Source organism: Meriones unguiculatus, chromosome 4 (assembly GCF_030254825.1).
Source record: "Meriones unguiculatus strain TT.TT164.6M chromosome 4, Bangor_MerUng_6.1, whole genome shotgun sequence".
In the NCBI taxonomy this organism is placed as follows: domain Eukaryota; kingdom Metazoa; phylum Chordata; class Mammalia; order Rodentia; family Muridae; genus Meriones; species Meriones unguiculatus.
In genome coordinates this window covers 114,877,742-114,947,186 of record NC_083352.1, presented here as the reverse complement: position 1 = coordinate 114,947,186, position 69,445 = coordinate 114,877,742, and the positions used below count along the sequence as shown (strand labels likewise).

The following is a 69,445-nucleotide window of genomic DNA, read 5'->3' as shown; positions in this document are numbered from 1 at the left end:
CACATACACACATCACACACACATTACACATATCACACAAACACACACACTAAATAAATAAGTAAAGTGCTTTAGAAGTGAGTGATCATATGCCCTCATGCTGTTAATGGCCACAGAAAAGCACTTCTGCTAACCTGACTGAGAAAGATAATAAGGGGGTACGGGTGGGTCAAGCAGTAAAAACAGGAACACTCAGGGTGATCTGAATCCTCCCTGGTAACCAAAGTTTCTTCCCACACAGAGGACTATACTTTGTAGTCAACCACTCCCTGTCCGGGATTCCCCTGATTGGGCCATTCCTGATTTACACTTTTGACTTGTCCCACTGGCTAGGCTTCCTGGAATATGGTTTTTATAGTCTGGGAAAGGTGTTCTTCTTTTCCAGAGCAGAATGCCCACAGGGGTGCTTGGGCTTCGGGGAGATGGGAACCAGAATCCTAGACAGAGGCAGACAAGGTTCGCTTCTGCGGAAGGTGGGGGAACCCATACAAGGGAAGCTCCAATGCCTTCCCACTAATGCCACTCCAGACACAGTCCAGAATGAAACATTTCTGAGCCTTTCCAGAAATCCCTCAAGGACTTGGGAAAATATAACATTTATTGAGGGGACTAAAGCCTTTCGTAGAGGGAGCTCAAGTCTTTCATGGGGAGCTGATCTTTGGAAGCCTGACAAGAAATAGAACAGTAACAAAATTACAGTTATGAAACAGCAAAGAAAGAATTTTATGGTTGGGGTCAGCACAGAATAAGGAACTGTGTTAAAGGGTTGAAGTGTTAGGGAGCTTGAGAACCACTGTCCTAACAGAAGCCTCACTGGAAATCAAACATCTTCCAGTTAGAGCTAAATGTTACCTTCAGGAAAGACTCAGGGCAGGGCATGGAGTCTCTGAAACATTAAACAGAGAATAAATCATGTTTGATGCTTCTTTAAGAATGGTTGACTTCAACAGAGTGCACAGATTAAGATGTACTATTTGATGAGCTTTGACAAGTGAATGCACACACAAATTCCTTTTCCCGATGAAATAGGGAATTGCCTTCATGTCATTTCCTTCTGTGTTTCTTTAGAATTGGTTTTATGATCCCAATCCTAAGATTGGCTTGCTTTCTTCCACTATACATCTTCTTTTTTTAACTTTTTATTGATTCTTTGTGAGTTTCACATCATGTACCATCTCAGTCCAACTCGTCTTCTCATCCCTTCAGACTTACCATTTTCCCTTGCAACCTCCCCCCCCCCAAATAACACAAACACACATTCACACACACACACACACAGCATAAAAAAACATCTCATTGTGGAAGATGTAGTGTGTCACAGTGTGTTCCATAGTATATCCCTCTGACCACACATCTTCACTTGCAAATGTTCCTTGCAATGTGTCATTGGTCTGGTTTGAGATCTCTGGTTTCTGTGATACCATCCATACTGCAATTCTCATCAGATCTCCTCCCAGTTATTCTGTTGTTGCCCTGTGTCATGGAAATTCTGAAGTTTTGGATCAGTAGGAGTGGCCCTTTCACCTGTCCCAACTTCACAGATGATACAGATTTTGGGGTGGGCCAACTCAGAGCCCTGGATCTTGGCCTGGGTGGTAGCTGAGCTGGTCAGCCTGCCAGCTCTCCCTTATCTACCCAATGCTGCTCTTGGCAGGAAGCAGGTTCAGCTCTTCTGTTCCCGTGCCCTCAGGGCCGGCTCACCTGCACCCATGCCTCCAGAGCCAGCTCCGCTGTCTTGCACAGTCAAGGCGGGGGCCCACTCCCAAGTGCCGCAGCCTGTGAGGGGCTGGGACGTCGCTCCAGCTCTCACACCCTCAGGGCTGGCTCATCTGTGCCTTCACCATCAGGGCCAGCTCCACTGTGAGGCCCAGGTGAGGTGAAGTCCACTCTCCCAAGTGCTACAGCCAGTGAGGGGGCAGGGCTAGCTCTCCCACTCTCATGACCTGGGGGCCAGCTCTCCTGACTGCCACAGGTAGTGAGAGGCAAGGGGGTGAAGACATCACCCACACCACACCCCAGAAGATGAGCGGTTGGCCAACTCTCCAGTCCTCCGGGCTGTCTCACCTGTGTGTGCTCCTGACACCAGGGCCAGCTCCACTGTGCTGCCTGGGCAAGGCCCAGGGCTTGCCCTCCCGAGTGCTGCCTGCAGTGGGCTGCCTGCAGCTCTCCAGAACACCACTCCATTGAGGGGGAGGGCCAGGGAAGCCGATAAGACCAAGTATGGGGACCAGAAAAGTTGAAGACTCAACCCTGTACCTAGGGCTGTTGGCAACAAAGGCTCAACATTGTCTGCTCTAACAGCAAACATTCCAGAAAGCCAAGCCTACCTCTTCTATGCTTTCTTTCCTTGGTTTGAAGAGCTCGGCCCTCCTCCCCGTCACCTGGGATGGATGCCCCTTACATAGAGTCAGTGTTTCAGCAGTGTGACTTTAGAAAGAGCATTGTACAAGGCCTCTAACTTCTCCTAACATCTGTCCCTTAGCCCCAGTACCACCTAGCTCCAAGTTTTCAAGCTACTTCTTGTAATGACACTTTCAGCCTCCCATCCCCCTCGGTCTGCCTTGAAAAATTCTATAACCCACTGCCAACCACGAAAAACACCATATGGACCCCAATTAACAAGTTGCCTAGAAAACACCTGACTTACATGGAGAGATAGCTCAGCGGATGAACACACTTGCCATCAAGACCTGATGACCTATCCAGGCATGGTGACACACACCTTTAACCCCAGCACTCAGGAAGCAGAGGCAAACGGATCCCTGTGAGTTTGAGGCCAGCCTGGTCTATGAAGTGGGTTCCAGAACAGTCAGAGTTACATAGAGAAACTCTGTCTCAAATCAACAAACAAACAAAACAAAAAAACTTGACCTCTACCTACCTGTGCACTCTGGAATACATATGTTCCCACATACAGACACTACAAGTAAATAAATGTAATTTTTAAATGCTCAAGGCTATCAGAAATTGGAAGGTCATGAAAACAGTCTGGAAGAGTCAAGGGTGTTACTTATTTACAGCAAGATGGATACATGAGAGGGCTTAGCAGAAAAAAAAGGATAGAGAAAAGGTCGTAATTATAGTATGATCTCAACAAATAAATAATTGTTTTTAAAAAATACCTCCACCCATGCTCACCAAACATGGTGATTAATCCCAGCATTCGGAAGGCAGAGACAGAGGGATCTCTGTGAGCCAAAGTCTACAAGGAGTTCCAGGCCAAGCAGAGCTACATACTGAGACTCTGTTTCTATTTTTTTTAATTTCCCTCTATATATATCATATACATATTATATATAATCTCTCTTCACATTATATATAATATATATAATCTCTGTATATCACTATATATCATACATATTCTCCCTAAATAAAATGCCATCTATATCATATATAATATATAATCTATCTATGCTATATATGATTGTATATCGTGTTTTACATACTTACACACATACGTATATATAAAATCTCAAATTCCCCCCCTCCCTTCCTCTCTCTGTCCTATGCCTACTCCAATCAGCTCACAGAACCACCAACTCTGTCCCGGTCAAAGTTACTACTGACTTCTATATTGCCACATGCGATGCTCAGTTGCCATCATCCATCACTCACTCCTCCTTGATCTGTTTCCCCCACAGTTGTTTCTAGGACACCATAATGTCACAGTTTTGACCCTTTCCTCTCCAGTCTCCAGTTGCTCCTTAGATTTTCTAGCTAATTCCTCTTCTCTTCCCCATCCTCTGAGCTCAGGGGAGCAGGGAGAGCAAGCATAGGTTTGGGTCTTCTGGATCCACACGCATTTCCTTCCCCTCTGATCATTACAGCAGCTACACAATGATGGCTTGCTTGCTTCTCCAGTCTCTCTCTCTCTTAATGTCCAGCTCACAAACCCAGCTGACTTCTGACTTCTTAACTCGAATGCTTCCTATGCGTCTCCAGTTTAATAGTTCTAATACTGAATCCCTGATCTTATCTACCCAAACTGCTTTACCTATTCCTGTCTCCAATGATGACATCATCCTTGCATCACTCAGACCAAAACTCCTGACATCATCTGACTCATTTGCTTTCAGGTGCCATGTGTAACCCACTGGGGTTTACCCGACTTATGCTACCCTTAAATGTGATTTTGAACTTGAGTTTGAAGCACCTGTAATTTCCTAAATTAAATGACTTGCATCCATTTTTTTAATATTAAGATCTAAGCCAGGTGTGGTGGTGCGCACCTATAATCCCAGCACTCAGGGAGGCAGAGGCAGAAGGATCTCTGTTGCAGAATATTTGATCCCATTTTGAAACCCAAAATTGTGGACGGTAAAACACTGTTTCTTGTTTAGTGTGGTTGAGCCCTATCACACACCTTTAATCCAAGAGCTTTCTGTACTCAGGATTTAATAAAGTTAACTCTAGGTCAAGAAGCAGAACAAGAAACCAGTTGACAGGGATTAAAGAGCAAGAGAAACTTTGAGTTGAAGGGGATTTAAGGCAGCATAGAGAAGAAAAAGGAGCTTTTTGGCTTTTAGCTCTCTAGCTTAGGCTTTAGCTCTCTGGTTTTTTGGGCCCTTGGGTATTTGAGCAAGGAAGCCTTTAGCCTTGGGTTTTTGGGTCTTTTCCTCCTGGGTTGTCAGCTGAGCTAGTGAGCCTTTTGGGCTTTTTCCATCTGGACCTGAGCTGAGAAGTAAGTTCAGCTGGTTACTTTCTCTGCCTCTCTTAGCTAGCAGGTTTTCACCCCTGCATCTGGCTCCTGAGTCTTTATTGGTAAAATGAAATGGTTGGGATTTTTTTTTTTTTTTTTTTTTTTTAGAAACAACGGATCTCTGTGAGTTTGAGGCCAGCCTGGTCTACAAAGCTAGTCCAGAAGGCTACACAGAGAAACCCTATCTTGAAAAAAAAAATCTAACACAGCCTGGCCCACAGTCCTTCCCAGGTGCATGGCTGCTAAGCATTATTCTCTAACCCACTGAACTTCTAACTCCCTGCCACCCAACTCCTATTTCCTATTCTCTCTGTCTCTCTCTCTCTCTGTCTGTGTGTGTGTTTGTGTGTGTGTCTCTGTTTTTCAAGACAGGGTTTCTCTGTGTAGCCTTGGCTGTCCTGTACCAGCTTTACAGCACATTCATTCTCTTAAGACCTCTTTCCCTGTCATGGTGACACACACCTTTCATCTCAGCACTCAAGAGACAGAGGCAGGCAGATCTCTGAGTCTGAGACCAGCCTGGTCTATAGAGTGAGTTCCAGGATAGCCAGGACTACACAGAGAAACCCTGTCTTGGGGTGGGAGGGGGAGGCCCACCTTCCTTGCTGTGCTTTCCTCCCTACTCATTTAGTGTGCCTCCTATGCCCACAAATGCACCTCTTCTAGTTTAATCTCAGAATCAGGAGGTGTGCCCAGATTCCTCCTTTGTCCCAGATTACAAGACCTCTTTCAGAGGTCCCAGGAAATCTCTCTTTAGGGTTCCATGTAAAGCTGGGGAGAGTGGTGCATGCCCGTCTGTAATCCCAGCACTCGGGATACAGAGGCAAAAGGAGGACAAGTTCCAATTGAGCCTGAGTGGAACCTTGACAGGAAGAGAGAGAATGAGAGAGAGCCCTCAAGCTCCTGGCCTCTTTTCTACTCTGCTGCCATTCACTGACACAGAACAAAGTGATGAGTTAGGGCTAATTTTATCCCTTCCTGGATGTGCAATGAGGAGAATTACAACATCTACTCTGAGAGCCAATTCTGAGATTAACGAAGATGATGGATGGCTAGGGCCTGGCACACAGCAAGCACGCAAATGATTGTTTCTGTCATCCCTGTTATTCCCGCCTTCGTGTGAACAGTGCTCCGCAAGCTGCTCTGGTTGAATCCCTGCATTCAGGCTTGATGTGCAAATGGCACGCGCTGTCATTATCTTACAGAGAGGCTAAAGTTCAAAGGGTTGTGAGTGATGGTTCCCCCACACACACACCCCAGCTAAAAAAGTGGCAGAGAAGTAATCCAAAGTCTGGTGTGTCTGGCCTTTAAAGTTTGTTCTTGCTATGAGAGACATGTCCTCCTTGAAACTACCTAAAATTCAAGTTGGGGGAAATATTCAGCATTCGCTGCCCCTCTAGAAAGTAACATGAAAGTGTATCAAAATCTTATGTCTTCAAAAGATGACTGGAATTATGAAGTCTAAAATAGTATTGTGGATCTTTGGACCATAGAGATGCAGGTAGCGTTTCTTGTCACTTATAAGCTTTATCTTTATTTCTAGCCTGGAGGCCACCCTTTTCTAGACTGCAGAGTGTCAGAAAGTACAATGGATACATGGACCATCAGAAGCCAGAGAGATCCAAGAGCCCTTGATTCAGCTGTTCTCCTTCAAGATAAAACCAGGTCCTTTGGGACAGATGTGACACTTCCTAGAAAAGGAGGGGTGTTAACAGCTTCTGCCTGAGTGTGTAAGCACGGTCTTGATAAAGTTTTTATTGACCAGCATTGGCATCCAATTCACCTCCCATATTTTAAAGGTGGCTTCTGTCATTTCCTTGCTACTTTCTCATCCACCTTGTGTTTTCCACATCTGAAATAATATATAAACATGCTGGAAGGACGGTATAGAGGAGGGGTTCTACTTTCTCATCCACCGTGTGTTTTCCCACATATTTGAGAAATATGTAAGCATGATGGGAGGACTGTATACAGTAGGGGTTCTAGTTCCCTTGGCACTGTTGTCTGGGGCCCAGATACAGGCTCTTCAAGAGCAACACAAACATGATCTAGATAGTGGTGTTTTATTGTTACTTTTTTTTTTTTAATATGAGAATCTCTGGTTAAAGATGACAAAATCATGGTGAGAGCCACCCGGCCATGTCCCTCCCTGAAAGCCACAGCACAATAATAAAACTTAGAAAGAAATTCCAGCCTAAATCACAATTCATTATGAACATGGGATAGGAAGTTAACAGAGAAAATAAAATCCACCACAAAGTGTGCAGCTGTGGCACAAACGGAGACTACAGAGGTAACAGAGCCTGGAAGAGACCTGGCACACAGTAGGCACTCAGTGGCCATCACTAGAAGAGGAGACCTGGCACACAGTAGGTGCTCAGTGGCCATCACTCACAAAGAAGACTCATTTTTTTTTTTTTTGAGCAGAAGGACTGCAGAGTTTGAGTCACGTTAGAAAGAAAGGCAAAAGTGGAGGTCTTTGCTGAGAGAGGGACAAAAGGATAGAAGGGTATACAAAGGGAAGGGACATCGCGCCAAAGCCATGGACTCAGACACTGAGGCAGAATCAGCTAGCACAAGGTGAGAAGGGAACCTGAATGATATGCTAGGTCATTTGAGGATCACCCCAACTAGATCCTTCTACCCCTCATGCCCCAAGCCTCCTGTCTAAACCATCTCCTTAGGCCTCCATCCAAGGCTGCAGAAGGCGTGTGGCTGATGTTCAGCTCTGACAAAGGTCCCATTCTCTCTGGCTAGCCACAGCTGGAGCCCATGTGTGGCAGCCTGTGTGTGGCTGGGAGCCAGGAGGTCCCCATCCAGCCCAGCACTGGCAGTGATTTGACATATAAACTTGAGCAAGGCATCCTCCCCTCTGCAGCCTGGTGTATTGTATTCCCTTCGGAAAAACAGCAGCACCCACACTGCCCTGTCACACACAGCCCCACGTTGGGTGGCATGCGGCTCTGCTGAGTTGCAAGTGATGGGAAACCTCCTTGTGAATCACCGCAAGTACTAATCGCTGTGGCTATTAGTACCATTATCATCAGCAGCCATTCCTTGGTTCACATGCCAAATGCCCTCCACTCCCTGTCTCCTCCTGCCCTTCTGGAATGTGACTTTAAAGAATAGAAGGCTCCCAGCAAGCATGCCCTTCCCTTCCCAATTCCTCTCTCTTCTCCAAGATAGTCAACCTTTTGGCACCTGGTATTGAATCAAGACCCCTCACTTTCACACCAATTCTGACTGCTCCCTATTTCCGATCACTCTGATGAAGTAGGAAAAGCCTTGGACTTGGTGAACGATTTGGGGCACCTGTTTTCCCCTCTCTCAACTCAGCTGCCTCCTCCGACAGTGCAAGTGAGAATGCTACAAACCACCCTTACAGTGCTGCCTTGAGAACCACCCGAGATCTCATAGGGATCCAGTCTCTGAAAACAGCCAGCCCCTGACACTCATGCGGCCTTGGCTGTCTGAAACCCTTCCATGTGTTCTCTTTGGATCGACCATTGCTCTCTCTTTCCTCTTGGCTCCTCTTAAACTTTAAATGCTCCTGAGAAAGGGGGACACATACCATCATCCCCACAAGTTAACAGAGGCGGAATAGATGGTGCCTCCCGGTCCAAAGTGAAATGATGAAGACTTACACCGAGAAAGTGTATTTGATGAGAAGGACCAAGCGTGAAAGATGTCTTCCGGCTTACTTACCTGCGACTTCCTCCCTGGCCTACTGACCTCTTTGCCGTTCTAATACCTTTGGTGTTAAAGGGAAGGGCCGTCATTAGTCCAGGCTCTAGATGCCAGGGACCTCCAGCTAGGGCTCTGATACAGAGCTCTAAACCAGAGCATCAGGCGCCATCCTGTGGCCACTAGGGAAAATGCGGAAGTAAATAAATGGTGAGAAAAGGAAGCAGAGAGGTGCTTGCCTGCTGCTGCCTGGAGAGAGGAATGGGTTTGGCTTCCGCCGTTCCTTACCGGTCCCCTTCAGGAAGTGCCCCATTCCAGTCTCTCACACACGCAACTCTTCTGTCTGGCCCCGCTATTTCCTCACTGTGTGCCCTCAAGCTACAACCTGTGTGCTCTAGGATTCGCTTTCTTTAGTTTTAAACTTGAGGGATTGGAAAAGGGGAGATCTCGTGCCAGGTGCTGCCCGCGGCATGCTTGGCTAGCCAATCATGATATCTAAGTAAGGTCCAGATCACCTCAGCTCCTGTGCCCAGCCGCTCCTGACCCATGGCTGGTCACAGAAAGTACAGCCATATCATTTAAGGTTTGGCTCAAAGCTCCCCTCCATCCCTCCTTTCCTGCTCTCCGCACTATCCTTTCTTCTGACACGCCCTTTTTCTGTACAGTTATACACAGGGGGACTTTACTCCCTTCCAGCTGTGAGCTCCCTCAGCTCAAGTCCTTCACTCCGCCCAGCCTTAGCAGGGCCGAAGAGAGGCCGCTCTGCAATCAGTCAGCCTCGCTGCAGCCCTGTGCGGTTGAAGAATCAGGTTCCCCTCAATAGCTGAACCCCACATCTGAATCCTGGGAACCTGTGGATAAACCTGCGATTCTACACGACAAAGGAGGCTCCTACAGCAATACAACCACACGTAGAGACAGCAGAGAGACTATGAACCAAGGGATTTGGGAGGCTTCTAGAAAGCAGCCTTCTCCAGGAAGAACACAGCCCTGCCAACCCATCTTAGAGTTCTGTCTTCCAACTCTGTCTTGCCTTCAAGGCCATCGATTTGCTACATCAGCCATAGCAGACTGATAACACGCCAGTTCAGCCTCTCAGGAGATAGGCAACTTTGGGAAATTGCATGCCTCCACTTCCTCTTGTGTAAAATGGGAGTTATGACAGCAGTGATTATTTTTAGCATTTATTTTTATGCTTATTAATTTATTTATACCGGAGAGGTGGAGGTAAGAGGAGAACCTGCGGGACCTGGTTCTCTCCTTTTACCATGTGGGGTCTTGAGGACGCGTTGCCGGCTGAGGAGGCATTTTGTCATCTAAGATAATAATTATCTCACAGGGTTGTCTGGATTTTAAAAAAAAAAATGCAACGGCAGTACTCAGAAATCACTTAAAACCATATCCAAGACTGAGCATGTTACCTATTACTATAAGAATAACTGGCTGGCTACCATTAACGGCATATCTAAAATGTCACAGCGTCAGGTACCTTAGTGTAAATTCCTAACCACAGCAACTCTTCGTGGGTAATGATTTCCACCCCAGCTTTCGCAATGACAAAACAAACCCAAAGAAATTTACCTGAAGCTCACTCTGGAACTGCAGGCATTTTAAGTTTTGGTGTCCCGCATGTACCCGGGACACTAAAGTTTGCGTTCCTTGCTGGTAGAGGGGTTTGTGCTGCTCAGCTTTGTTTCTTGCGGGAGTGGCAGAGGGAGAGCCAGAGGCTCAGAAGTGCCACCAAGTGCCAGAGGCAGATGCAATCCAGGCGGAGCGCATCTCTCACCCCCCACTGCTTAGGGGCTCAGTCAAGGCTCCCACCTCCCCAGCCAGGTCCTAAGCGGCCTTTGAGCCACATTTTTGGCGCCAGAAGACAGGAACAGCAAGAGAACGAAGTGCTAGAGGATGGGGGACTTGCTCTCTCCCCGCGTCCCGCATAACGGGCCATCTGTTCTGGGCTGAATAAACAAGGAACGGGAAGCAGCGGCAGGCCCCCTACCCCCAGCCCCTGAACTGCACAATGCGCCTTTCTCCAAGAGGACGCCGCCCGGGCGCCTGCAAGCACAGGCCGTCTGAACTCCCCTCCCCCTGGCAGCACAGCAACAGCCACAAAGCGACCCGTGGAAACCGGTGTAGGCTTTTTTTTTTTTTTTTTTTTTAGAAAAAACAAAAAAGAAATCCAACAAAGAGCTGGGCTCAGCACATGGCCAGGGCGGGCGCGCGAGTGTAGCACTCCTTCCCCACCAGCACCTCCCCATCCCCTCACCCCCTAAATCTGGCTTTTGGTCCAGGCGAGGCCAGCTCGAAGGCAGCGCTTGGGGCCCGCCAGCGCCCCCTCCCGGACGGTCCAGGCTCCGGGGCTCGGGCTCCGTCTCGCCCGGGTGCTCGGAGAGCCGGCCACCTTCACTTCCGGTCAGCCAGCTGGTTCTCCAGCTCCTCCAGGCGCTCTGTCAGCTGGACCAGTGGGCAGTTAAGGAAGACTGGCGCTCGGAGACCCCTTCACCTGCCCCTCAGCCTGAGCCTCCAGCCCCAAAGGATATGGTTCTGCGTCAGGCTATCCAGCGCCCCCAGCGTGCGGCCCTGGAACTCCACGAGGCTTTCGCATTCACAGGGACTCCGAAGCTCCGTCCCCGCACTGATGCCCTCCTCTGCAAACAGAGCACCAAGATTGGAGGGAATGAGAAGCCAAAGGAAGCCCATCGGATGTGCCCTTGACCTTCTGATACACCTCCACCGAATAGATAATTAGTATGTACAGGCTTTGGATTTTAGACCTGGCCTGAGACCCAGCAAAGGAGCACAGTCCTGGGAAAAACTCAATCCCTCTAAGTCTTAATTCCCGCATCCCGTAGAATGGGTGTAATGAAAGAAGCTGCCCATTGGTGGTTGTGAGGATTAGGAGAAATTCTCAAACCCCGATGCTCGCTGGGATGACTCCAGAGCGTGCTAGCAGGCGGATTCTGGTTCAAAATGAGGACGCATTTTTAATAAGCTCCTAAACTATGTTGATACCGAAGTCCAAGGGTTTCACAGCCGTTAGAAAGAGTCCAGAGTCATGAGCATTCTCCAAATGAAGACATAACAAACCGCAGAAGCGTTCTGTATCTGTCCTGCACGATTCACTAGCCACAAGCCATCTGGAGCTAGTCAGCACTTGAAATGTGTCTGGCACAGCTGAACTCAGTTTTTATTTTGTTTTTGTTTTCGTTTCGCAATCAGTTGTAATTCATTATACACGTGTATCAACTGAATGCCATACTGCCACACTGCCTAGAAGCTGCCAAGCTCAACCCGTGTGGTAGGTAGTTCAAGTAGACCAGCATTCCTCAAGCTGTGCTCCATGGACAAGCACTGCTAGAACAACCTAGGAATATGTCATAAAGGCAAAGTATCAGCCCCCATCCCAGACCTACTGAGTCCAGACGAAGCCCAGCAATACGCGATTCCATTGATTCCTATGAAAGTAATGTTTAAATTACGGACCCAAGCCAGGCGTGGTGGTGTGCGTCTTTAATTCCAGCACTGAGGAAGCAGAGGCAGGAGGATCTCTGTGAGTCTAAGGCCAATCTGGTCTACATAGTGAGTTCTAGGACAGCCAAGGCTGTGGTTTCTCTGGGTAGAAATATATATATATATATATATATATATATATATATATATATATCTCCAAGTTTATCTCCATACACATTTCAACATCTGAGAGTGGAATACAGATAAACGCTGTTGCCTTTGTTTTCTTAACAGGACATAAAATAATGGTGACTCTTACCAGAGATAGCCATCACTCTAAGTCCATGCCACTCTATTTTTTTAAGTATATGTGTGTATGACACTTGCGTGAGTGCATACCACAGCACTCATGTGGAAATCAGGTAGCAGCCTTTGGGAGTCAGCTCTCTCCTTCCATCTTTTTGAGGCAGGGTCTCTCTGTATTTCTGTCTATGTACGCCCAGGCTAGCTTGACCTGCAAGCTTCCAGCTGCTTCTCGTGTAGGGATGCTGGGTACAGACAGATGTGAGCCATCACATCAGGCTTTTTGTGAATGTACACCAGGACCAAACTCAGGTCGCCAGGCTTGCTTGGCAACTGCTTTTACGTGCTGTGCCATCTCACCAGCTCCCGTTTTTAATATCATGGATAATAAAATAGCACAATTCTTAGCACCGGGCCTTCACATAAAGTTGCTATTATGAGTCAAACTCTCCTCCTCGGCAAACTGCTTGTGACATATTTCTGATGGTCTCATTAACACTCCCAAAATGATCACCTCTGACTTTCGAATGGTAGAAACCGAGGGTCATAGAAGGAAGAGGGTCTGCCTGAGCTTGTATAATTGGCCAGTGGAGAGCCTTAACCACAGAGCCCCAACTTGCCTCAGAAATCTAAAGCTGGCGGTAACTTCAGCATCCTTCCTCTTACAGAAGTGGGTACGGTAGGAGGTGGGGGGTGTTAAGAGAGTTAGCCAGAGTCCATTGTAGATGAAAGAGTCAGGACAGGAAGGGTTAATTGTTAGAGTTGGGGGTGGGGCAGGAAGCATATTCAACTACAGATCCTCTGCTCTGCACAGCCCTGCTGGCCTACCTCCATGGGCAGTGCCTGGCACACTGTAGGCCTGTGCTAGAATCTAAAGACCCAGTGGACAAAATCAAGCCCCACCCCCAAGGAACTCTGTCCCCTATAAGGTCCAGCTGTACACACATACACACAGGCATATCTTGATCCTCCCCCCCAAGACCAGATGTGTTACAGCAATGGCCTTTTTGGCCTATGTCCCCCAGAAAGCACAAGCCACCGTGTTAGAACCCTGTCTCATTACTCTCCAAGTCCATTAAGTTGAATCCCAACAAGTTGGGAGGGCTATATTTGGTTCCACTGATGAATGCTAAATTTGGCTTTCTTTTTTTTTTTTTTTTTTTTTTTAAGTTTCCTCTCAGGTTGGAGCGATGGCTCAGTTTAAGAGCACTGGCCACTCTTCCGGAGGACCCGGGTTCAATGCCCAGTACCCACATGGTGGTTCGCAACCATTTGTAGCTCCAGTCCCAAAGGATCTGGCCTCCACAGGCACCAGGCACATACTGTGCTACGCAGACACACGTGCAGGCAAACGATGTACATAAAATACAATAAAAAAATTTTTTTTAAATAATAAAGCTGTCTCCAATTATTCCAGACACTGCTAATTTGAGGGACAGATCCAGAGAGTCATTGTCTCTGTCGTACACACTTGAGGGTCTGATCCACTGTCTGGGGCTGCGCTTTTGACTAGCTACGGTAAAGTGGCACACCCGCTCTGGTCCGGGCGTTAAATAAATACCAAGCTCGGTGAAGACAGCCATAGCTGCTGATGTGCTGAGGACCAGGGTTATCTATTGGAGGCTAGGTGACAAAGACCACAGAAGCCCCAGGGAGAGAGGAGCTCACCCGGGCAAATGCTGCCCTTGAGATTCTCCAGCAGGTGCGTCATGGTGCTGAAGTCCGGAGAGTAGGACACGTGCAGCTCCGACGGTTCTGATGCGATCTCACGCAGCTCTTCCTCCACGGCCTTGCCCACGCCCACAGCATACATGACGATGCCTATAGGGCCCAGGCACTCAAGAGAGAGCCCCGAGGCTCTCCGGAAAACTGCTTCCCCGCCTCCACTCCAACCCCACACGGGCCCATCCCCTGTCAAACCGACCTTCTTCCTTGGCGCGAGCTGCCCACACTGAAATGTCATCCTGAGAGCGACCATCAGTGAACACCAGGCCCACGCGAGGCACGTTGAGGTCGCGAGGCCGCGCGCCCTGCGCCTCTGAGAAGCTGTGCTCCACCATGTGCCGAAGGGCCAGCCCTGTCATGGTGCCGCGCTCCATGTACTCCACGGCCAGGACCGCCTGCTTCACCTCAGCTGCGGTGCCATAGCGGCCCAGAGGGAACTCGGTGCGCACCCGGCTGGAGAACTGCACCAGGCCGACACGTGTGCCCTCTGGGGACACATCAAGGAAGTCCACGATCTGGTTCACGAAGCGCTTCACCAGCTCGAAGTTCTGCGGACGCACACTCTTGGAGCCATCCACCAGGAGAACAAGATCCACGTGGCCCTCCCGGCACCCTGCCAAGGAGAAGGCTTGGATGTAGGGGTCAGGTCTTTGCCCAGGAGCACCACATACCCATCCGGGTGTTCATGGCCAATATTGATTATAGGACTCATACCAGTTATGTGTCCTGGTTGTCTGTGCCCAGTCACCATTATCAGAATCACCATCCTCTTTTTTATGATAGCTTTGATGATTACGTGCTTAGCACCAACCAGATGCTCTGTTAAAAACCTTTTTTTCCCCCCAAGACAAGGTTTCTCTGTGTATCCTTGGCTGTCCTGGAACTCAGGGATCAAAGGCATGCGCCACCACCACCCGGTTCATTTTTTAAACAACCAACAGCAACAATACCACAATAGCTAGCTAGCATTCACTGATGGCATAGTGTGTACCTGTCACAGTTCTAAGCATCATATCAGTATTAACAACAATGGCAAAAACACCATTCATTGATGTTTATGCCATGCCCGACACTGAAACAAGCGCTTCATACATTTTCTCCTTGAGGGTTGTCCCTGTTTTCTATAAAATAGGTTCTGAAGGATAAAGTGATTTGCTTCCAGTTAATAGTGGCAGAGCCTGAAGCAGATGCTGAGGCTCATAGCCAAGCTTCTGGCAGAGTGCAGGGGATGTTATGAAAGAAGGGGGAGACAGAAAGACCTGGAGGGGACAGGAGTTCCACAAGGAGAACCAAAAATTCTGGGCCCAGGGGTCTTTTCTGAGACTGATACTCCAACCGAGGACCATTCATGGAGATAACCTAGAATCCCTGCACAGATGTAGCCCGTAGCAGCTCAGTCTCCAAGTGGATTCCCTATTAATGGGAACAGAGACTGTCTCTGACATGAACTCAGTGGCTGGCTCTTTGATCACCTCTCCCTGAGGGGTAGGGGGTAAAGCCTTACCAGGCAACAGAGGAAGACAATGCAACCATTCCTGATGAGACCTGATAGACTAAGGTCAGATGGAAGGGGAGGAGGACCTCCCCTATCAGTGGACTGGGGCAAGGGCATGGGAAGAGAAGAGGGAGGGAGGGAAGGAGGGAGGGGACAAGGGAGGGGGCTACAGCTGGGATACAAAGTGAATAAATTGTAATAAATTAAAAAAATTTAAGTAAAAAAAAAAAAGAAATCACACACACACACACACACACACACAATAGTAGCAGAGCCAAGATTGGAAGCCAGGATTATCTAAACCACAAACTGCTGGACCTGATCATTACAACACTGCCTCCTTTGTTCTGACCCGGGGACTTCAGGAGGACCAGAAGGGGGTTCAACAACAAAGAAAATGATCCAAGAGCTCAGGACAGAATGAAGCAAGGCAGGCATGCCATCTGTCACAGTTAAGGAAAGTGCAATGTGAGAGGGCGGTGAGGAAGCCCTAGACAGGGATAAATTTCCCCCCAGCCCTTTGCAGTTGAAGAAAGCTGAATGAAGTTAGTGAGGTTCAATTTAGTCTTTGATTTGGATTAAATAACTGTGTGATTCAAAATGCATATACCAGAACCCTTTACCCTTATGAAATCATCTTTGGGAGGAAATTGGGATTAGATGCAGACATGAGGGTCAAGCCTTCATGAATGCAATTAATGTCCTCACAAGAGTTTCTAGAGAGCCTGCTTCGTCCATCCATGCATCAAGGGAGAACACAGAGAAAACTATCCCATATAAGCCAGGAAGCAGGGCCTCACTGGATACCGTATCTGCCAGCATCTTGGTCTTAGCCTTTCCAGAACTGAGAAATGAACATGTAAGACACTGTTGTGGTTTAGATATGGTGTGATAGCCCAAGAGTCCCTGTGCTAGAAGCTTGGTCCCCAGTGTGACAGGACTGAGAGATGACAGACCTGGGGGTCTCATGGTCTTTCCATCACCTGGCATAAGTAGCTTAATGGTGGAAGGATCTGTCTTAGCTCAGGACTTTGGAGATTTTGGTCCATGGCTGTCTGGCTCTGTTGCTTTTGGCCTGGGGTGGGCTGGACATGAGGACAGCAGCGGAATGGCGGAGGAAAGCAACATCCTTCATTACAGAAGGAAACAGAAACATACAGGAAGGGGCCAAAGCAAGGCAGTCTTCAAACAGGATGTGGTGGTGCATGCCTGATATCTCAGCACTTGGGAGACTGAGACAGGAGGACTTCTGTGAGCCAACCTTTGGTACTTATTGAGCTCAAGGCCAGGCTGGAATCTAAACCTCACTCCTCAGGAGCTGGAAATGTAGCTCAGTTGGTAGGGTGGTTGCCTAGCATGTACCAAGTCCTGAGTTAGAGCCCCAAACCACAGAAAATGAAGCATGGTAACACTTGGAGGCAGTAGGATTAGGAAGCTCAAGGTCATTATCAGTTTTATAGCTAGCAGATGGCCAGCCTGGGCTATGTAAAACCCTGTCTCAAAAGAAGAAAAAAAAAGACACCCCCAAGTGGCTCATTTCTTCAATCTGGGGCCCATCCTCTACAGCTCCACCTCCCCAAAGCCTAAAAATTTCCTCCCATGTTTAAATATCCTTGGGTTAATTAATTAATAATTAATGATCCAATCATTTCCCAGAAGCTCAGGCTATGAATTTTTGCATGAAAGACCAAGCCCTTGATGCATGAGCCTTGAGAAGGAGCACTTTATATCCAAACCATAACAGGCCTTCTGGGAGATAATTAGGTCATGGAACACCAGCCTAGGAAGAAATTAATGCCTGTATCAAAAGACTGAGTGGGTCTCGAGAGACTAGATTAATGACCTTGCCAATGAATGGTTACAAAGGATGGCCACCTCCTGTATCTGATCCCTTACACACACACACTCTTCACTCTTAGGGGGCCCTCTCTTGTCCAGTGCCCACCACCAGTCCTGAGATGTTGAGATTGACTGTGTTCGGATCTCCAGATTGTGAGCCCACACACGCTCTGTTCTTTACAAACCACCCAGCTCTGAGCATTTTCCTTAGAGCAACACACAACAGTACTATGACATAGCAACCCGAATGGACTAATACAGTCTTGAAGGACGACTGTGAATTTGCCAAGGCAAGAAGGGGCACATTAGAAAGTTGACAGCAGCGTGTTCAAAGGAATGGGAGCTGGGAAGGTCATGACCCATTCACAAAGGGTCAGGCCATTGTGACTAAAATGTTCAAATGTGGCAAGAGGTGGGCATAAGAGTCAGCTGAAGCCAGACTGAAATGAGCTTAAGTGATGGTTTCAAAAGTGACCGCAGCCCGTGACAAAAAATGAAAAGAAGAAGAAGAATATATCATGGTGGGTTTCACATGCTTGCATGTAACTAAACTTCCGATTCGTGAAGCAATACTTACTTTCCTAAGTTCGGGAAACTATTTTCTCTTCTTTTCCTTAAATGCTGGTTGTAACCCACTAATTTGGTTTCATTACCCATTAATGTGGTTGTGACCAGCACTGGAAAACCTCAAGAGGGAGGCACTTGATCTTTATTTTGTAGACACTGGTGAGCCACAAAAGGATTTTGAGTGAAGGAGGAATGCGATCAGATACGGATTTTGAAATCAGTCTTGCAACAGGGTAGAACAAAAGCTGCTTGGAACAGAAGCTGGACGTAAGCATGTTCCCAACATACGCACATCCACACCAAGTCTTTGAGACTGTAACAGGGGCATGATGGGGTTCCGACTGCCGGCAATGGGGCAGGGGCAGACCCTCCACCTATAACTCACGGTCACAGCTTCTGCCATCAGCCCGAAGTCGCCTCCCCTCAGGGCACAGGCATCGGAAGGAAAGGCCCTCACTCACACACTGGAACTCACAGCCATGGTCCACACCATTGCAGAGGTCCCTGACTTAAAGGAGACACCAAGTAGGACCCAGGTTAGACCCCAGCAGCCAGAATCCCTTACTATTTCCCACAAACGTGAGAGACACCGCCTCACCCCGGCAGCTTCTCCCGTCAGGCAGCAGGTCGTGGCCCTCTCTGCAGCGGCACTGTGGCCCCACTGGGGTGCTCACACACTCGTGCTGGCAGCTGTGGTTTCCAAAGCTGCAGTAGTCAAGGGCTGAAGGAAGGAAGACATGGCGAGGTGTCAGTTCTGAGCGTAGCCATCAGGGCCCTCAGTCTAGAACGCTCACAGGAGGAGTGGGGGTGAAGTGGGGAACGGGGGCTTCCTTACCCCTGCAGCTCCTCCGGTCCTGCTGGAGTGCAAAGCCAGCTCGACAGCGACAGAAATAAGAGTCCACGGAGTTGACGCAGAGGTGTTGGCAACCATGGGTTCCTTCAGCACAGAGGTCGATGGCTGGGAGGAGGATGAAGACAGCCTTTGCCCGGGGCTGGGTTTCACAGCCTAGCCATACAGGCCCCTGAGGAGCTCTTTAAGAAAACCCAGGCTGAGGATGCTCAGTCTCTGAAGCGTCTGCCCCACAAGCATGAGGACCTGAGTTTGAATCCCCCGCATCCCTCCCTATAAAAGCCAAGGGCAGTAGCCCTAGCCCTAGCTCTGAGATAGGCAGAGATGGGCAGATCTCCAAAGATGGCAGGCTAGCCACACCAGCCAGCTGGTGAGCTCCGGATCCAGTGAGAGTATTCCAGGGGATGGCGCCATAGGTAGCATAGATTGCCTGAGTTCAATCCCCAAAACCCATTTAAAGGCGGAGGAAGGGAATCAATTCCACAGAGTTGTCCCCTGACCTGCACATGAGACATGTGACGGGCACACACCTGCACTCACGGGTCACACATGCACACCAATAATAAATAAAACTGTTAGATAACAGTAAGGTGGGGAGTCGTAGAGAAAGATGCTTGACCCTGACCTCTGGCCTCCACAGGTATTCGAATTCACATGCATGCACCGTTTTATTTTATTTTATTATTTTATTTTATTGATTAAAAAATGGTAACACCATCCTTTGCCCCTTCAGTCACAGTTAATTACTCTGGTGCGCTACCCAGACATCTGTAAGTTTAAGTCTTCTTTCTACGGGGTCAAGTGACTTTTCCAGTTCAAGCCTTGGACACATGCCAGAGCCAAAAGTCCCCCTGCTGAGCTGGGCATGTGGAGGAGAGCCCACACACACACACGCACAAGCTCACAGGCCGACAGGCAAGTGGGAGGAACGGCAGCTTCACCGGAGTGAGCTTTTCCCTGTCTGCGAAGTGGGAGCAGGGCAGGGAAAAGCAGTTGCTGTTCACTGCTTCCTCCTGAGGAGGCAGGAGGGAGGCCTGCTGCTGCTGGATGGAGCATCTTGAAGGTTTGGATATGTGAGGATGGCCTAGACCTGAACTGAGGGCAGTTGTGAGAAACTGGGGATCCTGGAAAGGAGGCTGCCGCGGTGGAGAGGGGAAAAGAAACATAACAGATAGGGTGAAGTTGCGCAGCCCTGTGGCTAGAGATGGCAATGGGAAAGCCCCTGTAACGGGACAATTGAGGGTTTCCAGGAACAAGGGCATATCTAATAGCAACTACAAGCAATTTTTTCCTTTGTATGTCTGACTTTTATGTTAATCAGATCCCTGCCCTTTTCTACCTTTAACAAAATGGACACATGTATGCATACATATGAAAGCACCGCCTCTGTGCACACGTGTACACCCAAACACTGTAACAAGGTGGCCATGTGGGACTGAAAAAAAGAAGGAAAGATCATGAGAAAAGAATGCAGCAAGGTGAGGCGTGATGGGTGTATCAGTTATCTCAGTACTCTGAAGGTTAAGGCAGGAGGATCACGAATTTGAGGCCAGCATGAGACACACAGAAAGTGAAGAGGGGGGAAGAGGGGAGGGGAGGGGGAAAGAGGGGGGGAAAAGAAAGGGGAGGAAAGAGCAAGGGAGAAGAGAGGAGGGGAGGAGAGAAAAGGGGAGGGGAAGGGAGAGAAGAGAAAAGAAAAACAGAAAAGACAAATAAGGGAAAGAGGGAAGGAAAGAGAAGGGAGGGAAAGTGAACAGAAGACCAGAACAAGCCACAGCTACCATAAAGGATTTTCCAGATATATCTTAGGAAAAGATTTAATATCTACAGTAATCAAATGGGGGTGCACACCAAGCCATTTTAAGTTTGACTTTTAAATGTTTATTTATTTATATGTATATGTGTCTATGTGAGTGTGCTGGTATACACAACTGTTTATGCACTCAGACCAGAGAAAGATGCTGGATGTCTTCGTCAACGCTCTCCACCTCTTCCTTTGAGGCAGGATCTCTCCCTCGACCTGGAGCTCCTATATCCTTGCTGCTGAAAACCAGCAAGCCCCAGGGATTTTCCTGTCTCTGCCTACCTCAGAACCGGAGTTGCAGGCGTTTGCCAGATGTCTGCCTGGCTCATGAGTGCGGGGATCCAGATTCCAGTCTTCATGCTAGTATAGCAAGGGCTCTTAATCACTGAGGCATTTCTCCCGCCCTCCCCCTCAGCCTCTGCAATTTTCCAAACATGAGAAGACCCAGGTGGCACCTGAGTTGTTGGGATCACGTGACCAAGCTAAAATGGTGGAGCCGGTTTCTGTGAATGTGTAGACGGCTCCTAGCACACGGTCTTGAATAACTAGCACTCCGTGAGTGGTAGGAAACACAGTCACAGGAACGGAGCCATAGCTGCCTCAACAAGAAAAACCCAGTTACTCATCTAAGCTAGACATGACGCATCACAGCCTTTCAGAAGATTGAAAAAAAAAGAAAAAGGTTTGCACAGAGAAGGCACCACAGGGCAGGCTGAAGTGCAGAGGTAAGAATGAAGACGGTCAAGACTCCTAGTTCTTGTTCACCAAAGATCTGTGAGGCCTGTTGTTAGTATGCCCTGCTTCTGTGGCTTAGAAGGTAAACGGGGTGCACTTTTACCTCCCAAGAACTTGCCAAACCGTTGTGCTGCTGGGACTCCAAAGAAGGTTCGGGAATAGTGGGGGAGCGGGGCGGGGGGGGGGGGCAGCTCACCCAGACAGTTCTTGTTATCCGGTGCTAATTTGTAGCCAGAGTTGCAAGCGCAGTAGAATGTTCCCGGGGCGTTGACACACAGGTGTTGGCAGCCATGATCCAACTCGGCACACGGGTCCTTCCCTGAGGACACAGCCGGAGAGAATCAGCAGCCAGCAGATGGCGGGCGGAAGCATCCCAGGAGGAGGCTGAATAGTATGATGGTGGTGGAGTCTGAGGCAAACACCACCCCAAGTACGGACTTAGGCAGAACACGGATTGGCTTCTTCGAGAGAGCCAGGCCAGGAGAGGGGGTTAGGGAAAGAGCAGTAGTCCCCTTGACCAGTCTCAGCAAAGGGCTGTGGACTGCAGGGAGGGGGCGGGGGTAGAAGGGAACCACGCAAAGGTCTGGGTCAAACAGGAAAAAGAAGAGGACTCACAGGAGATGAAGTAATTCAACGTGTGAATACAAAGCCAGCGCAGCAGCGCGCGCCCTGTAAATCTCGGGGCTTGGGAGGTGATAACTCAGGAGGAGGAGTTCAAGGTCAGCCTCACCTAAATCGACTCCAGATCTAGGTTACAAGAAATCTAGCCACACACACACACACACACACACACACACACACACCATACTCGGGTGGGTGGGCCATGACTCCTGACAGACAATACTCTCGATTTTGAGGGTCGGTAATTGTTGTTGAAAAGACGTTTGGTGTTGGAGTTTGACATTTAACTCGTGACACAGGAGACGCAGCCCCTGACCACAGCAGGACGGGCTGCTGAGTGTTGGGGGTCGAACCTGGAAAGTGATATCCCTCCCTGCAAGCAGGGACAGGGCTGCAGGACCCGGAGGACTGCGCAGGGGCCACCCGGATAGGGAGGGGGCGCCTGCGACGGTGCAAACCGGATGAACAATCCGCAAAGCCGAAGCCGCGCTAACTCACCGCACAGCCGGCCCTGGAACTGCAGGCCAAACTCCTGGATGAGATCGAAGGACTCCACCAAGAAGACGTGCTGGTCCAGCGGCGGAGAAGCCATGGCCCGCAGGGAGCCCACGTCGGCCCGCTGCACGCCGACCGCGTAGATCTCGATGCCGCGGGCGCGCGCCTGCGCGGCCACTTCGGCCACTCGGTCTTGAGGCCGCCCGTCGGTCACGATGACCAAGACCCGTGGCACTCGTTCCTCGGGCGGGCGGGCGCCCTCGGCCACGCTGAAGGCCACGTTCATGGCATACTGGATCGCCAGCCCGGTCATGGTGCCCTGCGCCAGAGGCACCACGGCGTGGATGGCGCGCTCCATGTCCTCGCGCCGCGAGAAGGCGCCCAGGGGGAACACGCTCTGCACTTGGCTAGAGTACTGGATTACGCCAACACGCGTGGCGTTCGGCCCAACGTCCAGGCTGTGGAGGAGGCCCACTAGGAACTGCCTCATGGTCTCGAACTCGTAGGGGCGCACGCTGCGGGAGCTATCAATGACCAACACCAAATCCAGCGGCCCAGCATAGCACCTAGGACCTGCGGGGAGATGGGGAAGGTCTCTCCAGGGTCAGCTAACGCTGTTAGCTCAGAAAAGGCCAGAAGAAATGCTGTTATCCGAAGGGAACATCACCCTGCATATCACTAAGCTGACAAACACGCCTTGGATACAGTTGCTCATCCATCATATGGGGGACCTGAGCCAGAAAATCACACAAGTTCCCTGAAATACAGTCTGGGAGCTGTTCTTAATCTGTGCTATACATTGAGGAGTGAGCAGAGAGATGCGCAATCTCAAATGCCTACACGGACCAGCCAGGCGACTGTGCCTATGATATATCCATACGTTTCCCTGTATCCCTGCTAACATGGGTTGTCCCAGGAAGCAGGTCCTTGAGTATTTTTCTTTTTTTCAAGAAAATTCTCAAGTAGGGGTTTTCAGGTGAACTCTTCTGGTTTTCTCGTGGTTTCGATATGCTTCGGTAAAATTCAACACCGTATGAGCAGTTCTGCATGAGCACAAAACTATGTCACATGACTGCGTGTGAGCAAACAACCAGGGGGGGTGAAGTGAGGAGCCAAATCCAGCCCAGAGGGTTCCACAGCCCTCGCTCGTCCTTCCCTCGGCCCTGCTGGCTCATGGTTGCAGGAGAAACTGCTTCTCTCCCCTCCTCCCACAGGGATGGCTGGGCCCCAGCTCACCTGCAGCCTCGAGCTGGGTTTCCCAGGGCTGGAGAAAGAGCAGCAGCAGAGGCAGCGGCCAGCAAAGAAGGCCTCTCATGGTGCTTGCAGGATGAAGAAGCAAAGCGTCGCAGCCTGCAGGTGGGAAGGGCGTTACTAAAGCAACAGTTTTGACTGCACTTTTATTTCAGGGGATGCACACTTGGTTTTTGTGTGTGTGTTCAAAACATCTTGCCAGGCATAGTTTACACACTCAGGAGGCAGAGGCAAGCAGATCTCTGCGCGTTTGAGGCCATTCTGGTGTGCAGTTAGTCAGTCCCAGGCCAACCAGGGCTACACAGTGATACCCTGTTCCAAAACAAAACAAAAAGTCTCTTGATGACTTTTTAATGTTGCCACATTGAGATTGCTGAAATTCATGGGGGGAGGGCGTCTTTGTTTGTTTGTTTTTTTGTTTTTTTTAAAGCATTTTGCAGAACTACAGGGCACCAAGTAAATAAAGAGTAGATAAAAACGCATAACGCCTTTCTAAAAAGATGTAATATGTATGCATATATTTTTACTGTGTGTGTATGTACACACAGAGGGCAGTTCGCTGAAGGCAGTTCTCTCCTCCCACTGTGTAGGTCCCAGGATTAGACAGGACTGAACTCCAGTGGTCAGTCCTGGCAGCAAGCGCCTTTACCCACTGAGCCATCCTGCCGGTCCCGAAAAAAAAAAAAAAAAAAAAAAAAAACCTTTTCTAAATACCAGGTACAGTGTTAAATGCGCTCATTCGTTGTGGCCTTAACCCTCTACGCAGTTCTGTCACTTAAAGCTGTTGTTGGCGCTGTTATACCTATCCAGAAACAGAGGCTGAAAGAAATTAAATGCTTCTGGCCACGAAAGTGGCTGCGCCTGAGCTAGAATCCTGCCTAACTGGTGTGTGAGTCGGCTAAGGTGCCCCATTACTCTCTTCTTCTGCAGACAGAAGCCATTCCCCACCTTCTCCCCCCAGCCTTTCCCCCGTCCCTCCTGAGAAGAGCAGCTCTGTAGGGGTCTTGGGTCTCAGTGGTAGGCCACTGAGTGGGGCCTTGCACAAGGGACGCCTCCGCGGCTGTTACTCGGCTGCTCTTAGGAGAGGCCGCCAGGGGGCGCCCGCTGGGCCTGGCGTCTCCTGCCGTGGGAAGCCCACATCTGCCCAGCAGGTGTTCCTGCCCAGAGCAAACAGGCAGCTGGGAGTCCCGGGACCTTGGAGATAAGGTTTGCACGAGATATAGCCAGGGCGAGGATCAGGGGTCAGAGGTGTGAAGGGTATCGAAGACGGTGGCACTAGACGTGTCCAGAGAGCAGCATCGAGAGGGCAGCCGGGGCCTCGACGAGCGGCCATGGATCCGGTGGGGACAACAGGTGAGCCTTCCCCCTCTGGTGTAGCCTAACGGGGTCCCCTGAGAACCACGAAGGACGGACACACACACGCACGCGTGCCCGCGCACACACGCACACAGAGACACCGGTGGAAAATTTGGGGCTCCAGGCGCAGATCTAAACCTAGGCCCCCACTCTTCGCCCAGAGCCTCCTGGTTTCGTTGCACCTAGGAATTGGAGCTTTTCTTCCGTTCCCTACCCCACCCCCGCACGGCAGGCTGAGCCTGCTCCATCCATTTTTTCTGTCGCTGCTTCTTGGCAGGACGGGCCAGCGCCCCCTAACCCACCTCCGCCCCGCCCCCAGTTCCTTGAATGAGCCCATTCTGAGCGAGGCCAGTGCGCGCCTCCGGCTCCAGACCGCCTTCCCATCCAGGATTCTTCTCCCTTCTGGCTTTCCAGGCAGGGTGGAAGAGCAAAAATCCCTCTGGCAGGGTCTGTCGCGGTAAGGTGGCTGAGCTAGCTGACGGTGCCAGCTGCTTGCTGGTGGAGGTAGGAGGTCGGAGATGCCTTCTCTAGAGAGAGCCACAGCTGAGGCAGCGGCCGGGGGAGCATCTGCGGCCTTTGAGAGTCAGTGTCGGCGCTTGACTAAGGTCCCCCTTAATTCTGTTCTTGGCCTAAGCCAACATGCACTTCGGCATCCCCTCACTTTCACCAGGGGAATTTTGGAAAATCCAAGTAGCAGCCACCGTCTCAACTTCAGCCTTCCCAAACCCGCCATTCCACGGAGGAAAGTCGGTCCGGGGAGGGCAAAGGGAGTCATCCCCCAAGCGCTTGCTTTGAAGTGCTGGCCCACGAGACTGACGCTGGAATCCTAGATCTAAAGAGTCAGTCCTGGCCTTGAAGAGAAAGTTTCTCGGATGCCCTCAGGGTAGGGAAAGTGCCTTCCCGGGGAACTCCTCTGTGAGTTCAAGAGCTGATCCGGAATGGACCCTTTGGGAAGGTGCCAGAACATAGAGGGAGGAGATTAAGGCGGGGGGGGGGGCTATATTTAGTCGGCCTTGCGGGGGGGGGGTGATCGGAAAAGGTACTGCAGGTTAGACATGGACCCGTAGGCTGGTAAGTATTGTCCCCCTTATGGGTTTCGCGCTGGCTTCCCTGCAGACCCCTCGATGCCCCCGGGCCCTCTGACTCACCTGAGCCTGCCGGGCAGCTCAGAGGAGCGGCAACAGAGCGACGGGCCGAGCCTCCTGGGCTTTTGGACCAGGTAACTGCAGCTTGGGCAGCTCGCCCTGGGTGGGGAATGCCAGACAGCTAGAGCGAGCCCAGGCGGCAGCTGCATTTAACCTGGAGCGGGAGGACGGGGAGGGGGAGCGCGGGCTGCGACCCCTCCCACTGGCAGGGCGAGATCTCCCCCTTCCTCTGGGCAGCCGGGCCCCGCGAGCGCGGCGCCCCCTTCTCCCGCCACTCTCAGAGCTGCAGGCTCGAGCTGCGGCCCGGAATTCGGGCGGCGACACTCCCGGCAGCCGGAATGCTCTGGAATCCTACACGAGACACTTCCCAGAGGAGAGCCCCAAGAGGCGGAGCGGCTGGCCGCCGCCTGCCCGCCTGCCTGGCCTAGCTGGGCTTCCGAGGACGCGCCCGACTCTTGCCCTCCGCCGTACCTTCCAGGAGTGATGAAAGGCCGAGATTCGGTCCTGCTGTGAGGAGGGTAAAAGGCCTCAGAAGGACAGCCTTCAGGGCCCAAATTTGCCAAAAATCTCCCCCCACGGACCCGTTTTCCTGCTCCGTTTGACGGTACAAGCTTTGAGAGAGCCCATCCTCACCTCTTAAACTCTCTCAGACTCACAAACAACAGACCCCAGAGAGCTGACTTGGCTCACCCTGAAAGCCCAATGTCTCCATCCCCTACATTCAAAGAAATGAACTCTCCACCCTGCGGAACATTGGGCGTCAGAAAGACTCAGATCCACACCCATCCTGGTAACATGGTTTGGGGCCCCATTCACACCTCTAGGCTTGAGGCTGTGCTCGGGACCTAGAGCCTGCAAAGGCTCTTTCCCTCATGTATTCCTATGGAATGAGGGCTTAATGACCATTTCCACAAAGCCCACCTCCATCTGAAAACCCAGTGTAGGGCTTTTAAACACAGCACATCTGCCACTATGACCCCAGACTACAACAGCCAGGGGGTCACACCCACAGCCACGTGGTGAGCCTGGCAGGCTCTGGGCAGGCTTCTTGGAACTCAGTGTTTTAGCCCATGACTACCGTCCTCCTTTTCACCCCGCACTTCTTCCCCAGAAAAAGTCAACCTCATCTCCCACTTCCCTCACCTTGAGCAGCGGACTTTGTGACAACTCAACCCTGACTCTCCTTCCTGTGGCCGGTTGGCCTAACCCCATCCCTAGGTCATCTCCAGAGCATGCCACCATCTTAAGGGAAGGTGTGCGCACGTGCCTGCAGCAGAGATGCGAGCAGACTGTGTGGATCCTGCATGCCAAGGTGGCTCAGAAATCCTACGGAAATGAGAAGCGGTAGGTGACCCTAGGGTCCCTCCACAGCCTACAGGCCCATGCCCCCCTCCAAACCTCCCACCATGGAGCTTCCTTTACATCTTGGAGGCCTCAAGGCCGACACCTTAGCTACCGTCCAACAGGGCCCTGTCCCCCAGCCAACAATTGCTGCCGCCTCCTGGGATCCACAGAAGAACCACACAGTGACTCTCAGATCCCCACATTATCCGTTCATTCGGTTACTTACTGAGGGTCACGCACCAGGCCCTGTGTTCACTGCTGGGCACTGAGCATCCCCCTGGACGAGACCAATGCAGTCTCTGCTCTCTTCCAGGGCGTCTTCACTGCAGGGTGGAAGGAGCAGCTGCCTCCCCACCAATCAGCAGACAAGATGCTTCAGACTTCGATGGGAGGCTAGAAGGGAAACAGGGCAGGGTCACTCACACAGCAGAGACCAAAGTGGGATGCCTCAGCTTGAAAGGTCAGGGAGGTCAAAGGGTGCTTTAGCGAGTAACACTGGAACTGTGGTACCAATACTGAAATGGAGCCTGACGTGAAAAGATTCTCCAGGAAGCATTCCAACTAGAAGGAACAGAAAACCGCAAGGACCTGAAGGCCGTGCTAGTGCCACAGGAGGATGAAAGGGAGAGACTGGACAGAGGAGGGGCGCTAGAGGAAATAAGCAGAAGCAAGCAGTAGCCAGGCCATGTGAGAAATTGGGATTTTTATTTTTTTAATTTTCTTAAAGATTTATTGAATTATACAGTCTTCTGCCTGCATGTATGCCAGCAGCCAGAAGAAGGCACCAGATCCCATCATAGATGGTTATGAGCCACCATGTGGTTCCTGGGAATTAAACTCAGGGCCTTTGGAAGAACCTCTGAGCCATCTCTCCAGCCCGAAATTAGGATTTTTAAATCACTAAAGGATTTTAATAGGGGAGTATCGTATTTGAATCATGTTTTCATTAGATTAATAACATATCATCTTATTTTATTTCTTTTATATTTTGGGGAATTGAGACAGACTGACTCTGTAGCTCAGGCTGGAATTGAACCTACAGTAATCCTCCTGCCTCAGGCCCAATCCCCTCTAGTACTGGGATTACAGACATGATCTGCCAAGCCCAATTTAATTTTAACAGTTTTTTAACAATTTATTTATGAATGTATATAGGTGGTTTGACCACATGCATATCTGCACACCAGAAGGGGGCATCAGATCCCCTCACAGATGGCTGTGCACCACCACGTGAGTGATGGGAATTGAACTCAGGACCTCTGGAAAAGCAGCCAGACTCCCTGGAGGTCAGAGGATAACTTTGTATAGTTGGTTCTCTTCTTCCACCTTTTGATGGGTTCTGGGGATTGAACTCAGGTTATCAACGCTTGCCCCGGGCAAGCATTTTACCTGCTGAGCCAACTGTTATTTAGGAAGTAATCTGCCGGGCGTGATGGTGCATGCCTGTAGTCCCAGCACTCCGGGAGGCAGAAGCAGGTGGCTCTCTGTGAGTTTGAGGCCAGCCTGGTTTACAAAGCCAGTCCGCAACAGCCAAGGCTACACAGTGAAACCTTGTCTCAAAAAATTAAAAGTGAAGAAGAAGAATGAGGAGGAGGAGGAGGAAAAACCTGGTTGCTATGTGAAAGACAAATTCAGAGAGAGGGCAGTAACAAGGGAGAGACAGTTGGAAGGCTGAGAGCAGAGAAGGCAGGAGGTAGTGGTTAGGACCAAGGTGGAGATGGTAGGAAGCCAACGGATTCCAGTTGTGTTTTGAAGATGGAGTGCGCAGGACTTACTGATGGAGTCTAATAAGCGAAAGAATGTACTGTGTTAATGGGGTTCACTCAAGGAGAGAGGAGAGGGAATCGAACCATAACTCTGGGTGTATGCCACCTTGGGACACTTGTAAGACAGTGAAAATGATCTACGTGTCCCCAGGTTCTTCTGCCCTCCGCCCTGTGTCTACCTCGCTGGCCCCGGCTGGAGGGTGAAGCCAACACAAGACCAAGGTGAGCGCGCGCTCCCGGGCTGTGCTCTGTTCTCTTCGGGAAGGACCCACTAACTCAGCGAGGCTGCGGATCCAGCCGCTTGCAGGCGCAGCCTGGTTGCGCCCTCTGGCGGCAAGAACTACGTTTGACTAGCATCTGAGTCCCTAGTCCTTCCAGAGTTAACCGCCGCCGTCCTTTTCCAGCCCGCCAGTCTGCGGAGACGGGACCCACCGTCTGCGGCTACATGGGACTGGACGGCGCGTCCGGCAGTGCTCCTGAGACGCAAAAGTTGAATTTCGAAGAGCAGCCGGACTCCAGGGTGAGTCTGCGTGAGAGAGCATCCCATTCCTGCTCCCAGCCCTGCCCCTTCTTTGCAGAAGAGGATTCCCCAAGTTCCCTCCAGAAGCCGAGAGGCAGGCAGGGAGGCCAAAGGGTGGGTTCTGATCCCGAGCCGAGCTAGAGCGGCCTCTTGACATCTCCGATGGTACGGATGTCATAACCGCGGAAGGTTGGCTTATCCGCTGGCAGAGAGCTGAGATGAGACGCGCCCCATTCCCATGAGCCTCGCAGGAATTTGGTTGTGCCAAGACCCTGTACATCTCCGACGCCGACAAGAGGAAGCACTTCCGGCTGGTGCTGCGACTCGTGCTGCGAGGAGGCCGGGAGCTGGGCACCTTCCACAGCCGCCTCATCAAGGTGATCTCCAAGCCCTCGCAGAAGAAGCAGTCGCTGAAAAACACAGACCGTGAGAGGGCCTGGAGCGGAAGGGTGCAACTCAAATCCAGAGCTGTAAAATGGGGCGGAGCGTGTAGGGGCGGAGTCGGGCGAGAGGCGGAGTCTGAGTAGAAAGAAGGGAGGAGTCTGGGTGAGTGGCTGACCTAGGCCAAGAGAAAAGCCCCGACTTGACACAGGCAAAAGGATACCAGATTTGAGGATGACAGTGGGGGAGGGGAGGCTCAGAAGAGACAAAAGCCGGGTGCCAAGCCTGGGTCAAGTTTAAAATTAAGAAGGTTGCGTAAGCCAAAGACAGGGGCTTTCGTGTGTAATTCGGTTAGTCAGATATCAGTCTGAGACCCAGATCTCTATCTAGGCCAGCCTAGGAGTGAGGGTAAGACAAAGGAAAGGAAAGAAGAACAGAAAGGGAAGAAAGGAGAGGGGGGTGATTTGATTGGTTGATTCGATTATAGCATGTCATGTTGCTTGCTTGAGAGTGCCTGCCTAGAAAGTGGCCCCTTAGGCTGGGTGTGGTGGCTCCCAGCACTTGCGGAGGCAGAGGCAGGCGGATCTGTGTGAGTTCAAGGCCAGCCTGGTCTACAAAGGGAGTCCAGGACAGTGCGACTCCAGAACCCAGCACCTTCGTGTCCTTTTAAAAAATATCTTGTGGAATGTCCCAGATCCAAGCAGTGTTCTAGATGGCCCCTTGGTATTTGTGAAAAGGGGGTGTCACGGTGACATAGTGTAACGGTTAAGAGTGCCGGATCTGGCAGTCTGGCTTTGAGTCCTGTCCTGAAGCTTGCTAGCTGCCTGGTCTTAGGTAGCTTGATCTCTTCTATGGGAATAGGAGAATCAACTGAGCCGATATGTGTGTTTAGAAAAGTAAAGGATGGGGGGATGGCTTGTGGGCAAAGTGCTTGCAACACAAACATGAGAGAGCCTGAGTTTGGGCACCCATAAAAGCTGAATGTGGCTGCAGGCACCAGGGAACCCCAGCACGGAGCAAAGAGACAGGAGGATCCTCCTCAGACTCTCTGGCCAGGAAGTTCTAGTCAAAATGGTGAGCTCTCAATCCAGTGAGAGCCTTTGCCTCAAAAAATAAGGTGGAAAGTAATCAAGGGAGATGCCTGGAGTCAAGCTCTGTTCTCCACGTGCTTGCACACACATCTGTGCACACACGTGGGGAAAGAGGGAAGGAGGAAGGGAGGAAGGAAGGAAGGAAGGAAGGAAGGACCTATTGTATAATAAGTTCAGTGGGAGGGGCTTGGCTAGGTGTACAGGCAGGCATCTGTGTATCTGAGCAGCACTCCTCCCAGTGCCTTTCCCCCAACTGGTCCACAAAGTCCAGTGAGAAAACAAAGCTTCGACTCTGAGCGCATGCCATAGGCTGGAAGACGTATCAGTCTCTAGAATAAAGTCCCATGTGGTCTTCGCTTAGCAGCCACCTATGCAACTCCAGCCTGCCTCACACTTCACACATCAGTTCCCAGCACAATGCCTGCCACAAAGCAGCTCCCAAGTTACTTGATGAACTGAGGTCACTGAATCAAAGGATGGACATCCAGTTGCACCAGGAAGCTAGCCAGCTCAAAAGCAGGACTAGAGCAGACCCTAGAGAAACAGCTGTGAAATGCAAACACCCATCATGTCCAGGCCAGTGGGCATGTTAGCCAGGCTGCCACACGGGACAGAAGATTACGTGGGGAGTCTAGGGGAGCACACGAGGCCAGGGCACTGACTCCCCTCCCCTCACAGTGTGCATCTCCTCGGGCTCAAAGATCTCCCTTTTCAACCGCCTGCGCTCCCAGACAGTGTCCACACGCTACCTCTCGGTGGAAGACGGGGCCTTTGTGGCCAGTGCAAGACAGTGGGCAGCCTTCACACTCCACCTGGGTAATCACGTGAGCAGGTGCTGGCTGGGTGCTCCTTGTGTGTTAGCATACTTAATCACCACTACAAACCAGTGTGGCTGAGCCTTGGGGAGGAGGACCCTAGTGAGTCAGTGACTAACCCAATCTACTCTGATCCCAGCGGCTCTGCCATTTCACTCTTAAGCCAGTAAGTGGCTGCCCCAGGGAGCACACCTTTGTGGGGATGACCACAGATTACCCCTCCAGGATTAGAATCTTGGTGTAAGGGAAAGCCAGAGGGGAGGAAGCAGGGTTTGGGGAAAAGTAATAAAGCCTTCATTTTTGCTTTTTTCTTTCTTTCGTCCTCAGCTGATGAGCACTGTTCCCAAGGGGACTTCCCACCCCAGGAAGGCTACATCCGCTATGGCTCCCTGGTGCAGCTTGTCTGCACAGTGACAGGCGTCACCCTGCCTCCCATGGTATGAGGAAGGATGGTTGTAACCACTGATCAGTACAGAATGGTGGCCACTGTGCGCAGGGCTGGAGGGTGAGGCCACAAAGGCATAAAGACACCTACTCTCTCTCTCTCTCTCTCTCTCTCTCTCTCTCTCGGTGCTTAATGGGAGCGTGCCCCGTGACCTCATGGCTATCAGAATAGAGGTTCCTGGCTGGGAGAGCAGCCTCTGGGGACCCCTCACCCGGCTCCCGCCCTTCCCTCCACCCTTCTGCTCCAGATCATCCGCAAAGTAGCCAAACAGTGCGCCCTCCTAGACGTGGACGAGCCCATCTCCCAGCTGCACAAGTGTGCGTTCCAGTTTCCAGGCGACAGGCCCGGAGGGGGTGGCACCTACTTATGCCTCGCCACGGAGAAGGTGGTGCGGTTCCAGGTGAGAGGCGGAGACTACCAAGCATCCTCAGAAGAACCCAGAGAGCCGCAGGGTGTAAGCTCTTGACCACGGAGGCTGCTGCTTGAGGAGCGGTGCTGCCTAGGGAAGAGTAAAGTCAAAGAGTGTAGAAAAGGGGGCAACTGCTGTTGCTAAGCGGTATTCCTTCTCAAGGGCTCCTAGACGTTGGAATATGAAACTGCAGACTATAGGGACTGGAGAGGCAGCTCCGTAGTTAAGAGCACTTGTTGCGCTTCCAGAGGATCCAAGTTCGAGTCCCTCATGGTGGCCCACAACTTCTCAACCACCTCTCGCTCCAGCGTTAGGGGATCAGACACTCCCTCCGGTCCTCTGAAGGTCACACACAGGTATATTCACATACACAGAGATAAAAAGAAAAGAAAATTGCAGAATATAAGCAAAGTCGTAGTAGGAAGTGGTACTGAGTATCGTTGAACAAAATCCTAGGATGTCGAGGTACAAAATCATACAATGTGGAAAACAATAATTACTAAGTAATATTCCTCCCACAGATGTTATTCTGAAATGTTAGTAGATAGAATCTTGATATAGGAAACAATTATTATAGCCAGGTGGTGGTGGCACATACCTGCAATCGCTGTGAGTTCAAGGCCAGCCTGGTCTATAGAGTGAGTTCCAGGACAGCCAAGGCTCCACAGAGAAACCTTGTCTTAAAACATATTAATAATAATGATAATAATTTTTTTATTTTGTGTGTTTGTTTGAGACAGGCTTTATTCACGTTGCCTAAGCTGGCTTTTGACTCTCTAAGTAGCAAAAGCTGACCTTGAGTTCATAATCCTTCTGCCTCCCCCTGTCAAGTGCTGGCCACTACTCCCAGCTAAAACTGTAGAATGTTAAAGCAGAGAATTTTTGTTTTTGTCTTGTTTTGTTTTGCTTTAAGGCAGGGTTTCTTTGTGTAGCCCTGGCTGTCCTGGAAGTCCCAATGAAGACCAAGCTGGCCTAGAACTCACAGAGATCCGCCTGCCTCTGCCTCCGAAGTGCTGGGATTAAAAGTGTGCACCACCACTGCCAGGCTAAGGCACAGAGTTTTGCAGTGCTGGAAGAGTGCATACGGCTGCTTAGTCGTTAAGAGCACTCGGAGCTCTTTCAAGGGACTAACGTTTGGTCCCCAGCGCCCGTGTCGGCTGGCTCACAACTGCCTGTAATTTCAGTTCCAGGGAAGCTGACGCTCTTTTGTGGCCTCTGATGGCACCTGCACACAGGACACATGCACCTACGTAGACACACGCACACACTTGCAGATAAATAAATCTTTTTATTTAATATAAAAATAATATTTTTATTTAAAATAAAAATAATCTTTTTCAAAGATAGGGGAGCCTGGTGACATAGGTTGTAATCTATATGTGCAGCTGAGGTAGAAGAGCAGAGCTGTTCAAGACCTATGTGCTACAGTGAGTTCAAGGCCAGCCTGGGCGATTTAGTGAGACCTTGTCTTAAAGAGTGAAAGGAAGACTGGAGATACAGCTCACCGGAAAAGTGCTTGGCGAGCATATGTGGCATTCTAAGTGTGGTTCCCAATACCAACAAGGAAGACTTAGGAAAACTAGTTTATTAGAAACCTAGCTGGCTCAAAGATTTGGTTTAATCTGCATGAGAGAATGTTAAAATCTTGGGGCTGAGGAAATGGCTAGTTGGTAATGTACCTGCTGTGCCAACTCTGGCACCTGAATTCAGTACCCTAGAACTCACATCTGGTTTTGAAAAATTGAGCACGGTGGCCCACACCTGTAACCCCAGCACCTGGGAGGCAGAGACAGGCGGATCTCTGTGAGTTCGAGGCCAGCCTGGTCTACAAAGTGAGTCCAGGACAGCCAAGGCTTCATGGAGAAATCCTGCCTTGAAAAAAAAATTAAAAAAAAAAAAAAAAAAGAAGAAGAAAAGAAAGGTGGAGAACAATTGAGGAAGATATCTGGCCTACACACACACACACACACACACACACACGCACACACACACACACACAGACACACACACACACACACACACACACACACACACACGGCCCATACAGTGTGAGGCTGTCACCCAAGCTCCCTGAGGCAGATAAACTGCAAAGCTTAGAAGGGAAACTTGGCCACTAGCGAAGCTTCAGTTCCGTCCCCTGGACTTCCTGCCAGGCTTCCCTCTGCCCCAAGGAGGCCAACAGAGCACTGCTCAACGACAGCTCTTGCTGGACCATCATCGGCACCGAATCGGTGGAGTTCTCCTTCAGCACCAGCCTGGCCTGTACCCCGGAACCTGTCACGCCGGTTCCGCTCATCAGCAGTCTGGAGGTAAGTCCGCCGGGCGCCGGCTTGCTCTGAGAAAGGGGGGAGGGGCGCCGTGCAGGAAGGGCAGGAGGCTCCTTCTACCCACCCCCAGTCACCTACATTTGGTCCCACCCACCTCCAGCTGAGCGGCGGAGGGGACGTGGCCACGCTGGAGCTGCATGGAGAAAATTTCCACGCTGGGCTCAAGGTGTGGTTCGGAGACGTGGAGGCAGAAACCATGTACAGGTGCGGATCGGGGTGGGGAGGGCCAGCTTGGGCCTGGAGATCAGAGACTGGAATGTTTGCCGACCTCCGTGCCCGACCCCGCAGGAGCCCGCGGTCGTTGGTGTGCGTGGTGCCAGACGTGGCGGCCTTCGGCAGCGACTGGCGCTGGCTGCGCACGCCCATCACCGTGCCGGTTAGCCTGCTGCGCGCCGACGCGCTCTTCTACCCCAGCGCCTTCTCCTTCACCTACACCCCGGAATACAGCGCGCGGCCCCCCGACGCTCACGAGCCTGCCCCCGACGCGGACGCGCTTCTCCAGAGCATCCACCACGAGTTCACACGCACCAACTTCCACCTCTTCTGCCCCAGCTAGGTACCACCACCTGCCCCGTGGCTGACGCCCTGCGCCGCTGCGCCGCTGTCCATCCAACATCTTGCCCCTATGCTAAGAAAGGGGAAGAGGCGGGGAGATTTCTCACCTGTCCTCAGGCCATCCACCATCCTCGGACATACAGTAACTGTCAATCAGGTCTAACGTCTTTACGGTGTGGGGTACTTCCTGTTTTTGTAACCTTGTAGATCCATCCTTCCGTCTTTGTCTCTGTCTGGCTCTTCCTGAGTCTTTGACCTACTCTAAGGATCCAAGTCCAGACATCTGGGTCCCCACTTGAAAACAAGTCACATGAAGTAAGGCTAGCATGTCTTGTGCACTGGTCCCATGAGGTCCCTCTTAGAGCTAGCATCTACCGGTGGCTTCACTCCCTATGGCACCTTCGCCTGGGTTTGAGCTCTGGCCCACAACATTAGTGATCAGGCAGAGGCTTAGGTCGGCAAGTCAGGTTTTGCCCTTTTCACTGTACCCAAGGCCGCTTCTCCTTCAGGCCCAATGGGAAGAACCTGAGGATAAAGATTGTTCAGTATCCAGGTACAGGTGAACCAGAATCCACGAGTGTGTGTGAGTGTGTGTGTGTGTGTATGTGTGTGTGTGTGTGTGTGTGTGGCGGGAGGTGGGAGAGGTGCTGAGTGCTCACTGGGTTCTGCTCGAGTCCGAGTGCTCACTGGGTTCTGCTCGAGTCCGAGTCTGATGGAGCAGGTACCTTTAGGCCTCTCTGTAGAGAGGAAATAGAGTTCCGAGGCAGCAGACACCCTTGAGCCCCTACACCTGGCAGCCCTGACAGCCAGCAACTAGCTATACCCCCCTCCCCCATGCCAAGCAAGAAGACACTGCAGTCAGAGGCAAACCCAGGGCCTCCTCAGACCATGCCTACTCCAGGACAAGGCAGACAGAAGCCATGAGGCAACCGGGCAATAATGGAAGTGAGAGAAGGGCCTCTCCATACAGGACCTATTCTGGAATAACAGCCCATCCTTGGTCAAGCTTACTCTGCCTACCCTGTGCTCACATGGAGAAGGGAACTGGGTAGATCACAGCTTGGGCAATGAAAACCAAAGACATATGGTATAATGGGTGTCAGTCTGTGGTCTTGCCTGATAGGGAGAACTAATCTGAAGCATGGGTTCAGTCTACACCCATAACATCCTGAACATGCCAGATCTCGTCTGAAATGTGGGTTCAAAGCTCTACTGATCTGGAACTCTCCTTAAGCCTTGGAGGAAGAGCTCATTTCCTGTGAGCCCCCTCACCCCCACCCCACCCTGGAGCTGGCCCCCAAAGGCGGAAGGTCCCATATGAAAGCAGCAGTAAGATTTGTTCACAGACTACAGAGGCATGCCTTTAATCCCAGCCCTTGAGAGGCAGAGGCAGGTGGATCTCTGAGTTCAAAGCCAGCCTGGTCTACAGAGTTTCAGGACAGCCAGGGCTACACAGTGAAACCCTGTCTCCAAACAAGCAAAAAGACTTCGTAGAGTAGTCACCGATTTCTTTCTCTGGTTTTCTCTTGGTTTGTTTGTTTGTTTTGCTTTGTTGTCTTTACTGATTTCTGTTATCTTCTATCAACAAGCTGAAATTCACCACAAAAGGCACTGAAGAAGCTTGCTCATGTGGCCCCAGACAGTGAATCTTGGCTAAGAAATTCAGGGCACATTTTTGATCAGCTCTGTCCCCAACATGAAGTATCCTGCCTTGAAAACTTGTGTCACGGGCTAGAGAGATGGCTCAGAGGTTAAGAGTGCTGGCTGTTCTTCCAAAGGTCCTTAGTTCAATTCCCAGCAACACCATGGTGGCTCACAACCATCTACCATGAAATCTGGTGCCCTTTTATGGAATGCAGGCACACATGCAGGATGAACATTGCATAGATAAATAAATGCATCTTTAAAAAAAGAAAGAAGGAAGGAAGGAAAGTTGTGTAGCTGTCCAATGCTGTTGACACAAGAAGGAAGCAAGGGGGAGTTCCAGAGAGTGCTGAGAGGCTGCAGGCAAGTGTGAGCCCAAGCCCAGGAGTCCAGCCCTGTGGTCTTCTTTGTTTCTCTCACCTTATAATCAATGATCCTACCTGAAAGTCTGACTCCAGGGCTCCAGCTCTGCCCAGTTTTGAGTTCCTGCTGTAGGACAGATCGGTGGAAGTACTCCCTTATCATAGTCTGAATCACCTGGTATCAGCTCCTTCCCAGTCCATCCTCTTCCTAGCACTGGATCTTCTCTCTGCTTCTCCAGCACACAATTCTACCATCAAAGCTTGGGGACCCCGTCTCTTCTTCCACAGCAAAATAGTCCCCTCCCCGCTCCCCCTCCCTCCTCCAATTCTCTGCCTTCTGCATCCAGGGGAATACCATAGAAATCCCCAGTGAGTGAAAATTCATGAGCCCCTTGTTCAAATCTTATTAGTAATTTCAAGACAGAGACAGGAGATGATGAACTCAGGGCTCTCTACACACTCATGAAGTCAGCCATACCAAGTTGCCTCCTGTGTTGGGTTGTCTGTCCCCTCCAGGTTGTGAGGGTCATATGGAAATAAGATTATCGTTTGTTTGTTTATTGTTTTGCAACACAAAGCCTCCCCAAATAAGCCAGTTTCTTGTTTCTTTGACATATAATGGTTTGCAAATACAAAGAAAAACCACCAGATGGCACTGTTCCCCTCACAAATAAAAGGGGGCTGTTAAAAAGCGACTAGAATCCTTCCATATGATCTTTTTCATGTTCTTGGGGCTCTTTTAAGGTTTACAAGCTTAGTTCTGCATAGCTCCAAGAAATTAACAAAGTTCGTAGAGCCCACCTGTGGCTTGGCTTACTTCACAAGATTCGGCAAGTTAGTTGTAAACATGAGCTGTCCTTAGTAGGCATGGTGGCAAACACATTTAGTCCTGGCACTCCAAAGGCAGAGGCAGTCAAAGCTCTGTGAGTTTAAGACCAACCTAGCCTGGTCTACATAAGTCCCAGCACAGTCAGAACTACCTAGAGAAACCCTGTCTACAAATCATAATCATAAAGTGTTCCACAGATCAACCGGATCGAGATCTCTGTGTAGAAAGGGCCATCCGTCCTTTTTGTCAAGCGCTTCTGTGTGAATCCAACAAGAAGTCAAGTTGGGAATCACTACCCTAGTACACATTGTCTCCCCCTTTTGCAGATGGGCAAACTGAGGCTCTGAGAGAGGAGAGGTTGATGCCACAGCCTGTCCTTGATCTGAGTCCTGCGCCTCGAACATGAAGTCTGGATCTCTGAGGTCCTCTTACCTGGCCCACCAAACTAGGCTACAGGAAGAACGCGTGTGTTGCAGATAGGGCGAGGGGTTTGGGGGGGAGGGGAACACAGAACAAAAGTGAAGATGTGAATATCAGTGCCTCCCCCCACACAAAGCCCGAAGTCCTGGCACTGGGAAAAGTCGCAGGCTAAACGCTGACCTTGGGCTGCTCCTCTGACTTCTGTTTCTGTTAAATGAGGCTTTCTACAAAGAAGAATTAGTTAAAACAATAGCATGGTACAATTTTCAGACATTTCCCTCCCTGGGGAGGATGTGGATGGCTGAGAGCATAGACCATGAAGATGTCAAGGGAAAAAAAGAATGGGAAGTGAAACCGACCTATAAACACCCTTCTCCCCCCTCCCCCCAGTCAGATCTGGCTCTGTTCCAGACCCCAAGGGACCAAGGTAAGGGAAGCCGAGGTACAATAATACGTTTAGTGTGCAAACCGGCAAACACCTGTTGCAGCTAGCTGCCTACTGTGGTGGTTTGAGAACGAGGGTGTGTGTGTGTGTGTGTGTGTGTGTGTGTGCAAGCCAAGTCCTGGAAAAGGTTGAGCCTTGTGACCAAGTTCTTCACAGATTAACCCTAGCTAAAAAGTGTTTCAGCAGGAGCCTGGGGATGTAGCTCAGTTGGTAGAGTAATTGCCTAGCCCGTACAAAGCCCCTGCTGGGTTCAATCCCCAGCTGCATAAAACAGGCATGATGACATATGCCTGAAATCCTAGCATTCAAGAGGTGGAATCAGAGGTATTAGAAATCCATGGTCCCAGCACTCAGGCGGCAGACACAGGTGGATCTCTGTAAGTTCGAAGTCAAGCCTGGTCTACAGTGCTACAGTTCAGGACAGTCAGGACTACACAAAGAAATCCTGTCTCAAAACAAAACAAAAAAAAAACCCACAAGCAAACAAAATTAAAGGTCATCTTCTAGATGCAGAGTTCAAGGCCAGGCTGAGCTAAGTGATACCCTGTCAAAAGAAGAGAGGGTACTAGGCTGAAGCCCATCCCCACTGAATTCATCCCTCAGCCACAGCTCTTTGATCTTGGCTGGTCGTCTGAAGGGATATTCTGCAGTTTTGCCTGGCTCACACACATTGTATATGTTTAATATACACTTGTATTTATAGTCTCTTCACACTCCCACTTTGTGGAGGTGTCTTAAGGTGAAGAAAAGCAGTTCTAATTGCAGCTGGATCCAATAAAAAGGAGGCAGTCGTGGAGCCAAAGCATCTGTGTCCTCTTGGCAAGCTCAAGTTACTTAATATCTCTGTGCCTTGGTGCTGGAGAGATGGCTCAGTGGTTAGGAGCACTGGCTGCTCTTCCAGAGGACCCTGGCTCAGTTTCCAGAACCCACATGGAAGCTCACAACTCTCTGCAACTCCATTTCCAGGGGATCTGACACCCTCATACAGATGGAGGCAAAGCACTACTCCACATAAAATAAAAAGAGTCTGTGCCTCAGTGTCCACTTCTGTAAATATGGATGGGGGCATTTACTTCATAAAGGCTCGTGAAGAATAAAATAATCAGTGTAGGTGAAGGCCTTTCTACAGGACCTGACCCACAGCCATCACTTCCTATGAGCTAGCTGTGGCTACTATTCTTATTCTTATGTTTATTGTTTTTGAGAGGGGTGGTGAGACAAAGTCTCACTCTGTAGCCCTGGCTGTCCTGGAACCATCAGAGAACCCCCTACTTTTGGCTCCCCAGCGCTAGGATTAAAGGTATGTGTATGACCATGCTTTGCCAACACAACCACCTTTCAAAGTAGAGAATATTCTATTATTTGCAAGCTGGGGAAACCAATAGCCTCCAGGGGGTAAATGACCTTTCTGTACTGGTTTTCTGTTACATAACAAATCACCACAAAAGTATTAGGTTACAGCAGCACATACACCTTGTCTTTCGTTTCCATGGAGTCCAAGACCAGCTCAACTGCTCTGCTCACCATCTCCCAAGGCGGTAATCAAGGTCTCTTTGGGGCAGAAGTCTGTTCTATGCTTTGGCTGTTGGCAAAATTAATTTCTTGAAGCCATCGAACTCGTGGTACCTTGCTTCGTTGAGGTCAACTGAGTGAGTGAGGACCACCCAGGGTAACCTGTCTTTGCTAACCCATGGATCTACTAATTGTGGCCATTACTACCTCTGCAGAATCTTCCCTGTGCTATCTCATGTAACCTTTCTGAACCCAGGGGCATCCTGCATACCTCTTAGGTCCCACCTACATCAGAAGAGAATTAAGAGCCTGGAGAGATACTCTGTGGTTAGGAACACTAGCTGCTCTTGCAGAGGACCCAGGTTCCATTCCCAGTACCCACTTCAGGGAGCTCACGATTGCCTCTAACTCCAGCTCTGAGGAATATGATGTCTCAGGCCTTTGAGGGCACTAGCACTCATGAATACATACATACTCATCCATAGTCCCACACACATATACATAACTGAAAAGAAAAAAATGGGAGACTCAAGAGAGGGCTTAGTGGTTAAGAGCACTGACTGCTCTTCCAGAGACCAGGGTTCAATTCCCAGCACCCAAATGGCAGCTCACAATTGTCTGTAACTCCAGTTTTAGGGATCCAAGACCCTCACAGAGACATACATGCAGGCAGAATACCAATGAACATGAGATAATTTTTAAATTAATTTATTTGTATTTTATGTACTTTGGTGTTTGTATGTATGTCTATGTTAGGGTGTTGGATCCCCCCTGGATCCTCTTAACCAGAGCCATCTCTCCAGCCCCTGAAATAATTTTTTTAAAATGAAGTAAATATTTGAGAGAGAGATTAGTGCGCAAATCGGCAAACACCTGTTGCAGCTAGCTGCCTACTGAGAGGGGAGAGAGAGAGAGAGAGAGAAGAAGAAGTTATAAAAGGTGTGCGTGTCATGGAGGAGGGAAGAGCTCTTGGGGACATCTTGGAGTTCTGCCATCTTGGAGTCCTGCCTTCTCCCCGAAGCGTCATAGCAAATATTGGCAGGGATCTCTGTTTGACTTGTAAGCTTTTCCGTGCCTCGCGAAGGAACTGTCCGGTGGAGGGGTCAGTGCTCAGTTTCGGGAAACTGGCAGACCCTGAGTTAAGAGTGGTCCAAAACTATAATCCGTGTCCGGTTCTCAGAAGTGATGTCTGCTGGGGGATGGTCTTGTGCAGTGTGTATTCAGGCGCTGGTCTCTATGCCCCGGGATCTATTTGCAGTCCAGACGTGGACATAAATCTCCTGTATCAATGTTGTGTAAACGATGCTCCCCAATTATCTCTGATTGGTTAATAAAAAGCTCATCAGGAGCTGGGCACGGAACTCACGCCTTTAATCCCAGGTGGAGGCCAGGCTGTCTGGTCTACAAAGAGAACCCAAGACAACCAGGACTGTTACACAGAGAAACCCTGCCTTGAAAAACCAAAAAAAAAAAAACAAACAACAATAACAAAAACAAAACAAAACAAAAAAAAACTGATCAGTTGGTCGAGAGGACAGAGGCAGAACTTCCATTCCCAGTGTGTGTGTGTGTGTGTGTGTGTGTGTGTGTGTGTGTGTGTGTGTGTATGGTGGGGAGGAGGTTCATCTCCGGTAAGGACCAGAAAAAGAACATAGAGAGAGCCACGAGGAGGTCGCCATTAGGAGGACAGAGAGATACAACAGATGGCCAAGGTGAGACCGAGATGTCAAGTAACAAAGGTCCCTTGGCTGGGAGGCAACCAGACCAGCATTAATTGGGTTAGAATAGATGAGTATCTGCCCAGTTCTGTATTTTGGTTTGGACATGAAATGCCCACCTCCTGAAGGCTTAAGTTTATTAAAAGGCTTGGTTGCCAAGTTCTGGGGAAGTGACTGAATCCCTGAGGCCTCTGATCTGATCGGAGGCTTAACCGTTCCCTTAATGGATTTATAAGATAGCATTATGGGGAGGTGGTAAACAGCAGAGGTGGGGCCTAGTCTGAGGAAGCAGCTCACTACAGGTGTGCCCTGAACATGTGTACTTGTTCCCGATTCCTGGTCTCTCCCTGCTTACTGCAGACCGTGAGGCGAGCGGCTCTGCTCCAGTAAGAGCGCACACCATTATTTTGTCTCATCAGGGGCCCAGAAACACAGAGCCAGGTCAGGACAGACTGCCTCAAGTCAAAAGTGAGTCTTCCCTCCCCATGCCTTTCTCTCAGGTATTTTTGAGGTATGAGAGTGTGACTAACGGAGCTGCCAGTGAGTCCTGCTCCCCTGGCACCCCTGCCTTTGTGCCGTTTGCTGCGACAGTCAATAGGAGTGGCCTGTATGCATGACTAATGAGATGTTATGAAAGGCAGAGTGTTTGACTTCCAAAGCCCGGACATAAAAGGCCTTGTGGCCTCTACCTGGCTCTCTTGGATCACTCACTCTGGAAAGCCAGCTGCTGCGTCACGAGGACACACATTTCTATGTTAATCCGTGAGGTGAGCAGCTGAGGCCTGTGGCCAACATCGAGAGCCAAGTTTCCAGGCATGTGAAGACACCCTGTTGGAAACAGATCCTGCTGCCCAGTGAGCCTTTCAGATGACTAACGTAGCCCATACCTGGATCATAGCTTTATGACACCTGCCCCTCCTCAGCCGAGCCATCCACCGCAGCTGCTCTTGGGTTTCTGACTCACAGAAACAATGAGATGTGTTTATCACTGTAAGCCAGTAAGTTGAAGGACGTTACATAGCAATAGTTGACTAATACTTCTGGAGTATCTTACCCAAAGGAGAGTGAGATATATCACATCTGTGGCACACTCCCGTAGTTCGGCAACTCTAGGAGGCAGAGGCAGTCGGATCTCCGCTCTACAAAGCAAGTCCAGGACAGCAAGGGCTACATAGAGAAACCCTGTCTCGAGAAACAAAAGAGATATCACATCTGATGAGAGTGCCGCTCAGTACACAGTCAACCTCTGGCCTTCCCCTCCACAGGTTGTGGAAAAGGCAGGCAACAGCTACTGATTCTGGAGTCCAAACTGCAGAGGCGTCAGCCTCCACTTCAACTCAGAAATTCTTTCAAGAGCGGACACACTGTATCCACACCATCCTGTTCCAGGAGCTGTGGCTACATGTAGCCACTGAACATTCCGGAAGAGGTTTTACAACACAATCTTTAAGTTTTAAATTAAGTTGAGAAAGCCACAGTGGTTGGTGGCTGTTGAAGAGTGGTTGTAGCAGATTAAGAGTGAACGCTACAGGAAAACAGATGAGTTAGAGAAACTAACCCAAGGGACCCAGGAAAACAATATAGTAAGTCAAGTCCCTAGACATACGAGACCCCATGCCGGGTGTGGTGGCGCACACCTGTAATCCCAGTACTCAGAGGCAGAAACAGGCGATTTCTGTGAGTTCGAAGGCAGCTTGGTCTACAAGGCAAATCCAGGACAGCGAAGGCTACACAGAGAAACCCTGCCTTGAAAATCCAAAACCCAAAGAGGGGTGGGGGGAGACAAAGAGATGAGGCCGCATTTATTGCTTCGGGGGGGGGGGGGGTGAGGGACTGAGCGTCCTCTAGCGAAGGGACTATGGGCAAGGTAAACCTTGATAGGCACTATGGTCAGGAGTAAACTCCGGAAGCTCACTGTATGGGTTCAAATCCCAGTTCAGCCACTGGCAAACCGGATAGATCTGGACAAGTTATTTAACCTTGCAGATGAGGTTTTCCCATTTGTAACAACAGCCATTTCAGGCTGTTGCGATAATTAATGGGTTCAGATGTGAAACAGAGTCTCTGGCATGTGTTGTAGGTGATGTGAGGGTCCAGCACGACGACTACCGACTCTCCTTGGTGCTTCTTCACATTAGGAAACGCGGAGGTGCCAAACCCAAAACACCAATGTCAACCACAAACTGAGGTTCCACTTGGCGGAGACAAGCTCCCGGCTGGCTGTGCCCTCGGTGAAAGGCTCCTTACTGCTTTGAAGGCTCACGGTGTTTGAGTGCGACAACTGTAGCAGGGGCTACAGGGACCAGGTAGGTGACTGAGGAATGTGTGGAAACTGGGATGCTTCCTTTCAGCCACTCCTATTCATCAGTACACACTTGACCGTTGACGAAGTCTAATTTTTTTCAATTTTTTTCAATCCCTAACGACTTTCGTGAAAAGTCTCGTGATTTCTACATGGTGACTCATTTGAGGGTTATTTTTCACTCTTTGGATTTGCCAGTATGTGCATACATGCGTATGACCTCCATGGTACACTTGTGGAGGTCAGGGGTCAGCTTCAGGAGCTGGTCCTCTCCTGCAGTGGTGGAATGCAGGAATTACACGCCAGTCCTCCGGCTGACCTGACAAGTGTTCTTATCCTCTGAGCCATCTCGAAGGCCTCAGGGATTCTTTTGTTTTTAAACCTGTAGCTGCTTAATGAAAACATGGAGAGAGACAGAATGTGCTGTTCAGAGCAGCAGGTGTGTGTGCTGGCATCTTTCCTTACTTCCACCAAGGCCCTGCCGCAACCCATGTCCGTCCCTACGTCTGGCACCCCGAACGGTTTCTCAGACTTCACTGAGTTCAAGGGGTATACGTCCCAAAAGGGATGACTGCCTTTTTAAGAACCTTTAAACTGCCATTAGGCATGGTGGCACACGTCCTTAATCCTAGCAATATGGAGGCAGAGGCAGGTGAATCTCTGAGTTCAAGGCCAGCCTGGTCTACAGAGTGAATTTCCAGGGCAGCCAGGGCTACACAGAAAAACTGTCTTAAAAAACCAAAAGTAATAAAATAAAATAAAATGACAAGCCGACAATCTAGAAAGTACCAGGTTTTATTATCTTCTTATAAAAAAAAATCAGTAACAGATGACAGCGTGAGGCAGGGGGCACAGAAAAGGTACAGGCACCAAGGCTGGAAGAGGACCCAGCCAGCTGGGACCCTGCACTGAGGTGGTGATGGGAGCTCACAGGTGCAGGGTATGGCTGAGGGGGTGGTATGATCTGCCCATCCCCCCACACCCCAGACCCTGTAAGTCACAACATCTCTCCTCTATAAGAGGGAGAGTCCCAGATGACAGGACTCATTGGGGCCTTCTTCTCCTCCTCCTCCTGGTCCCCTTTCCTTGCCCCAGGATACAAGCAGAGCTGAATGTTAACCTGCTAAGCCAGCTTAAATCTCTCAGCAATGTACCCAGCGGATGGTGAGCGAGCACTCAAATTGTGGCCGGTACAACTGAGGAATGGATTTCTAACCTCGCAATCTGAAGTGAGCGAATTAATAAAGCCACGCACGCGCACGGCCAATGTATTGGATCGTGCACCTAGAGAGCCTGGAGAGAGCAAACCCAGCAGGCACTCCTCTGCCGGGACCCCAGCAGACGGCAGAATGAGGCTTAAGAGTCCGGTACCCTCAACTATTCCAGAGCTCAATTGAAAGAAGGCACCAGAAAACAGGGCAAGAGAAGGGGGCGACACCCTAGCCACATGAAAATTCAGTCACGCAGCCACCCAGCCAACATGAAACCTGTAATATCATTCTATATCCTAAAAAAATATATTTATCTATTCTTCTAGAACCAAGTAAGGATAATATATTACACGAATACATACACGAATATCCCACTATCCCCTACATTATATTCTGCAATCAGCTAGAACACTGTAGCTACTTCTTGGACAAAGCAACTTCAGAAAGGGCCAAGGTCATAAACAAGAGTGCAGAACATTTCTTAAAAAATGGTGTTGCGGGGGGGGGGCGAGGGAGATACAGTAAAGAAAGGAAGATGGAGAAAAAGCAGCCCTGTCTGAAGCTATAAATAGTAAAAAAAAAAAAAATAAAAGAATTAATAAAAATCTTATCTTCAATTCTTCTCTCATTTGAAAAAACAAACAAAACATAAAAACCACGGAACACAAACTCAGCTGGTGCAATGGAAACGTTCTCGAGAGAACACCTGCACATCCCCACACTCTGAGCCCAAGCACGGACACTTGCATAAAGGAATGAACCATTAAAAAAAAAATTAGTTTTACAAATCTTCTGCAAACACTTTTCAGCATGAGCTTTCAGCACTTCACCCCACCCTCCCCAGATTAAAAAAAAAAAAAAAAAAGGTTTAGTTCCAAAGTTACTAAGCCTAGGATGGCCCAAGGCATATCACAGAGACTCCTTGTAGCATGAGCATGAGTGGACACATCTCAAGACACACAGGGTTCTAGCTCCTTGTGCCCCGACACATGGACAGGAAAAGCATGTGGAAGGCACAGTAACCCCTTTGCCTCGAAAATCAAGGCAGTCATAGGTGAGGCATGTTCAGTACAGGCTGTAAACTGGTCCTATATTCCTACTCTGGAAATTGGGGGGGAGGGGGGTGCAGAGAGGAAAAAAAAAAAAAGACCCAATCCCACACTTGCCTTCAGAAAGGGAAAAATCAGTCCCATTTTTCTGCCAAGGCAACAGAGACCACCCCCTCCCCGGCAATTCAACGTGAGTCAGCACAGTAGATCCTAATCTCTTCTGAGACCAGAAGGTGACGAGACATGCAGATGCCAAGTTGGCATTAACGTGCCCTCCCTCTGCCAACGCCCACCATCCACCATCCTCTGACTCCTCTCCCCGGTCAGTCCAAGCAGCACTCATGGGACGCTTCACGCGTAGAACTCGTTGGTGGGGGCTTTTTTGTAGATGGGTTTCTTGCCCAGGTCGTAACTGCCTTCGTCTTTCTTCTTCATTCTGTACACCAGCAGCAGGATCAGGAAAACGGCGAAGAGGATGCCTACCACGCCGCCCACGATCAGAGCTGGAGAGGAGGAGAGCGAGAGGTGAGGCTGAGTGGCGCGCACCGGGGCCTCAGGGCCCGCGTGCGCTCCCTCCCAGCATCTGTCAGACAATCTCCCTGTGACCACATCCTGTACGCAACCTCATTAGCTTTGACCTTCATGACTTCCCTATGACGGAATGACTGCTAGCTAGTAAGACCGCTCTTTCATCCTTCATCTTCCCTAGTCCAAAGCTCAGGCTCATTCCAAATGTCACGCAGACTCTCCAGCACCAAGTCCGCATTAGGCCGGGAACAAGAGGAATGGCAGGATGCAGCAACCCACGGAGACACTTTCATCCTTACCACCTTTCCCTGTGTGCATAGGTCCACCTACACCCACGCATCCACAGACAAGCCAACACGCAGAAAAATGTCCACACTGTTCTGGGACAAACAATTACCCATTATCGTGGTTTGCGCTCCCACGTCTGAAGACACTGGTTCCCACTGGCTTCTCCTCGAACCTCAAACTCTCCTCACCTACTGATGCCTGATGAGGCAAGTTTCTCCCGTTGTGATATGGGAGAACCTTCCTCGTATTTTCCCCTACAGACTGAAATAAGTGAGTCTACTTAAAGTGCCCTGATGCCATTCGGATGCTCAAGCCTCCTGAGCTGTAAACCTCTATAGACTTCTTGTGTTCCTCACCACCCTGACCTAGGCCTGTGGAACAGTAAGGACTTAGAAAATGGCATTCTCGGTCCAGCTCGGTGAAGAGCACCAGGCTGGGGGGCAGGCAGAGGTAGGCTTTCCTCTGGGGTGAGCATCTGGCTATATCCACCACGCCAGGTGGCCTGAATGACTCATTTCTGCTAGGGGCAGGGACAGAATCCTTCCTGTTGCAGATTCAATCTCCTAATTCGGTCTTACCCAGGCTAAGAAGATTAACTTCCCATCCCTCACACACCACACATATACAGAAACTGGAGCGCAGCAGACAGAAGAACCAAGAGGTTTTTCTACCAAACGAACGAACAACAAAAACACCAAAAAAAAAAAATGCTGCCGAGGTAGCAGAAAAGTGTAGGCACTAACTATCCGGCAGCTACCTCCTTTCCGTCCTCAGCATCCCTCCCTCCATTCCTCCTTCAGACCCTTCACCTATGCTGAGAGACCCTGCAAGGGGAGCAAGGACCAGCCACAGCTTCAGATGCCAACTGAACACCGAGCTCACCATGTGCTGGCTCTTTGACCTGACCAAGCTATTTAGGTTCCAGTTCAGGCTGCTGGGGGGGGAGGGGAGGGGGGTCTGTGAGTGCACTGGGACCACATGAAACACTCTCCTAGGTGCCACTTAAAAGCTACTGAAACGGAGGGTATGTTTTCAGCTGTCATTTCAGCCTCCACTGTCCCTTCCACGGTGAGGTCACAGGAGCTAGAGAAACAGATTCTTTCTAGGAAAGAGCTTACACTGGTGTGACTGTGAAGTAGAAGAGTAAAGGGATGACCTGGCATTAGCTCTTCTCTTGCTGCATGAGCCAGAGCAGGGCACGCAAGTCTCCCCACAAGAAAAAGCCTACTGAACGGAACTAAAACTCCACAAATGTAAATAAAACCTGTAGACAGCACGTCTAAAATTCACCGAGAGTGAAACTCTGCGGTTGAAGGGGGACAGAACAGTTCTTTCCACAAAGCTTCTACTGCTTAATGGTTTCTAAGGGCCTTGCTATGACAGTCACCCAGACTGATAAAGAAAAAGCAGAATGAATGAATGCAGACAGGGGACCAGAGGCGGGGCAGTGCTTCAAAGCCACATCACCAGGTCCACAAGACAAGGAAAGTGTGATCCTGAACAGGTAAAGGATGGAGGGAGATACGACCGTAGCATAAGGGCACAGGGCTATTCATTTAAGCCTCAGCTTCCTCTGTCCCACCTGGCTCTCAGGAGACAGGAAGTGCCTAGCAGGGGCCTGCAGTACCAACACCTCTTCACCAGCCGGTCCACCCAGATTGCCTAACTGCAAAGTTTGAGCCTTCCTGACAACCTGGTGTGGAGACTTGCCCCCCCCCCGCCCCCGCCAGCTGACAGAACAAAAGTGACACCACAACTGATGCCCCCAGCCAAGCTTGACACAGTCCCTCCTAAAGCCTAAAGCAGAGCAGCAGCACCAGGGAATGTCCTCATTTTAGGTTACAGAATTCTGTAACATAAAAACACCCTATAACGATAACAGGAACAGAACAGCTCTTTAGCAATTTACAAAGAAATTTCATATTTCATCTTTCCTGCGCTAACTCAAGGAGGAGGGTAACATCATTCCCATTTTACAGAGGCAGACTGTTCAAGAGCGTCCCTGCCAAGGTCATCCGGCTATCAAGAGATAAGCCGGAGAAAGGGGAGCCAATCTAATTCCCAAGGGGCCTCCAGGCTTTCAAGGGAAATTAACCCTTAAATAATTAACTCCGGACGCCAAACTCGGAAAGAGGAAAGGCAATAAATAATAGCTGGGAAACAATTCCTTTTCTATTTTTTAGAAGCCTTTGATATGCATTTGATTCTTGCTCCCAACCACCCCAAGAAGGGAGATAAAGCCCTTAGATGCCCCAAGGCAAAGGTAGAAGGCTAAAGAAACTCCTGTCTGCTTCCCTCTTCACAGAGACCTGTGAGAAGGAAGGAGCCTTACCTGCCAAGACCTCAGTTCTCTCAAAAATGTTGCCGTCCTGGGCAGTGCTGGACATGGACACTTTGTTGGAAATATCATTCCCCACTTCGGGGGGAACCCTCTTGGGGATGACTTCGTTCTCCTCCAGTTCCTTGGGTTCTGAGGGGACACGGATCCCAGGCTGCGGCTTCTCAGGGATGTGGTTATTTATTGGCACCTGAAAGGGAAAGAAGGGGGAGGAGCACTGAGCACCTCTGAAGAGGAAGCTAGGAGGAAGGGGACACAAGAAGATGAGATTCGGAGACAGCACAAGCCCGGGGTGTGGGGAGCGGCAGCTCTCACACACCCTGGCACGAATATGCTGGAGTAACCACTACAAGTTGGCGTGGCAATGCCCCCTTGCCCTCCAGGAAGGCGTGGGTTGTGCCAGGCATGTTGAGCGTTTAACCTCTAGGATAGCCAAAGTTTACTGACAATCATTTCATCAATAAAAGGAACGGTATGCAGCTGTAAAAACGAGAGGTGTTAGATGGTGCAGGAACACAGGACCCCTTTGAGGGCACAGAAATGCACGTGCAACTTGAAGGCAGTGCTGGCAAACAGCTGCCAATGCACAAGAAAGAGGCTGGGGTTGACAGTCTTCTCCAGGGAGAGTGGCCTCCCCGACCTGCCCATGCCTGTCCCAAAATGAGCTCAGCGCCCCAATACAAAAGTCGTCCTACAGAACGAAATCCTGTTATTTATTCACAGGGCTGTGTTCACCAGCCCTCTCAGTAAGTGTGTCGTGGAAGAGCAAAGGGAGGAGACCAAAGGGGCGTGGAGCAGCACTCACCAAGGGCTGGATCACTTCAGGGAAGGTCCTGGGTTCCTCTGTGTCATCTGCAAGGTTCGAAGAATGGTTGTGTGAACATGAGGCCGTTCAGCTGTGGCTAGTCTAACCGGAGTCCTAACTCCCAAGTCCCCCAGCCTGAAACACGAGACTCCTGGGACGCCAGCTGCAGTAAGTACACCGGTAAGACACAAAGCTGCCGGGTGCTTTTCAGGCTCTGAACCCTCACTACGTCAAGTACGGATCCCTAGGCAACAGCGGTGTGCGGACACTGGTTAAAAAGTACAAGGTCCCTGGACGGAGGGGCACACGTCTGAAATCCCAGAACACCAGAAGTTTAAGACTACTTGACGAGGACCTGAAGACCGGCAAGTACCACACCGGAAGAGCCTGTCTCAAACGCTGAAAGCTGCAGAGGAAGAAGCTCAGTGGTAGAGCACTTGGCACAGGGCCCTGGCTCAATCTCTATCTGAGAGGACTGACCAGCCTTGGGCCAAATTAACTTGAATTTACCTTTGAACAATTACATCTGAACAATCTCTGCAGGGAGCTTGACCTTTGGGAAGGAAGCAGTTAATTGTGATGCTAAATGCAACACAAAATTAAACCACAGGAGACAAAGAGTTTTCTAGCTAGTCTGGGGCAACCCTTAGCAGGCTGTCCTAAAACATAAATGCGCCTCACAGTACTTACTTCTAAAATTTCCAGTGCACGGTAGGTGCTTAGAGTTAGTTCTAACTCGGTTCAGTCCACTACAGGGATTCACAACCCTTCCAACACTTGTTTTAGCAGCTGTCTGATCCAAAGGCCAGAAAGTCAGAGGCCACGACAGACGGCCCTGACACCTGGTCACACCCCAAGAAACCTCCGTCCCCATCTCATCTGAAACAAGGGCTTATTTCCGCTCCCCTGTCCACATCACAGCTCACACACGCACCTCCTACTCCACCCCCTTTTTCTGAGCCAGTACTTTTCCTTTCCAAGGAGGAGGGGCACTCAGGGGTCCTCCCTCAACCCTCCACCAGAGGGAGGAGCCTAGCGGACAGGTTCAGGCTGGTGCCGGCAAACTCAAGAAAACAGTGAATTCAAAGATGTTTACAACTCTCCTCAGAGACCCCGGGGGTGGGAAAAAAAAAATGTTACTTCAGTTTCCCCTTTCGAGGGGGAGGAGGAAGCACCTTGGGAAAATCTCCACTAAAACCCAAGTCTCTTACTGTTGGGGCCCCACTTCCCTGCAGCCCAGGGTCCCCCAGCCTGCCCAAGCACACCCATACCGAAATCTCCGGAGCCCGACAGCTCAAAGTCATCTGACCCCTGCCCGAAGACCCCAGCATCTTCATCATCCGGAAGGGCTCCAGAGAAGTATCTGCCTTCCAGGAGATCCTGGGGGTCTATGACCTCAGTCTCTCGAATCTAGGAAGATTTAAAAAAAAAAAAAAATCATCATCATCATCATCCAAAAGCTCCAAACCCCTCCTTCTGGACATCCTAGAACCAAAGTGAAGCAGGATGAAAGGGCCGGATCAGAAATCTTGGGTCCTGTACCCCACCCTGCTGTGTAACCCTGTGCAAGTCTCTCTCTCTCTCTCTCTCTCTCTCTCTCTCTCTCTCTCTCTCAAACAGGGTTTCTCTGTGTAGCCTTGGCTGTCCTGGAACTCACTCTGTAGACCAGGCTGGCCTCAAACTCACATAGAGATCTACCTGCCTCTGCCTCCTGAAGTACTGGGATTAATGGCTTGTGCCGCCCCCCCCCCCCCCATGCAAGTCTCTCTACCATTCTGGGTTAATAAAAATATCTCAAGTGGTAACAAATAAGTTATTAGTATTTTTAGGTATCATTTACTGAGCCACCTGAAGCATCTCAGGCTGCTTACAATAACTTGTTATTAATTCGTTTTACAACGAAAGACACTGGGCACAAAAGGCTATAAAATCATTCTCTTGGTGGCCCAAGGGACAGGTGGGAGGGAGGACTGCATTCAGGTCCACCTGACTTCGGGCTAGAGGATTCCACGCACACAGGCAGGCCCAGGCCAGGGTCCCACGACGACAGCAGCTGATTTTCAGATGGAAGGGAGTGGCTACCAGCTCCGGGCCTGCCCAGTCAGAGCACGTTCCCCAACTGAGTCAGATTGCACCGAGACAGGCAGGGCAGGCTCACTCACACCCCAAGACAGCCACAGAGCACAGCTCAGACCTGGTGACTCAAAAGGCTCACACTCTCGAGTTCATGGATTTCTCTCTTCCTCTGCCAGCTCCGGGCAGGGCATAAAGACTCTGTAGATTCTTGCTCCTGCAGACCATGTCACTCAGCCCCATCCTGCAGAGAGTTCACTCGGCACCCGGGAAGTCTCTTACGAAGCCCCCTCAAACACCACTTATTCTGGCCCCTCCCTAACGCTGTCTCCTAGCCCAGCTGGGTATAAAGACACCTGGGGCCTAGGGTGCACTGAGGTGCTCACTGCCCCTTCCGCTCCTCTCTGGTCTAAGCGTTGTTCTTGTAAACAACAACCAGGTGCAAAGGTCACTGTTCCTAGCCTCCCCTCCTCCAGTCCCCAGGACTACAGGCCCTGCCTGGAAGCTCAGAATATGAGCTAGGCATTCAGATCCGGGGAGGCCCTGTTCCCTTTCACAGAATTCTTAACGACAATTCAAACCAGAAATAAGGTAGTGACTACCCTAAGGCCACACAAAGAATTAGCCACACAAAACTTAGGGTAGAAAGTGCCCAGGTCTGTTTTTGACGGCTCCAGGATGTTCTTCATCCAACCAAGGCCACACTGACACAGCGGGGGATAGTGAGAAGGTGTGCAGGGGGATAGTGAGAAGGAGTGCCGGTCTACCCTAAAAGATTGAGTGGCAGGGGAGCAGCTTATAGAACAGGCTCTGCTCCTCCTCCACTCTCCCATAGGCTTCGGGTGGGGGAAGGTGGCAGGAGAGAACTGTGCCTTCTATCCACCCCCGTGGCTCAGGAAACTAGATTATGGGGAAGGGAGGTGGAAGGAAATTGGGGAGGCATTGCTCTCTGGGTGGGGGTGGGGGGGAAATCAATGCAGAGTGCTTGGTATGCGTGGGAGTGGGGAGCCAGCAGGGGTTAAGCCCTGCTTAGGGATGACTTCATGACTCCGGAATCAGGAGCTGTGGGGCTGCTGGTACTGGAATTCCAGCCCCCGCGCTGGGCCCGTGCCTGTGGCTTTGGCTTGGCAGCACAGTGAGAGGGCTTTCTCCATGGTTGTACAAGAGCCCTGGACATTAGGCAAGACCCTCCTCCCCCTCCCCCCCACCCTCGCTTACAAATTCCCTAGGGCTCAAAATCCGAAACAGCAAGACCTCCATGGCTTACAGTGTGCCAGGCCTTAACATGCACGCACTTGGGATGACGCAGACCCTTTTGGCAAGGGTGGAAACCAAGGCTCAGAAAGGCAAAATCATTTCTCAAAGGTCACACAAGCAGAAAGTGACCAATGAGGCTAGCAGCCGGGTGTGAGATCACCTGGGCTTCTAGCCACAGACACAGAAGTATGTCTGTGCTTAGAGCTACTGGACTGCCCTAGGCTAGACAGGAACCCTAAGTGGGTGTGTCTAATCCAGCCAGGAGTGGGGGTTAAGGGAAGAAAAACACAAGAGGCAGGAAAGCAGGTATACATACTTTGACTACCAAAGCCTCACAGACTGATCACGGGATGTTAAAGTTCGAACTCCTCAGGACAGAACTGGAGGTCCTTTGCATGGGACTTGGGATTCCAGCTCTGGTCTCTGACCTACCACACCTCACCCCTAGGAAGGAGCCTTGGAATGTAAGTCATACACCTTAGTATGTGAAAGTGTTCCGGGTGTTTCAAAACAACCCAGGAGATTGGAGATAAGCATGTTCACTGGCTGTTAGTTATTATCCCAATCTTCTATCACAGACATAAGGGCCAAGAAAGCTGTAAAGATCTGACTGTGGTAAAGCTGAGGCTGAAGCCCGATGCAGGGGTGCATCCCTGTAATCCTAGCACTCAGGGAGGCAGAGGCAGGCGGTTCTCTGTTAAGTTGGAGGCCAGCCTGTGGGTGGTGGGGAGGGGAACTGAGGCTAAAACCAAGATTTATTCCAAGTCCAGCCCTGTTTGAAACACCTAGCTCCCCTACCCCTTATTTTTGAGACAGGCTCTCTCACTAGGTAGCCTTGATTGGCCTGACACTCCTTACGTAGCCTCAAGAATCTGGCATCTGCCTCTTCCATACTGGGATTAAAGGAGTTTTGACAGGGTGCCCAGCCCCCTACCCGTCATCTTCCAGAGGAAAAGAACAATTAGTCTGAGATCACACTGGAATCCAGGGCACAGCCAGGATCAGCTCCTGGGGTTGGAAAGCTCTCCAAGAGGAGTTCATTCTCCAACAGGTGAAGAGACATGAGAAATTCAGCCTCCCGGAGCTCAGAAGGCACCTCTCTCGGCCCCTCTTTCTGGTTCCTCCTCTGCTCACAATCTCTTAAAACGTGAGAGAAAAGCTCCCAAGCGGGCTGGAGCCATTGAGGACAAGACAGAACCAAGCCCAAAGGGACTGGGAGCAATGGTTTGTTTGTTTGTATGGCTGAGAAGGTATCAACAGCCTCTCCTTCCCCCACTCTCTTTTCAAACAAGCTCCATTCAGTAGTCTGGGGTGGCTTTGGAAAACCAGGCCACCCAGCAGGCTGACCCAGCCCTGACCAGAGGGGGACCCAGCCCTGCTCCTGACTACAGATGTGGTTGATCTGTTCACCTCAGTTCACCCCAACCCTGCCCAGAAACACGCGTCCTCTCCGTGTATACCCTCTGGGTCCTCAGGTCTCACCTTTGTCCCTTTCACAAACACACAGCAGGAAGTTGATGAACAGGGTACAAAGGCTCGTGCTGGCCCTGTACCTGGTGGTAGACACCACACCTGAATCTGTGCTGACAACTAGAGGTTCTGGATTCTTTCTCTAACCATCCAGGATGTAGGCGCACTTTTACTCACGTTAACACCTGCCGGCAGAAGGCACCTGAGGCCACTGAGCCTAACTGAGCCTAACGGTCTTTTTTATGACCTCTGAGACAGATTACTTTGCCAAGGTCAGCCAGGCAGCTAGCAGCATGGCTGGGCTTAACAACCTAGCTCTCTCACTTCCTGCTCCCTTGCCAGAGCCTTGGCTGTCCCCAGCATTCTCAGCAAACACACAGGACATTGCATGAAACTAGAATTAGAAACAACTGATCATATCCCAAAGTCCTGCAATGCCCGTCACCCCAGGAAAAGCATGGAGACTGGGGTGACGGACAGAAATATCCCCTATCTGTCAGGCTCCTCCTCTGCATACGGTCATTTACTCCACTCAACATCGTTATGAAGTGTTCCACCTGGTCTACAGGTGAGTCATTCCTTTGGGTGTCACAGCAAGGAAGGAACAACACCGGGCTCAGACCCAATCTTTCTCCAGGCCTAAACACAGCCAGTCTCCCACCCTTCACCTTCAGCCTAAGCAGAAAGCCCACAGCACACTGGCCAAGCTGGGGCACCCTTCCCTTGCCCAAGAAAAAACAAAGGTAAAAGTGATACTGCTTCCACAAAGGAACAGAAACTTGGCTGGAGCACCAGGGAGGAGTTCAGGGTCAGGGCTTGGTTAACTGTGGGCTAATGACAGCCTCCTAGCTGCCTCCTCCCTAGAGAAGGCAGGGTCAAGGCCACACCTACCATGCTCTGAGGAAGAGACCATAAGGATCATAGTGCGGCAAGCGAGTTGAGGAGCAAGGGAACACGCATGGGCACCAATTGCTCGACTCCCCTTAGTGGCTCTGGAGCTCCACCAACCCCATTTCCTACAGTGGGCAAGAGCCAAACACAAATCATAGTCCTACCATCGGTCTAGGAAAAGTTTATTCTGGCTCAAGAGTCCTCAGTTTCCTCTTTCGTAATCGGGGCTGGTAGGCACCTAGCAGAGTGATGGGAGATCACGGGAAACCTGGCCACCACGTGCACAACCCTAGCCAGCAGGTGACCTGGTGGATGGCAGGTGCTCGATACACAATGGTCATTACCAAACCCCACCCACTTTCCCGCTGGACAGGGGAGATGAACGCACAATGGGCCGACGAGGGAACGTGCAGCAGCTGCAGGGCTGTGGATGGAGGTCCTGGCCATCAGGTGGGTGGTGCTTCTGCAAGCCAGAGAGGGCTATGACATGACAGCCATGCTTCTGCTCCTGCTTGAGACCTGAGGTGCCCAAAGCAAAGGTCAGCTTCTTCAGACTCAGGGATGGGTAGGTAGAAACCCGCCCAACCTAAGTTCTGAGCACATTATCCCAAGCAAAAGGAGACAGAGGAAACCTGTATTTTTCCAGAAGTAACGGAGGGCACTAACTAAAGACATCTGAAGTTCTTCTTGTGACCTAGATCCTCTATTCCTGGCCTGCCTTGGGGGGGTGGGGGGTGGACAATGACAACAACAACGAATCTAAAGGGCAAAAAGAAATCACATATCCATGTTCAGTCTGATGCCCTGGTACCTGAAAGGGTTAAGGAAGGTTTGGGGGGGTGGGGGTGGAGTGGGGGTTCAAATATCGGCTCTGCCCATTTCAAGGTCAAGTTACTCTGAACACAATCACCCAGCAGAGAGCCAGGCCTGGCACAGTCCACAGCCCGCTTTTCACCAAGCCCCAGTGCAGCCCATTCCCACAAGAACTTTACGGTCATGGGGTACCAGTCAGGAATGAGGGGGGACTGGTCAGGAGCCCTCTGGACAAACTTCCAGGGACCAATCCAGTACTCTCCTAACTACCTAGGTGGTCTTGGGTGGTAGATTGCCTTTCTGGGCCTTGGTTTCCCCACCTGTAAAACGTCTCAAAAAGACAAGCCTCCCTCTGTTCGAGGGCCTGGTTACCAAATTGGGCATTGCTCCGATTACCAGTGGAGACAGCTGGGAGGGACTGCCTCCCTCAAGGCCTCAGAGACAGAGGTGCATTGAAGCTTTGGCTTGTAATCTAGGCAGCAGATCCAAAATCCCTGCTGGATCTATCCGCAGCCAGCCAGGAGACTCTTGGGATGCAAACAAGCCTCCTGTGTTCTGAGGGCAGAGTCCAGGGTCTACTCTGCAGCCATGTTGCAACGGTTTCGATCTACCAGAACCTAGCTTATAGGACCCCCCCCGAACCTCCCCCAACACTGGGGAAGCCAGCACTCCAGACCAGGCCAGACTGTCTCAAACATCTCCGAGCTGGGCTTCCCCAGAGGCAAGGAGTGTCCCCACTCTAAGCACCCGGTCCAGCCATTTGCTTTCGGCCCAGAGGTTGGAGCCGTGTGGCCAGTCCCCACAGGTTAGGCCATTACAGCCCGGCTTCACCCAGTCACTGTTTCCATACACACCAGCCTCTCCCTGCCTCCCTTTCCATTACCCTGGGAGTCACCTGATCAGCAGCCTCTCCTCTGCCAGAGAAAACTGGGGCAGCCAACTCCCTATACTAGGAAAACGGGGGAAGGGGCAGGCATAGAGCGAAGGGTGAAGAACCTTCAGTAAGAGGGTAGAACTCAAGGTAGAGCTGGGAAGAAACCAAACACTGCAGGGGAAGAAGCAGAGAAGACAAGTGACAGCTGTAAAAGGTCAAAGGTGGCTGGCTGTGGTGGCCCATGGCTGTAATCTCAGTACTTAGGACATAGAGGCAAGAGGATCAGGAATTTAAAGCCAACCTCACCTACACAGGGAATTCAAAGCCAGGCTAGGCCACATGAGACTCTATAGGGGAAAAAAAAAATCAGTGATCTTCTGACTTCTTGAGCCCTGAGATAAAGGTTCTGAACTCCCAAAAATTACACTAGTCCATTTACACTTCCTGAAGCCAACCTCTGGCCAAGATAGGCGCCCTTGTCTAGTCACTAATAATAAAGTCAACTGAAGCCAACAATTTACAAGTTTGCTAAACAACTATTATGGCCCTCAAGTGACACAGGTGTTTTATAGAGGACACTGGGCCTCTCACATCCACAAAGTGACTTATTAACTCACTGTGTGTGTCCCTGGGTGAGTGGCAGAGCTGGGGCAGAGACCCAGAGATTTTATGCCCTGTATAGTGTACCCACATTTCCAGTTTCCCAGCCTCTGGCAGACACCACAGAGGTCTGCAAGAAACGACCGTGTGCCCAAAGGTCACCAGTGGGTTAATAACAAACCAGCTCCACAAGCTGAGAGTCTTTCTAGGGTTAAATCACACCCCAGTGGCCCACATACATCTTCTTCCCAGTCTCTAGTGCATGATGCAGAAAAAGCGCCTATACAGAGAACGATGCCTTTGCTTGTCCACCAAACCAAATCGCAGAACTACCTGTAGGCACTCAGCTGCCTCGAGACGGCCCCTCCAAAAGGGGAAAGTGGTGCAAGTCTTAGCCTGAACTGTGTCCTGAGATCTGGTACCCTTGTAAACTCCCGGCTCCTTCCCCCCCTCCCTGAAGGCTACCTGGGACACCTGCAGATCCTGTGAGGAGAGGTGGGGCTGCCAGGAACTGGTTCTTGTTTAAATATAAACCCATCTGATAACCTGCAAACAGCCCACTTCGAAGATAAACAAATATAAGATTTGGACTCGATCGGCTCCACCCCTGGGTGCCTCCCTACCTACCTGGCAGCTAAAGGACCAGATGTGGGGGAGGAGAGAGGTCCTAAGCAAGTCAGGAAACGGTCACTGAGGAATGCCTCCGGTTCCACTACTTGGGAGCTATGATTTGAGTCTCATTTGCAAGCTCATCAAGGTCAAGCCTCTCCACACCATCTTTTTTTTTTCTTTAATTTATTATTTGTTTACTTGCTTATTGGTGCTAGAGAATTGAATTCTGAGCCTCAAGGAAACAGGAAGTTAAAAAGCATGCCCAATGTCACACATTATTAATCTTGTAACCCTTCTACAGCCCCAGAAATGTCACAGAAATGCTAGTGCAAATAGTACCGAATAATACTAGCTTGGCTCTATAGATTCAGACCAATTGAAGCCTCAGTGTTTCTTTTGGGGTGGGGGTTGTGTGTGCAGGGCTGTACCAGTGTTGGACCTGCTCTCTACCTCTTTCTGGGGTCAAAGTGTGAATGTTCAAAGGCTGTGGACACTGATGCTGACTCCCAAAGGACAAGATAAAACAAACAGAATAAAACAAACAAGACCCCTCAAACCTTCACACCCATTTCAACATTCCTACCACAGGGCTTTGCATCTTATTAGCCAAGAGACTGATGGGAAGTGGGTGACTCAGGCAGAGGCTGTAGTAACTAACACACAGTGACTCACAGAGCCCAGACCATCCCATTCCCCTACTTTTAAGCATTCGTTTGGAAATCACACCAACTCATCCAGTCCAGGAGGCTGAGAGAACAGCTAGGGGCCAAACCCTTCCAACGGGGAGCCCAGCTCCCCAGCTCCTCATTCAGACCAGACCAGCACTCCAGGTCCTTGGAAAAAGCCTCTTGTTCCTAGGCACTGGGGATGCCAGGAGCTGAATGTCCACCCCACTTCTCTTCTGAGACAAGGACTTGTTTAGAGTCTACCAAAGAAGCCAAGAGAACTCCCCTTCCCCTCCCTACTGGGTTGTGGAGCGGGAAGGACGCTCGGATGGCAACGGTCCAGTCTCATTTTGGAGATAGGACGCTGAGCTCTAGACACGAAGTATTTTTGCTAGTAACGCAGTAGGTCCCAAGGTTATCCAATGTCACCATCATCTAGAATGCAATCTGGAGGACAATCTAAACAGACACCTTGCATTCCCAGTCAGACCTGGTTCCTGATCTTGGCAAAACACCACATTCCTTTGAGCATCAGTTTTCTGTGAAAAGGGAGATAAAAATACCTACCCTGCGGTACCAAACTAGAGACACTAACTTCGGAGCACCTTTAGAACCAAGTTCGGTCTGTGAGTGAATTCATGCAAACACTGCCCATGGGAAAGGCAGGTGTTTCACCAGAAGGAATAGTCTGGCCCATGTGTGGCTGGGTGGGGCTCTCTCTTCCCAGAATTTGGGGGTGTGTTTTCATTTCCTGGAGGGAATGCCTTAGATGTCTTGAGGTCTCCAATAGCTCCTTTTGAATAGTTAGTGCATAAATATTAATCAAGTATCAGAAGCCTGAAGAGGTGGCTCATAAAAGGACCTGGGTTCAATTCCCAACACCCACTTAGCAGCTCACAACTGTCTGTAGCTTCAGTGCCAGAGAAACTGACACCCTCTCCTGGCCTCCTTGGGCACTAACATGCTACACAGACACACATTCAGGCAGAGCATCCATAGTAAAGCCAACATTCAAGTATGTCTGGGGACAACTCTTCTTGAAGCCTCCTAGGTCCATCTTGATTTTGCAGAAGGCCTCTCAAGCCAGAGAGGTCAAAGGGACCCCTTCCCAATAGCATGTAGCTCTCCAAACCACGGCCCAAATATTTTCCCGGATGTGTGGTAACTCTATGGGCTCCCAAGAGGTCCCAAGAGTCCTCACCAGCCACTCATGGGTCCTAGAACCCCCCCTAGGCTTCCGCACCCAGGCTCCACTTCTGTGCTATCAAAGAATTCTCGGGTAGAGTATAAATGTCTTTAGGTTGAAGTACACCTGGTGGATGGGAGATGCTTCCTCAGATCTGCCTGGGATTGGTGCCAAGCCAGTGGGCTGTGCCCCTGGGCAGCAACACCCTGGCCCACATTCCCTCAACCCCCCACCCCTTTCCCAAAACAAGGCTGCCTTTAATGGGCCAGGGTGGGAGTGGCAGGAAGACGGATCAGGGAATGCTCCCAGCTGGACAGGAAGAACAGGTTTAGGATGGCAATCCCGCCAAACAGAGGAGAGAGCAGCTGGGTGTTTAGCTTGAGCTAAACACCTTCCCCAAATCTGTGTTTGGACTAAACCTAAAATTTGGAGAAAGGCCCTCTTAGCGTGAGGGTGACTACTCTGTCAAAAGTTGATGGCCTGCCTGCGTACTCCGTATTAAAAGATGCTATCATTTAATCTCTCAGTATACTTCATCTGGAAAAGAGGACACAGTAACAGAACCACCATGTGCTACTTCGTATGCCTGTGTGCCTAAATTACTCAGTTATCAGAAAGTATTCAATAAATCATAACAGCTGTTGGCCAAACCCTCTCCCCAGGCTTCATTTTTTTTTTCTCTAATTCCAAAAGAGAAAGAGAGAGAAAGAGAAAATGCAGATAGTATCATTCGTTTCTGTGAGTATGATTCGGTCTGATTTTTCCGGCCACAGTCTAAGGCGGAATCCAGGTGCCCCACTTGGAGGCAACATGCCCATGACATTAGCCAGGAAGGAGAGGGGGCTGAGGTCAGGACAAGAGATTGAGACTGAGGCCTCCGGAAGCAGCTGCTTTAGGCTGGCTTCTCCCCCTTGCCAGATCGGGTGACCCAACACCAGGCCGACCAACCGCCCCCAAACCACATCCTTCTGACTGATACAAGGGGCATTTCAATCTACTCCTCCTAAAGCACCTGCAGGCTTAGCAGCCTGCAGGGAGATCCCACGGCATGTGACTGACCACGTGGTGACCTCAGCCACCTCCTAGGTCCTTTTTCCTCACACAGCCCAGCCAGCATTCCTTCAGATGCCTCCCCAAGGGATTCGACTTCAGAATTCTCTTTAGCAGCTCATTTGGAATTACTGCAACAGGAAAGCACCCAGCGTGGGCTCCAGTCTCAGCGACATCTTCCCATGAAGATAGCTTCGCTTTACAGGAAAGTCATTCCCTCCTATTCTGGTTCCTTCCACTCACAATTCCTTGAAGCTTTCCAGCCCCAAATAGCAACAGATGTTTGGGACCCAACAGCAGCCACTGGGCCTAAAAGATAAAAGCAGGCATTTCCAAGCCTGCCTGCCTAACCAACTTCAGTCTGACTCAGCCGGTTATTGGCTGTGTGATCTTCAGCAAGTTACTTAACCTCTCCTGCCGGACGACTAGTTTAAGAACAGTAAACCGTGAGGTGTTTTTTTTTGTTTGTTTTTGTTTTTTGAAGTAAACCTATTTGCTTCCAAGCCATCAGAAATCTATTAGAACAGAAACCAGCATTCAATGGGTTCGGTATTTGAGCTGCGTGTTGCACAGGCTCCCACTCACTTTTCACCTAGAGGCTCTTGAACAGAATCAACTGCCCCTAAGTAAGCCCAGAGAAAAAAAAAAGAGAGAGGCTTTCAAAACATTAATGATTAAACTCCAAGGTCTCATGCCTCCTAAAACTTGGGACTACTGGTACCAATGGTCCAAACTCCTGGGACAGATCACCCTCTTCCCAGAAACTGCCAGGCCCTGCAAACTCCCCCTCTGACTTTGCTTCCTAAACTTTTACTAAGACAGAGCTGAAGGTCGCCCTGGGCCTCGTGAACTGACATAGGGACCCCGAAAAAGAAAGGTTTCTTTAGGTTCCCTGGGACCTGCTCTTCTCCAGCTCCTTCCACCTACTCAGGCGGGTGCCTCAATTTCCCCGTGCGCAGTTTCAACAGAAACCCTTCTCACAAAACACTTGTAACTCAACCTCTAGCCTGGAGCTAAGCGTAAGCTTTCCCTTGAGTCTGCTCTGGAGAAATAAAGTACAAAACTTTCTAGGCAGCCCAAAGCAGAAAGGGTCACCTCTTGATCCGTTCTGCGGATGGGGAAGGTGACATTTGGAAGGAGCTGGCCTTGCCCCTTGCCAGGCCAGTGGCAAGGTTGTGGCCACAACTAAGGCCAGGACACAGTTCTCCTCTGTTCCCCGGCCCAAAAGTTCTTCCACTCCCGAACGCACGCTGCCCACCTCGTCCCCAGGCCATCTCAGACTCAAGACGCTTGCTCTGGACACCCAGAAAGGAGGGGCACTCCGCGCGCAGAGCCTGCGCCGGCATCACAGAGAAGGGGTGAGGGTGTGCGGAGAAGAGCTGACACCAACCTAGTCACGTCCCACCCCGGAGCCCCGCGGCAAGGCTGAGGCCAAGAGCGCAGAGTAACCGGCTAGGGGCGCACGACGCGTGGAGGAGTCCCCGACAGCCTCGCCGCGACCCGGGAGGAAAAGTTTCCCTACAAAGTTGTCCCCGCCTTGGAGTCCAGAGGTGGGGCGCAGCTCGCGGTGCACCCCTCTCCCTCCGGACCCGGGAATTTCGGAGAACAAAGAAGGCACCCACACACACACACTCCCACCCCCGCCTTAAGACATCCTTCTAACGCCTACCGACTCGGCGGGGGCTACGGGGAAACCTCCGAGGAGCAGGAGCAGCAGCGGCGCGAGCAGAGGAGAAGGCGCCATGGTACCAACGGCGCAGACCAGTGGCCCGGAGCAGGCGCGCAGCGCTTCTTATAGGCGGCAGCCCCGCCCCGCCCCCAGTGCCCGCCCGCCCCGCCCGGAATTCCCCCGGGAAAGCTTGGGCCTGCGGGGCGCTGCGCACGACGAGTTGGAAACCCCTGGTGGGACACGCCCACCGCGCGCCCTCGGGCTCTGGCACGAACGCGATCTGTGGCTCCCGGAGCTGCAGCCTGCGAGAGTTAGCAGATCCACCGAGAGGCATTCCAACTCCCACCCCCCCACCCCCCAAACCCTGAGGATCACCGCCTAACCCCACTTTATAGCTGGGGAAACTGAGGCCCAGAAACGGGAAGGGTCTTCTGTTTATACCAGTCTTCAAAACGGGTGCGTTCCCCTCTGAAATCAGGGACGGTGTTCCAAGTAGCTCTTGAATTCGGGTAGTTTTGGTTAGCAACTCTGAACCTACGAGATGGTCCAGGGTTTTCCCGGCCTGCTGTCAGAATTATTCCAGCCCAGGGCGCCAGCGCAAAGGCAGCTGGAAAGACAAAGCCGCGAGCCTGCCCGGGCACTGAACAGTATGATTTATGAACCGAACTGTAGATTTTGTGTAATTCCCACGTGCCAAGAAATAGGCTTGTTCTTTTGACTCGTCATCCTCTCCCCGTTTTAAAAATGGAAAAACGCATCTTAAGCAATGGGCCAGACAAAAACAAAACAAAACAAAAAAAAAAAACAGGAAGACGGACCTCTGTTTTAAGGGATTTTTTTTTTTTCATCTCTCTGGAAACTGGTTTGCAAGTTTATCTCTTTTCTCAAGTCGGCTTCCACAGTGGATCCAAGATCGTTGCTTCTAACATCATCCTAAAGGAGTGAGTGATGGTAAGATTCTTTAGAACTCAAGCACAGGTACTGTTGGAATTAATAATAGATCGAATGACACCTAGCCCACGTGATGGGAAAGGGCTGTCATCCTGGCACTTGAGATACTTAGGCAAGAGGACAGTCGGAGTTTACAGTGTGAGACCCAGGCTTTTTTTTTTTAAAGGCAGGATGGGGCGGGAGGGGGACAATGTAGAACCGTCCGTCGATCAAAGTATCAGTCTTTGACATACAGATACATGGTGCTAAGGGTATAACGTGATTTCGGAATTACTGCATTTTGGCCTGTCTTGGCATATTATGAATTCACATCCTTTTTGAGGTGAAAGTGCCCCCTGCCCCTTCCCCTCTTTGAATTGTCTAAGCTAACCCCTAACTCACGGTGTCCCAACTCAGCACCCCGTCAGTCCCCCCTCCACACACACACACACACTAAATGGGATTACAGGCAGGACATACTATGTCCTGTCCCTTGGCTTCCCTTAGTCTATTCCTTAATTATTTTCCAAGAATGAAAGTCTCTTGTGGCAGAGAGCTTTGAGAGAAAAACAACTTTCAAATACTGACCATGGTTTGTTTTTTTTCCCCCCACAGACTTAATGGTGAACAATTGTTTTCAACTATTTTAATATACTTCCCTAAAAATTGGACACTGAGAAAATAAATGAATCACCCTAGCTAGAATAAGAAATTCTCTCTCGTGACCTGGGTGTGGTGGCACAAGCCTTTATTCCTAGTACGTGAGAGGCAGAGCAGGCAGATATCTGTGAGTTCAAGACCAGCCTGGTCTACCTAGTAAATTCTAGACCAGCCAGGGCTATGTAAAGAGACTGTCTCAAAAAAGAAAAGAAAAAAGAAAGAAAAGGAAAGAGAGAAGGAACCCATTCTCAGTGAGTATGGTTACACAGGAGAGGCAGGCAGATCTCTGAGCTTGAGGACACCTTGGTCTGTATTTCAGGTTCTAGGCCGACCAGAGCTACACAACCAGATCTTGTCTCTAAAATAAATAAATAAACAGAAAAAAAGAAAAGTCATTCTCAACTCAAGCAGACTACAACCTTTGCTTTCTGTGGAACTAAAGGAGTGCCTGATCGAGCTGTCAGGCGAGAACTCATTAGAAGGAAGGCTTGGTGGGAGCTCACCACCACGAGCTCTCGGCTACCCTATTAATGTAACAGCTTTTGAGAGGGAACTTTTCCATACCCACAGCTCACCCAGCAGGAGAAGAAGTGGAAGTTCTAATTGGTGCCTTCTGTGGTGTGATTGCTCCCACCATGGTTGATTTCAACCCGCCAATGAAATTTTACCGAACATGGAATTTGGAAGTGATCTGCCGTGCTTTTATCACATAATAGGTCTTAACGTTTAAAATTTTTATTTTTTTATTTACTTGTTTGTTTTAAGTTTCAAGACAGGATCTGGCTAAATTGGCCCAGGCTAGCCTATTAATCATTACACTCGTACCTCAGCTTCCCAAGTAGCCGGTATTACAGTCCTAGGCCACACCAGGTTGGTATAAACAATCTTAAGAACATAAAAAATAAAAGTATAGTGAGAAGATTCAGAAGTGATAGGTTTTCAGTGGGTTTCTTTGTGTTTGTTTATTTATTTTGTGACGGTAACATTATGTTGATGGCTACATTTAGTTTGTGAAGGTAACATTATGTTTGATGTTTCAAAGATTGTGTGTAGCCTGGCTGGGCAGTGGTGCACACCTGTAATCCCAGCACTCTGGGAGGTGGAGGCAGGAGGATCTCGCCCAGCACAGGGCCAGCCTGGTCTACAAAGTGAGTCCAGGACAGCCAACACTACACAGAGAAACCCTGTCTCCACCCCCAATCCCCAAATAAATAAAAAATAAAAATTTACTGTGTTTAAGAGAACTATAAAGCAAAATTGGACCTCCAAATGCTAAGGGTTGTTTTGTTGCCTGTGGCCTGTTTATGCACCATCATGAGTCACGAGATCTGCTTCCGTAAACAGTAACTTGTTTTTGCTGGAGATAACCTGCAGGACATATGTTTTAACTTCATGTTCTTTGCCTTTATAAACCCCTGGCTACTGTGACCAGGCGCTACACTTGAGAAACACGGGGTCTCGGTGTAGACGTGGCGCCAGAGCCTAAATAAAAGCCTCTTCTTCATTAAACTGTATTCCGTGTCAGAGTGGTGAATCTCTGAAGATCCTCCGCCCATAACTAGTAATTTGGTACTGGTGAACTGAAGGCACTCAAACTAAGCGGGTGTCTATTCCTGAGATGCACTGCCAGCCTTTCTTTTCTTTCTTCTTTGTTTTGTTTTGAGACAGGGTTTCTCTGTGTATCCCTGGCTGTCCAGGAACTCGGAGATCTGCCTGCCTCTGCCTGCCAAGTGCAGAAATCAAAGGTGTGCACCATGCCCACCACTGCCCAGCAGAGAGTTTAATTTTGAGTTTATGTAACTTAACTTACAGTATTAGTTAGGTTTAACAAGTAGCTCACAAAGTTCCCCGGGTCTGATCTTTCTGAGCATTTTCTGATGCTGATATCTGAGAAACACCAAAATGAGAAACAGGTGAAGTTGTAGCTAAACTCTATCCCATTCTAGTGTAAGCAATATCTATCCAGGCTTAAATGAACAAGCTAGGAGGGAAGGAAATGCCCCATTCAGCAGTAAGACAGACATTACCGGCAAAAATTCACTTTTTCTGCTTAATAAGTATTTCTTGGGGGCTGGAGAGATGACTCAGTGGTTAAGGGCACTGACTGCTCTTCTAGGGGAGCCCAGTTCAAACCCTAGCACCCACAAGGCAGCTCGCAACTGTGTGTAACTCCAAGATCTGACACTCTCGAACAGACATACGTGCAGGCCAAATACCAGTGCACATAAAAGAAAGGTAATTTTTTTTAAAAATGTAAGTATTGTTCAAACTCATTAGAACTGGTTTTAGGACTATACAGTTACTTACTTTAGTATCAGTTTTGCTGTGCTGGGGATCAAACCCAGGGCTTCGTGCATGCCGGGCAGGTGCTCTACCGCTGAGCTACAGCCTCAGTCCTTGACCGTATATGTCAAAGTGCACATTTTAAACCTTGTGTGCTTCATTTCATGTTGGTTCTCTCTTAAGAGAGCTGCTTAAGATTATTATGAGACCTTTTAAAAAAGTGTAATGTGGTAACAGCGTTTTGATCAATTGCATTCTAACAAGAGTTGTAAGGACAGGAAATTTAATACTGAGGCATATGCTCTTGAAAAAAGAAAAATAGTATGTATAGCAGCAAGTACCTGTAACCCAGCACTGAGGCAGAGGGGCCTCGAGTTTGAGACTAGCCTGGTCTACACACTGAAACTGTTTCAGGCAACAAATAGAGGGGTTGGAGTATTCACGTGGTGAGCACATATACACTTGAGTGCACATGCATAGACATACGGACAGTCATCAGTAAGTTTCTTATGTAAAAAATACAATATGAAAGCTGGATGATGGTGGCACAGGCCTTTAATCCCGGCACTCAGGAGGCAGAGGCAGGTGGATCTCTGAGTTTGAGGCCAGCCTGGTCTACAGAGTGAGTTCCAGAACAGCCACGACTACACAGAGAAAGCATGCCTGAAGAATACAAAACAAGCAAAAAATACAGTATGAGAAAATTTTATAGCAGAATGTAGTGTGTAAATTCAAGTATAAATAGAAAATGCAGTGTGCAAATAATGCATATTTTGTCTGTTCATGTATTTCCTTAAATATTTTTTTATTTTTTTTGTTATGTGTGCAAGGGTTTTGCCTGCATATAGGTACACCACAGGCACCTACCTGGTGCCTGGGGAAGCAGAAAAGGGCATCAGATCCCCTGGAATGAGAGTCACCACTGAGCCATATTGAGAGCCCCTGGTCCGTCCTTCCTTCCTTCCTTCCTTCCTTCCTTCCTTCCTTCCTCCTCCTTCCCTTCCCTCCTTCCTTTTTTTTTTTTTTCCAAAGATAGATTGTTGAAAATAGTCAACTGCTAAGGCATTTGATTCAACTAGATACAGGTAAAAGAACAATGTAAACGTTTTACTTTTAACTAGTAGATTCATAATAAACTGAGAAGTACAATCTTTGCAACTATTTCAAACATCTATGAAAAATCCTAGCTACTAACTTTAAAGTGTGGCTCTAAAATGATAGCAATGAGAAGAAAATACAGCCAGAAGAGGTTGAATTGGCCAGGGTATAGTTAGCAATAGTTATTTGCA

The 69,445-nt window shown here is 50.0% G+C and overlaps 3 protein-coding genes and 1 long non-coding RNA gene across 6 annotated transcripts; 1 reads left to right on the top strand and 3 right to left on the bottom strand.

Annotated features, from left to right (window-relative positions):
* Positions 1-10,579: 10,579 nt before the first annotated feature.
* Positions 10,580-26,517, bottom strand: Matn4 (matrilin 4). The gene is made up of 11 exons (XM_060382859.1): positions 26,023-26,517; positions 23,504-23,617; positions 22,271-22,840; positions 21,348-21,470; positions 18,598-18,720; positions 18,361-18,483; positions 18,148-18,270; positions 14,061-14,474; positions 13,805-13,957; positions 10,925-11,031; positions 10,580-10,846 (listed from the first exon to the last, which is right to left on the bottom strand). Exons 2-11 carry the CDS (start codon positions 23,580-23,582, stop codon positions 10,787-10,789), a joined length of 1,875 nt encoding a protein of 624 aa, XP_060238842.1. The 5' UTR covers positions 23,583-23,617; positions 26,023-26,517; the 3' UTR covers positions 10,580-10,786.
* Rbpjl (recombination signal binding protein for immunoglobulin kappa J region like) lies at positions 24,637-44,992 on the top strand. Of its 3 annotated transcripts, none has more exons than XM_021660466.2 (12): positions 24,637-24,871; positions 25,991-26,093; positions 27,238-27,363; positions 29,281-29,351; positions 29,534-29,649; positions 29,901-30,075; positions 31,800-31,937; positions 32,264-32,373; positions 32,629-32,781; positions 34,944-35,099; positions 35,218-35,321; positions 35,406-35,788. In XM_021660466.2, exons 1-12 carry the CDS (start codon positions 24,850-24,852, stop codon positions 35,671-35,673), a joined length of 1,542 nt encoding a protein of 513 aa, XP_021516141.1. In that variant the 5' UTR covers positions 24,637-24,849; the 3' UTR covers positions 35,674-35,788. The 3 variants fall into 3 exon arrangements, with proteins under 3 accessions (XP_021516141.1, XP_060238843.1, XP_060238844.1); XM_060382860.1 differs by having other exon boundaries at positions 32,548-32,781; XM_060382861.1 differs by lacking the exons at positions 35,218-35,321; positions 35,406-35,788 and adding an exon at positions 44,741-44,992 and having other exon boundaries at positions 32,548-32,781.
* LOC132653743 (uncharacterized) lies at positions 27,228-35,837 on the bottom strand. Its single transcript, XR_009591588.1, has 4 exons — positions 35,780-35,837; positions 32,746-32,880; positions 27,590-27,756; positions 27,228-27,345 (listed from the first exon to the last, which is right to left on the bottom strand). It is a non-coding gene; the product is annotated as an uncharacterized LOC132653743 (long non-coding RNA).
* Positions 44,993-45,683: 691 nt separating the features above from the next.
* Sdc4 (syndecan 4) lies at positions 45,684-64,424 on the bottom strand. Its single transcript, XM_021660461.2, has 5 exons — positions 64,284-64,424; positions 52,395-52,533; positions 51,124-51,170; positions 50,313-50,508; positions 45,684-47,667 (listed from the first exon to the last, which is right to left on the bottom strand). The coding sequence occupies exons 1-5, from the start codon at positions 64,356-64,358 to the stop codon at positions 47,516-47,518; spliced, it is 609 nt and encodes a 202-aa protein (XP_021516136.1). The 5' UTR covers positions 64,359-64,424; the 3' UTR covers positions 45,684-47,515.
* Positions 64,425-69,445: the final 5,021 nt, after the last annotated feature.

Bases quoted from the DNA above. Each gene is read 5' to 3' on its own strand.
- Rbpjl (XM_060382860.1), top strand. From the start codon at position 24,850: ATGGATCCGGTGGGGACAACAG. The intron at 24,872-25,990 runs GTGAGCCTTCCC...GCTTCCCTGCAG, and splicing joins GGATCCGGTGGGGACAACAG to ACCCCTCGATGCCCCCGGGC. The intron at 32,782-34,943 runs GTGAGAGGCGGA...ACTTCCTGCCAG, and splicing joins AGAAGGTGGTGCGGTTCCAG to GCTTCCCTCTGCCCCAAGGA.
- Sdc4 (XM_021660461.2), bottom strand. From the start codon at position 64,358: ATGGCGCCTTCTCCTCTGCTCGCGCCGCTGCTGCTCCTGCTCCTCGGA. The intron at 51,171-52,394 runs GTATGGGTGTGC...CGAACCTTGCAG, and splicing joins GTCGGGCTCCGGAGATTTCG to ATGACACAGAGGAACCCAGG. The intron at 47,668-50,312 runs GTAAGGCTCCTT...CCTCCTCTCCAG, and splicing joins GAGAACTGAGGTCTTGGCAG to CTCTGATCGTGGGCGGCGTG.
- Matn4 (XM_060382859.1), bottom strand. From the start codon at position 23,582: ATGAGAGGCCTTCTTTGCTGGCCGCTGCCTCTGCTGCTGCTCTTTCTC. The intron at 18,484-18,597 runs GTAAGGAAGCCC...TCCTTCCTTCAG, and splicing joins GGACCGGAGGAGCTGCAGGG to CCCTTGACTACTGCAGCTTT. The intron at 10,847-10,924 runs CATATCCTTTGG...CTTAACTGCCCA, and splicing joins TGGATAGCCTGACGCAGAAC to CTGGTCCAGCTGACAGAGCG.